At 44.8% G+C, this 70352-nt stretch overlaps 6 protein-coding genes and 1 long non-coding RNA gene across 9 annotated transcripts in view; 2 read left to right on the top strand and 5 right to left on the bottom strand.

The window, feature by feature from the left end:
• Window positions 1–3884: 3884 nt before the first annotated feature.
• LOC146760455 (olfactory receptor 14J1-like) lies at window positions 3885–4652 on the top strand. The gene has a single exon (XM_085551367.1). The coding sequence runs from the start codon at window positions 3885–3887 to the stop codon at window positions 4650–4652; it is 768 nt and encodes a 255-aa protein (XP_085407493.1).
• A 10625-nt stretch (window positions 4653–15277) lies between these two features.
• Window positions 15278–18268, bottom strand: LOC146760454 (kinesin-like protein KIF20B). The gene is made up of 3 exons (XM_085551446.1): window positions 18232–18268; window positions 17337–17603; window positions 15278–15583 (listed from the first exon to the last, which is right to left on the bottom strand). Exons 2-3 carry the CDS (start codon window positions 17367–17369, stop codon window positions 15278–15280), a joined length of 339 nt encoding a protein of 112 aa, XP_085407572.1. The 5' UTR covers window positions 17370–17603; window positions 18232–18268.
• Window positions 18269–19158: 890 nt separating this feature from the next.
• Window positions 19159–20305, bottom strand: LOC146760453 (obscurin-like protein 1). The gene is made up of 2 exons (XM_085551576.1): window positions 20043–20305; window positions 19159–19399 (listed from the first exon to the last, which is right to left on the bottom strand). Exons 1-2 carry the CDS (start codon window positions 20290–20292, stop codon window positions 19203–19205), a joined length of 447 nt encoding a protein of 148 aa, XP_085407702.1. The 5' UTR covers window positions 20293–20305; the 3' UTR covers window positions 19159–19202.
• Window positions 20306–29468: 9163 nt separating this feature from the next.
• On the bottom strand, window positions 29469–31018 carry LOC146760452 (obscurin-like protein 1). The gene is made up of 2 exons (XM_085551572.1): window positions 30636–31018; window positions 29469–30170 (listed from the first exon to the last, which is right to left on the bottom strand). The coding sequence occupies exons 1-2, from the start codon at window positions 30671–30673 to the stop codon at window positions 29825–29827; spliced, it is 384 nt and encodes a 127-aa protein (XP_085407698.1). The 5' UTR covers window positions 30674–31018; the 3' UTR covers window positions 29469–29824.
• Window positions 31019–35105: 4087 nt separating this feature from the next.
• On the bottom strand, window positions 35106–39176 carry LOC146760451 (myosin-binding protein C, slow-type-like). Of its 2 annotated transcripts, none has more exons than XM_085551574.1 (3): window positions 38959–39176; window positions 37431–37623; window positions 35106–35379 (listed from the first exon to the last, which is right to left on the bottom strand). In XM_085551574.1, exons 1-3 carry the CDS (start codon window positions 38968–38970, stop codon window positions 35243–35245), a joined length of 342 nt encoding a protein of 113 aa, XP_085407700.1. In that variant the 5' UTR covers window positions 38971–39176; the 3' UTR covers window positions 35106–35242. The 2 variants fall into 2 exon arrangements, with proteins under 2 accessions (XP_085407700.1, XP_085407701.1); XM_085551575.1 differs by lacking the exon at window positions 38959–39176 and adding an exon at window positions 38901–38954.
• Window positions 39177–54546: 15370 nt separating this feature from the next.
• On the bottom strand, window positions 54547–55628 carry LOC146760450 (immunoglobulin superfamily member 22-like). The gene is made up of 2 exons (XM_085551445.1): window positions 55364–55628; window positions 54547–54719 (listed from the first exon to the last, which is right to left on the bottom strand). Exons 1-2 carry the CDS (start codon window positions 55626–55628, stop codon window positions 54547–54549), a joined length of 438 nt encoding a protein of 145 aa, XP_085407571.1.
• An 11188-nt stretch (window positions 55629–66816) lies between these two features.
• LOC146760449 (uncharacterized) overlaps window positions 66817–70352 on the top strand; it is a 10362-nt gene continuing 6826 nt past the window's right edge. The window contains exons 1-2 of one of the 2 annotated variants that reach the window (XR_014947647.1): window positions 66817–66915; window positions 68321–68408. This is a non-coding gene — a long non-coding RNA (uncharacterized LOC146760449). The remainder of the gene's footprint in view (window positions 66916–68320; window positions 68409–70352) is intronic. The other variant, XR_014947648.1, reaches the window with a different exon arrangement.

The raw sequence follows: 70352 nt of genomic DNA, 5'->3' as shown, positions 1-70352 counted from the left end.
CTGGCATGCTCTCTTGGTTTCTGTCTAAACCACTGTACTATATCCATCAGTTCAGCTGCTGTATTATGGGCAGCAGGGTTTGGGGGGTTGGACACTGGTCAGGGCACTCCCACCAGCCTATCCTGCATTTTTTTTTAATTTTTTTTTTCATTTTTGGGTTACAATCAGTCAGATCTCAAATAGATCTAGTCCAAATGGAACCTCAAAATCTGACCTTTTAGTGCCTTCATTTACAGAGTCCATTTTATACAGATTCCCTTGTACAGGGTCCCCATGGTCCTCCAGAGAGATGTTACTGATCTTCCATAGGAGAATGATTGAATTAGGTTTTTTCCCCATCAAAACTGCCACCTGTCTTTCCAGTTTTTCAACACTGTCATTCAATAGCTGATTTGCATCAGCCTGAGCCTCTTCAGTTATGTTCAGACAGTTCAAGGCCATTAACAGTGGCCATGCCACCATGAACGCAGCTAACTGTCATTCTCAAGTTGTAAGTATGTCTTTGCTAAGACCATGGAAATACTCAGTCAGGTGGGCCAGGGACTCATGGACCCTCCCTCCGTCCCACACAGGGCCCCATTTTTCAGTGACAGAAGCAGTGCTGCATTTTTAGGATCCTAGGAATCCCAGGACATGCCCTGACAAAAGGTCATTCAAAGGGGTAGTCTTTCCCCATCCAAACCACCCCATGATATTCACAGAATCACAGAATTGTAGGGGTTGGAAGGGACCTCCAGAGACCACTGAGTCCAGTCCCCCTGCCAAAGCAGGTTCCCTACACCACGTTGCACAGCTCGGCATCCAGGCAGGTCTTGAATATCTCCAGAGAAGGAGACTCCACAACCACCCTGGGCAGCCTGTTCCAGTGCTCTGTCACTCTCACCATAAAGAAGTTATTGCACACATTAGTGCAGAACTTCCTATGGTCCAGTTTCTGTCTGTTTCCCCTTGTCCCGTCTCCACACACTGCTGAAAAGAGTCTGGCCTCACCACTTTGCCCCCCACACCTCAAATATTTATAGACCTGGATCAGGTCCCCTCTCAGCCTTCTTTTCTCAAGGCTAAACAGACCCAGTTCCCTCAGTCTCTCCTCATAGGTGAGATGCTCCAGGCCCTTCACCATCTTTGTGACCCTCCACTGGACTCTTTCCAAGAGATCCCTGTCTTTTTTGTACTGGGGAGCCCAGAACTGGACACAATATTCCAGATGAGGCCTCACCAGGGCAGAGTAGAGGGGGAGGATCACCTCCTTCGACCTGCTGGACACACTCTTTTTAATGCACCCCATAATGCCATTGGCCTTTTTGGCTACAAGGGCACACTGCTGGCTCATGGTCAATCTGTCGTCCACCAGGACGCCCAGGTCCCCCTCAGCAGAGCTCCTTACACTTGCTCTCCCTGATCAGGAAGACAGGTACAGACACTGTTGGTCTCCTCTGTTGGCCATTTCCATTAGCTCTGACCTGGCTGCTCTGCCATCCCCAGGCAGAGCTCAAGTGCACTCTCACAGAGGGCAGTCGCTCTTCCTTGTCTTCTCGCCCATCAATCCTAAAGACTCGGTATCCCCCTTGTGCTACAGTGCAGTTGTGGAAGCCATTCAACTGTGTCCCTGTGGTCCAAGCAGGAGCTCAGGCCTGCAGCTCTACCAAGATTTCTAGCTTCTTGTGCGTTGGTGTTTGCATTAGTGCAAAAATACAGGAGTAAACATCCTCACTGGAAAGCATCACTGGACTTAGACAGACTGGATAGCTCATCTATGGTATTAGTGCGCAGAAGGTGGCACACAGGCAATAGACCGATTGTGGGCCTTGGAGTTGACATAGCAGCATGGACACACCATGGGCATGGCTTTGCTGAAGGCCCTGTGCTGCACTTGCAGCTGCATGTGAATTCACCAGACAGCCGGTGCTATCCCCTCTCTGGCCCTCAGCTGATGCCCAGGAAGGAGGTGTCTATCTCAGGGATTTCCCACACGGTTTACAAGCTCTGGCACACATCAGGAGCAGCCCAGGCACCTTGGGCATCACCCAGTGTCTGTGTGTGAGCTGCTGCCTCCCTGCTGAAGGACGGAGGACTCAGAGCAGGAGCTCACATGCAGGCAACTCCTTGTGCACTTCTGAGCTGAACCAGAGGAATCCCAATGATACTGTGTGTCCATGGGGAGCTGAATCCCATTTCAGCCCCAGGGTTTCCAATTAGGGATGTGACGCCTGCACTGCCTCAACTAAATCACTGCCCTGCACAGGGGAAGTCCACCTCTCTCTGTCCTTGCCTGTATGCCCATTTTGTTTCATCACAGGATCTCAGTTATCAGGTCTGGAATCAGTCACTGACCACTGTACATTTGGTATTTAATTCATCAGATTTCAAAGTACAATCATGATGCTGTTGTTTTTCAGGATCTGTTGGCCAAGAGGACGCAGGGACATCTCAGGGGAGAAGAGTGGGAAGGATAAACATGACATCCTCTGATGCTGAGCTGGGCCGGGCTCCTGGGACACAGGGAGCTCATACAAGTGGGCAGTGCTGCAGAGAGACAGCTGTGCCCAGGAGCAGCTCTTGTGCACAGCACAGCCTGCAGCTCCCAAAAGGAGAGGAGAGAAAGGGGAAAGAGCTTCCAGGATGTGTACGGTGTGAGCAGGCTGGGAGCACACAGCAGGAGCATTACTCACAGAGCATGACATAGTAAGTCTCACTACAGACCATGCAGATGCTTTTCATAGAGGGTTAACCAAATCAGGGACATCCCGTATCAGATCTGGCTTCAGGCACTGCATGTTTCTTTACTGTGTTAAAAGCCTTCTGCCCTAGCTGAGGGCTCCCGTGCTGCAGAGTCAGGGCACAGCCCTGAGGGCTGCGTGTCCCAGCATGGCTGCAGGCTGTGCAGCCAGGGCTACAGGCGAGTGCCCAGGGCTGTCCTGCAGAGCAGGGTCCCTGCTGTGCCCCAGGGGCTGTGTGCCGGGTATGGGACTCTGCCGCCTGCCAGGCTCAGCACTCAGCCTGCCCGGGGAGCTGCCCAGGGTGCTGCGGGGAGACGGGTGGGGGGAGGAGCCCCCCGGCAGGGCTTGTGCTGCCACAGCTGCTGCCTGGGGCAGGGGGATCACAGCTCCACTGCACAACAGGGTGTTTGTGAGGTTGCTTTGCAAGAGGAGAGCCAAGGCAGGGATTTTCCATTTCCTGTTCTGAGCGAAGGCAAAAAGGACTGGGGGCAGAAATCTAAAAGTGTATGTCTAATTTAAACACAGCTCTGAAATGAGCAAATGTTTTGTCAATCCATCGGTTGTTCTCTGAACAGTCAAAGAGCAAGGTTGTGCTTTCAGCCTCTCCTTTCTAAAAGGAAACAATCAGTTTAACTTATTGAATTCTGCAGATATTAATAGTTGATTCCTCCTGCAAACAGGCAGATTTCTCTAAGAGAAATTGAAGTGCACAGATGCTGGGTCTGGGGTCTCAAAGAACAGCTGCAATAAAGTGGAAAATATCCAGGATGCTGGGATGTGACTAGGAAATGAGAAAAATGTAAGATCTCCTTTATCTTCTACTCCTTAAGGGATGGTGAAATTCATGAAAATAAATACAAGTTCTGGAGTTAAATGAACATTTTCTTAAGGGAAAGAAAAAAATTACAGTATAGCAGGAGGAGTGTCTCTGAGAATGGTCTGGAATTGTCATTATCTTCTGCACTCTGAGCAGGACTCCAAGCCCAACAACAGCAGATGCCCAACAGCAGCTCCATCAGCGAGTTCCTCCTGCTGCCGTTGGCAGACACGCGGCAGCTGCAGCTCCTGCACTTCTGGCTCTTCCTGGGCATCTACCTGGCTGCCCTCCTGGGCAACGGCCTCATCAGCACAGCCGTAGCCTGCGACCGCCGCCTGCACACCCCCATGTACTTCTTCCTCCTCAACCTGGCCCTCCTCGACCTGGGCTGCATCTCCACCACTCTCCCCAAAGCCATGGCCAACGCCCTCTGGGACACCAGGGCCATCTCCTACACAGGATGTGCTGCACAGCTCTTTTTCTTTACCTTCTTCATGTCAGCAGAGTATTCCCTTCTCACCATCATGTCCTATGACCGCTACGTTGCCATCTGCAAGCCCCTGCACTACGGGACCTTGATGGACAGCAGAGCTTGTGCCACCATGGCAGCAGCTGCCTGGGGCACTGGGGTTCTCTATTTCCTGCTGCACACTGCCAGTACGTTTTCACTGCCTCTCTGCCATGGAAATGTTGTCAACCAGTTGTTCTGTGAAGTCCCCCAGATCCTCAAGCTATCTTGCTCAGAATCAAATCTCAGGGAAATTGCATTTCTCATTTTTAGTGCCAGTTTAGGCTTTGGCTGCTTTGTTTTCATAGTTGTGTCCTATGTGCAGATCTTCAGAGCTGTGCTGAGGATGCCCTCTGAGCAGGGACGGCGCAAAGCCTTCTCCACGTGCCTCCCTCACCTGGCTGTGGTCTCCCTCTTTCTCAGCACCTCTGTTTTTGCCTACCTGAAGCCCCCCTCCATTTCCTCCCCACTCCTGGATCTGACATTGGCACTTCTGTACGCAGTGGTTCCTCCAACACTGAACCCTGTTATCTACAGCATGCGGAACAGGGAGATCAAGCATGCTCTCAGGAAGGTTTTGCAATTTGTAGTATTCCAGTTTCAATAAATCACGTCTTCCTCACATGATTTCCAGTGATGGCTCTTTATATTTTATGCATCTGTGATTGATTGATTGATTGATTGATTGTGTGTGATATAGTAACCCACAAAAAATATTACTGAACTGATAAATAAAAATTTATTTCACTTCTTTCCTACCTACTTTCCATTTTCTCCCTCCAAGAGCTCATGTAAACATGGAACCAGATTCACTGAATAGATTAATAGGTACCTAAAAATCTTTCTAAGTAGACTTTTCTTTAGGTCTTCTCTACCTTGTCTGGGTCTGGGGTGGTACAGCCACAGATAGCAGTACAACATTCTCTTTTCTTTCCTTCTCTCTTTACAATGCCTCTCTTTACAAGTCCTCTCATTTGTGCTGGCCTGAAATTCTTGTGTGTCTCATAACAGTCCTTATTTCTCTACAGCAGCACTCTGGGGATGCAGTCAGTAGCCAGCAATACGAACGGCTGTTTCAGAGCTGGTCTCCTTGCTGGCACTGCCATAACAAGAGGGCCCCTTTAGAGCAGGACCAGAGAACTGGAGGCCTCTTCCAAAGCCGGTGTAAGGAATGTACCTCAGGAGCTGCTCCCTCAGAAGACCCTGAGATCTTTTTGTGCTCTTCACTGAGTGACTGGGACAGACTCAAGACAGGACTCAAGATGGGGACAGACTCAGTGTTGTGGTTTAAATTATACGCATTGTGGTAAAAAGAGAAAGTATAACAATTATGAGAAATATATTTATACATATAAAATACATATTATATTACTACATATATACAACATATTCATTTGCAAACACATATGCATAGATAATAATTTATATGCATATCTTTTTGCAAGTCCAAGACCTTTTGCAGGGGTTTTAACAGCCACAGGGTTCACTGTAGGATCTGAAGTGACTGTTGGGCTGTTGCTGGAGTTGGAGCAACTGCAGAGCTCATTGCCAGAGCTGGAATCACCACAGGACCTGGGGCTGAAGTTGGAGCAGCCACTGGGCTCATTGGAGGGGTTGGAGAGACCACAGGGCTGTATCTCCTGGCACAGTGCACCACACCTGAGAGGCATTTGTTTCATTTTCTTATAGCAATACTTGGAACAGCTACTGGACCTGTAGCAGGAGTGAATGCAGAGCTCATTATGAGGGATGGAGTGACAGCAGGATCTTTCCCAGAGCTTGGAGCAACTGCAGGATGTGTAGCAAAACCTTGGAGCTGCTGCAGTGTCTGTGTCAGGAGTTGCAGAGGCTGCAGCACTGTCAGCATTTCCAGCTCTCTGGATCTGGTACACTGCAGTCATGTGTGTCTCTTTAGGATTACCAGTGCCACAGCAGAACTGCCCCCAATATTTTGCCAGTTTCTCAGGATCCTGCAGTTGCTCAGAGATGAAGTTCCAAAGCCCTGGGGGTGCCCACCACTCCAGGCAGCTGCCCAGACCATCCCACACTCCTGCCATGCAGAGCCTTCTCACCTTGGGGCAGATCTCTCAATGATATTCCTGAATGATATTTTAACCTCAGACATAACCTGAAACACATTAATCACACGTAGCAATGGGAGTGTGCTGGTTTGGGCATCCCACAGATAGTCAAAATCCTCAGGAGCTATTGGAACAAGCTCCACCAATAGGGAAACAATCATCATTATGGCCTGCAATTCTCCATCTCCCACAAATCCTTGTGTTATCTTGCTCTGGACAGATGTGCTGTTAACTCAACCCTTGGAGCCCCACATCGGGCACCAAAATGATGGTGGCTGTTGAACCCAACAGGTGTCTCAGCAGCACACAGTGCTTTGTGCACTGCCCCATTCCCAGTGGGATGGGGAAGAGAACTGGAGAACTGGGGGGGTGGGGGGCAAAAGTAAAACTAGTGAGTTGAAATGAAGGTATTTACTAAGAGAGATGAAAGGAGAGGCGTAATCATTACGGCTATATATTCAGATATATTGGATAGTACATTACAACTGATGCACAAGCACATGCTCAGCACCACCAGACTGATGCCCAGCTCGCCCCGAGCATCAGAGGACAGTGAAATGATCTCCCACCACTTTCACTACTCCTTCTGCTTGCTGTCAGATGGTATGGAACGTCCCTTTGGCCACTTTAAGGCATCTATCCTCACTCTGTTCCCTCTCAGTTCCTTGAGCTCTCCACTGACTATGGCACTGGCTCTGTACAACACTGCTTAACAGCAGCGATAAACATCAGAGTGTTTTTTTCTTGTAGAACCAAAACACTGCACCACAGCAGACAATCTGAAGAAAACAATTCCATACTAGCTATAACTGTCCCCCTCCTCTTGTTCTTCTGGATCAGGAAGCAAGGAACAGAATATGCCACTCTCCTCTTTGAGATCTTTCCATCAGTTCTCAGCTGGCTCCTCTGCCATTCCTAGGCAGAGCTCAGTGCACTCTCATGGATGGCAGCAGCCTTTCCTCATCTTCCTTGGCTATCTGTCATAAGGAGTCTCTATCCCATTTGCTACAGTTAAGAGTTGGGAACCATCCCACCATGTCTCTGCGAGACAAACAAGACCGTAGGCCTGCAAATGCCCAGTGATTTCGAGCTCACTGAGTGAATGCTTGTGGTCTTCTCATTAGTGTAAAGACTCTTCAGAAAGCATCTCTTTCAAGAAGCATGACTAGATTTAGCTTGGCTTGGTCTCGCATCTACAACATGGTACTGCTGTTCAGAAGGTGCCACACAGGAACGAGACCCATTGTGGGGCTCACAGTTGTCCAGCAAGCACTGACACTACCAGGACATGGATTTCCTGAAGGTTCTCAGCTGCATTTGCCAGCTGGCTTAGGGTGTGCTGGAGACCCCACAGAAATGCCATTTAAATGAGAGCCCAAAACAAAGAAAGGTGCCATAAGTGACAGAATGTGTGTTTGTCACAGCTTTGGAATGGCATAAGCTCTGGAATTTTCACTAGACGTATAGAGAAAGATCTGTCTCTTCTTTTGGTGTATTCATCCATTTGGTCAGCTGAATAACTCTGCACTCTCAGGTGCCTATTACTCACAGAATCACAGACTCACACAATCTTAGGGGTTGGAAGGGACCTCTAGAGATCATCAAGTCCAACCCCCCTGCCAAAGCAGGCTCCCTACACCATGTCACGCAGGTAGGCATCCAAGTGGGTCTTGAATATCTCCAGAGAAGGAGACTCTACCACCTCCCTGGGCAGCCTGTTCCAGTGCTCCGTCACCCTCACTGTAAAGAAGCTCTTGTACACATTTGTGTGGAACTTCCTATGCTGTACTTTCATCACATTACCCCTAGTCCTGTCCCCACGCACTACTGAAAAGAGACCAGCCTTGCCACTATGGCCCCCACACCTCAGGTATTTATAAACCTGGATCAAGTCCCCTCTCAGCCTTCTTTTCTCAAGGCTAAACAGACCCAGTTCTCTAAGTCTCTCCTCATAGGGGAGATGCTCCAGGACCTTCACCATCTTTGTGACCCTCCACTGGACTCTTTCCAAGAGATCCCTGTCTTTTTTGTACTGGGGAGCCCAGAACTGGACACAATATTCCAGATGAGGCCTCACCAGGGCAGAGTAGAGGGGGAGGATCACCTCCTTCGACCTGCTGGACACACTCTTTTTAATGCACCCCAGGATGCCATTGGCCTTTTTGGATACAAGGGCACACTGCTGGCTCATGGCCAATCTGTCGTCCACCAGGACGCCCAGGTCCCACTCAGCAGAGCTCCTCTCCAGAAGGTCTTCCGCCAGCCTGTACCGGTGCATGCAATTATTTCTACCCAGGTGCAAGACTCTACACTTGCTTTTGTTAAACCTCATCCAGTTTCTTGCTTCCCAGCTCTCCAGCTTGTCCAGGTCTCGCTGAATGGCAGCACAGTCTTCAGGCGTGTCAGCCAATCCTCCCAACTTCGTGTCATCAGCAAACTTGCTGAGGGTGGTCACAATCCCCTCATCAAGGTCGTTGATGAAGATGTTGAACAAGACCGGACCCAGCACAGACCCCTGGGGGACGCCGCTAGTTACAGCCCTGCAGCCAGACACTGCACCGCAAACGACAACCCTCTGCACTCTGCCAGTCAGCCCATTCTCGACCCACTTCACTGTCCGCTCATCTATCCCATACTTCCTCAGCTTTGTTATAAGGATGTCATGGGGGACAGTATCCAAAGCCTTACTGAAATCAAGGTAGACTACATCTACCGCCCTCCCCCTGTCCACCCAGCTAGTGACATCTTCATAAAAGGCCACCAGGTTGGTCGAGCACGACCTCCCCTTGGTGAACCCATGCTGAGTACTCCTGATAACCTCCTTATCACCCAGTTGTCTGGAGATGGCATCCAGCACAAGCTGTTCCATCACCTTCCCTGGGACAGAGGTGAGGCTGACCGGCCTATAATTACCCGGGTCTTCCTTCTTGCCCTTTTTGAAGACTGGACTGACACTGGCCATTCTCCAGTCTTCAGGCACCTCCCCAGTTCTCCAAGACCTCTGATAGATTACAGAGAGCGGCTCAGCAACGACCTCCGCCAGCTCTCTCAGCACCCGCGGATGCACCCCATCAGGTCCCATGGATTTATCGACCTTAATGTTTCCTAGGCACTCACGGACCACCTCTTCCCTGACTAAAGGGAAATCTCCCATTCCCTGGACTCTCTCATTAACCTCCAGGGTCTGGGATTGCTGAGGGAGAGTCCTTTCACTAAAGACAGAAGCAGATGATCCTGCGGGGTAAAAGCCCACAAAAGGCAAACCACAATTAGTATCGAGACCCTGTTGCTTTTGTTGTAGAAAATACCACGGTTTCAATGTGATAATGATCCAGATTAGAGAAACAATAGGGTTGTGTTACCTCCGCTTTAACATGTTAACTTTATGAAATTTGTTTTTGAACCATTGTTCCCACTCCTCATGTGTGTAGGAACATAAGGGAAAGAGATACCTAAGAAAATCTCTTAGGATGTATATTGGCATATCAGAGGGATATTGCTGGGGAACCAGGAGGGACTCTAAGCAAGAACACCCTCATCAAATAATGTAATCATTGGTGGTTAGTATATAAGTTGGAGGACGGGTTAAAATGATCCCAAAACCAGGAAAAAGGATAGGGAAAAGATGTTTAAATATTGTGTTAGATATGGCCTAGAGATCCACTACAGGGAAAATCAGTATTTGGCCAAAATACAGATCTGGTGAAGGTTGGGTTTCTCAGATCTCGAATTTATATGTAAAGAACAAAACCCCTTTTCAAAGGAGGAATCAGAATATGCTGCCTGTTGGATACAAGAAACCAGCCTGTGATTAGTAAAAAGAAAAAGGCCCGGACCAGGAAGGAGAGGAATTAGAAAAAGGAACTAATCAATGGGACCCTCCTGAGAATCTCCCCCCCATATAACCCCAATGTAGCACAAAGGGAGACAGGCGCTGCCCCAGTAAGAGGAAATGGTAAAGCACACAGGGACATTTCACAGAAAAGAGGGGCATGCTGGGCTCAGGAGAGAATTAAAACAATGTAAAAGGGACATAAAAATTTCTCCTTTCCCAGACTCTAGCTGTACCAGCACCTCAGTGTACCCCTTATGGGAGGTCCCATTGGGACAAGGACAAATATGCTATGTAAACTCCCCACTCACTAGTGGAGAAATTAGAAATTTTAAGAAGGAAATGAAATCTTTAATTGAAGATTCTATAAGAGTAGCAGAACAATTAGATCAAAGTTGACGATTATGATTTTCAGCATTATTCAGTCCCGCCTTTAGGTTTTCGTTGTCTTGAAGCAGTGCTTTGATGTGCTGACTTTTTTGTGAGGAAACATCAACAATACTTCTACATACTTCCCAAATCCTTTCAAGACTATAGTTAAAGGAGAGGTCCTGCACAAGATCTGAGATGGAAGAAGTCTGTGACTGAATGCATGCAGAACTAATTTGAGATGTCCCTGTCTCATCTTTTTCAGAGTCTGAGGAATCCTTTACACTGACAAAGTCAGTACCGATGGCGTGAAACTCTAAGTGACATTTGTATAATTCATCTAATTTGGTCTGCATTTTTTTTACTTGTGACACTTTATCAATTATATATTCTTTGGCAACTTCTATGTTGTTAGTTAGTTGGACATTTTTGCCTTCTAGTGTCATATTTATAGATTTCTGTTCATCCAGTTCAGAAGCAATTTCCCGATAGTCAGCTTGACCCTGCAGAATTTGTTCACGGAGGACATCAGCTGTTTCTTCAGAAAAAGAAAGCTCAATACGCAGGTTTGTTACCTGCTTACTGAAGTCTTCTTTTTTATTTTTTTCTCTTCTGCATTGTTCTTCAAGCACAGCTAAATGATGTTCCAAGATTTCAGTTCTTTCCCTCAGTGCTAGTACTTCATTTCGGTACGCGGAGCACTTTTGTTTCATGTGTTCAATTGTCTTTTGCTCTACAGTGTTCTTTTTCTTTCTCTCATTTACAACTACTGAAAAACAAACAAACAAACAAAAAAAAAAAAGGAAAAGGAATGTAGCTCAGATTGATTAAAATCATTATTACATAGCAGTTCACAACACCAAGTAGCAACTTCTAAATGAAAAACTGTCGTAATATGCAAGCCATACCCTCACATCACATAGTATTCGATACTAGTGAAGGAATTAAAGTTCTCTGGACACGTAATCAGGTGCCTCAGATTTCTATACAGAATTAACAGCAAAAGGTTTTCAGTCTGGAAGAACACTTTTACCATGGCACTACTCAAACCTTCCACTCCACACCAGTAGAAAATCTAATTAGATTTAAGAAACATGGGAACGAGATAGATAATTCACAGCTATATTCTTTCTATCTTCCGTGCTTCAGCAATCCCTATAAGGCAGCCAGGAATCACTCCATCTACATCTAAATGGTAGATAAACAGTTCTGTAAGAAATTTCATTCCAACTCACAGTCCTCTTACTTTCAAAAGAAAGATAAAACCCTGGACAAGTTGATCACTTAAGTGTTGATATCTGTCTCTCTTATTCAGTTGATCTCTAAACAAAATATGAGGATTCCTACTTCTGTCCACACTTACTCTTTTGCATATAAAGTTCACGCATAAAGTTGTACAAATTTGCAGATTCAAGTTTCCATAAATATTCCATTAGCTTGGGGCTGTTTTTTCTTTAACTGGTGAGCAATTAGCTAAAATCACATGCATTTTCTTTCTATCAAAAGCGACTTCTGCTGTATTTCATCATTGCTTTAGAATCCAGTTATGTCCATTCCATAATATGCATACTTTAAGTATTAGAAAAATAAATATAAGTCAAGACTTACTAGGGATTGGGTCACCACAACAATATATTCCATGGTGATTCTTGTACAGTCCTTTTATTACTACAACTACAGAAATGCAGAATTTTATAGCGCCCACGTGCAGCCTGCATTACATACAGATTCACATGTACTGCATGGAAACAGCCTCTTAACTCATCTAAGGAGTTTTATATACAGCCCTCAACTGATTTAAAAGTCATACTGAAGAAACAGCAGTGGCGTATTCCACCCCAAACCAGGTTTTGGGTTTTGACTGCTGCTCCCAGCAACACTAGTGAGGGGAATATGATTTATAAGTAATCTAAACACTTTATGCTGAAAACAACAAGCAAGCACTAAAGCAAGATAAATAAGACTAGGGAGAAGATGTGTAATGTTCAGTCTAGAAGCTCCTTACACAGGAAGTAGGGAAAAAGCATTATTACAGAGCATAGGAAACAAGACCTAAAAGCTCAGAGAATGGTGTAAATACCCTGAACTTGAAGCTGAGATAACCTAGCATCTCCTAAAACACTTTTGCTCGTGCTACTTATATAACTAATTCTACAAAAGAACCAGCACAACATACCTGTGCTCATTGTTCTACTGTGTATATTTAACATAGCTAAAGAATATATATTAAGCGGTTTTTGAAATTGGACGCTATTAATACTCACAAATAGAAGAAAATTTTAACATGATTGAATACTCAGTACTTCTTAACAGAAAACTTCACGCTGACATTGTGACTATCAGCTACCCATTTTAATTCCTATGTGGAGCATTGCTGTCATTAATTTTTAAATGAGAGCTTTGGTCATATGATTATAACAAACCCATTACTATTTGGAGTATGGAGGAGTCCACATCCCTCCCTCAGTCTCTGGTAAGATGCTTATATGTGATGCCATTCAGTGGTCACATTAGGATTCAATATTTATGCCAAATAAAGGCAGCAGGGACAAATCATCCAAGAACAGCATCTCATCCAAAGAAGGCCTTGACTTTCTCCCTTGCACATATTTTGCAAGAGGAATACAAGAAAGGAAGGGACTACAGCTAAGTTTTAGATTTTCCCTTCTACATTGTATATGCCTTCCGTAATTCTAGGAACACTGATGCTCAGCTGTGCCCAGAAGTGAAGTTAAATGCATCAGAGCTTATCCAAACCATTTTGCTCAAATATTGCCCATGAGCGAGCAATTAGCAGGTCGTCAACAATTTTGATAGTTGCTTCAGGAAAAACAAAACAAACAAACAAACAAAAAAAAAAGCACTTGAACAGCTGATGCTACTCAGAAGATCAGCAACAGCAGTTGAAACAATCCTAAAGAAACTGCTTTAAAACTATTACCAAATCTGCAAGTGCATCAACAGATGAGGAAAAAGCAGCAAAAAGGAAAAAAATAGTGCAAAAAACTTTTATTCTTAAGCATTCAAAAATGAACAGCATAGGACCTTCTGAAAAAGGGATATTTACATAACAGTTACTTCTATTTACAGTTTAACACAGTGGCTTTTCTCCTTATACCATAAGGTACGCGCTTCACAGCCTTTTGCTTCCTATCCGGAATAGGAAGCAATTTATTGTTTTGGAAGACACCCTGTTCAACGATGGAAGAAACTGTACCTTTCTTTGGAAGTGGCTCTTCCACAGTAGGCTTATCTTCATCAGTACTGCGCTTTCTTCCCACTTCCAACTCAGTTTTCTCTTGTTTCAGTGCTTTAACTGAAAGCACTGAAAATTGGCTGCTTTCAGTTCCTTTATTAGTGTTCTCTTCTGCCGGTTCTGCTTTAATGGTAGTTAAATGGTAGGTAGTCTTTTCCTGTATTGATATAAGATCAGTTACATTGAAGCTTAACAAAAGGAGCACTTAAGTCTCAGTAATCTTCTGTAGGCAAATATTTACACAAAACCATACAGCTAAAATATTTACCCAGTGACTCTATAGACATCAGTTACAAATTTCAATAGCAGACACAACAAGTACACCTTCAGATAATGACAAGTGCAATACTCGGTAGAGTATACAAGGGAAAGCAAGAGCCTAGCAGGTTACAAAGTAAAAGACTTGCACACAATCAAGAGTTTACCAGTTTATCAAAGAATTTCCTGTTTCCAAGAAGTCAACAAAATTACAAACATGGTCAAAGAGCAAATGGTCAGCTCTCATACAAGTTCATCACATCACACTTCTGCTAAGCTGCTAAAATCACTTTAATCGTGACAGATATAATCCAACCTTAAAGCTTAGTCAGCTCTGTCACGCATATTTTAGATTGTGTCCTTGACCACAAGTGAAGCTTCCTTACTTACAAGATGACGATTGTTAAGCCATGCTGGCACTGCCAAGGACTGATTATTCATCTTTAGTAACTTATGAAAAGAAAAGCTTCAGAAGTGTTCAGGCCACACAATCTCACAGATAGAGTTGGAGCCTTGTTCTTGGAAGAAGTAATAGGCGAGGACATGACTACTCATCACAGTCAGCTTTAATACCATGGAAATACAAAGTTGCAGTGATGCAGACAGTCAAAGACTAAGAAGGGTCAAGTTGCTAAGCTTACAAGGTTAGAGATCTGAGTGACAGAATTAACTATCAATGTTTTCAGAGCTACTTCAGGCTACCAAACATCAAAAAATGAACAAAAACCACCAGAAGTGGTATGCACACATACTTAATCAAGCTAGTCTTCACATATTCAGTAGCTCGCAGTACATTAGTCAGGATAAAGTTTTATGGACTGCATAGAACGTGGAGATATCCTGAGCATTCATAGCATTTTAAGCTACCACAAGTTGGTATTAAAACAATTTTACACAACATCTTCTTGATAAAGTTACCTCAGTTGCTTCTTTAAGTTGCTCAACAGACTCATCCAATTTAATCACCTGCATTTCAAAGTCTGTAACACACAGAAAAGGTTGTATTACATAAGTAGCCAATAGATAGTTTATTAAGTAATCAATTTTTCCAGATATTCTAATGTTTAGGTAGCTTTTGAACAGATTAATTAATTTGCATGTGGTCTTCACTTATTGGGAGTGATTCAAAAGTTTTCTAAATTTCTTGGAACAAAAACATTGCGTCAACAAGACATAAAGAAGAGTAGAGATTACAATATAAAAGTAAAAATCAAGATATAGACATTTAACCCCATACTTACGAAAGCGTAAAGCTGCTAGTTGCAGTTTAAAGGAGAGGGGGGAAAAAGAAAAGAAATAACCAAAACCCGTGGAATTGCTGAACCTGAATATACACAAGGAACAAACTATCACTTATCTACAGGCTATGGTTCCAAAGGTAGAACATCTCCTCTAATTCCTACTCAAACTGGTTATTTCTATTTTAGTTTAATGAACTATTTCTGTCTTCTACCTTTCACATTGCATAACTCACCTTTGTTCTTCTGCATCAGCTCTTCTTCAGTTTTAAGTAGTTTGGTGTTTTTCTCTGTTAGCTCTTCTTTGGTCTCCATCAGTTCAAAGTTAGTTTTCTCCAGCTGCTTTTCAAACCAGCCAGTATCTTCCTTCGGGTCCCCCAGGGATACAATGGAACTATGTGCTGCCTCAGCTTGTTCTTTAATATCCATGACATCATAATGCACAGAATCAAGAATGCCCTCAGGATCAACACAGGTGTCAGGCACTATGCTTTGTTCTCCACCCTGAAACGTAATTTATAATCAGTTAAAACTGGTGAATAGCTGACTACATAATAGCTGTTATTTCTACAGATAGTCTGGATAGCCACTATGAAGACAGCCATACAAGAAGTTTTTAATTTCAGCTTCAAAACCCACCTCACAAATTCACATACAACACGACAGTGATTCGTATGGGGGGAAGATAAGTGTCATTCTAGTAACAGCTAATATATTTTAAAGTATTTGATGACCACGCTCCCTTTTTTTTTTTTTTTTTTTTTTTAAATATTACCCCAGATTGATCTCCTTCAAATTTAACGTACAAGTTCGGACTCCCCTTTTCTTTGTATACAGCGTAAATTTTCATTTTGTGTTGCAGAAACAAGGAAAATGCCCAAATTCCCAAAGCTTTCTGAAACTGTTCTTAAGGCTCAGCAACTATTCCTGCTAGATGAAGAATAGATGTATCTTGCTCATCATACAGCAACACAGCATGCACTTCTTTGTAAACAGCCTTGTGTTTCTATAAGATGTGCCCATAACATTTTAATAGTAAAAAGGAAAATATTTAAGAAAAAAAAAAAATATTTAAGAAAAAAAAAAGAAAAATACCAGGGTGTCATGGTTTAATAATTTTGTAATTTTGCTATCAGTATTCCACATCATAACATCATATAAAGCATGAATAATTTTACTGCTCCCGAACACTTGCAGTATATCGATGATATTGTCGTGTGGGGCCATACAGCAGCAGAGATTTTCAAGAAAAGAAAACAGATAATCCAAATTCTTTTGCAAGCTGGTTTTGCCATTAAGCGCAGCAAGGTGAAGGGGCCTGCCCAGGAAATCCAGTTCTTAGGTGTAAAATGGCAAGATGGGCATCGACACATCCCAGCAGATGTGATTGAAAAAATCACTGCTATGTCTCCTCCCACCACCAAGACAGAGACCCAATCTTTTCTGGGAGTAGTGGGCTTTTGGAGAATGCATGTCCCAAACTACAGCCACATAGTGAGCCCCCTCTATCAGGTAACACGGAAGAAGAATTATTTCTCATGGGGTCCTGAGCAGCAGCAGGCTTTTGAGCAGAGAAAACAAGAGATAGCCCGTGCCGTGGCCTTGGGGCCAGTACGGACAGGACAGGATGTAAAGAACATCCTCTACACTGCTGCTGGAGAGAAAGGTCCCACTTGAAGTTTGTGGCAAAGAGCTTTAGGAGAAACCCAAGGCCAACCCCCGGAACTTTGGAGTCGAGCATATAAAGGGTCTGAGGAGTGCTACACTCCAACTGAGAAAATCTTAGCGATGTACGAGGGGGTTTGGGCTGCTTCTGAAGTAGTTGGGACAGAGGTTCAGCTCCTTCTAGCACCTCGCTTGCCTGTGGCCCCCCTGTCACGGACACAGGTAGATTTTTGTTTAAACCGTGACAACTACCCAGAATGCAGCATAAGGGAATTTTTGCCTAGAACTCTGGAGGACTATTTTTAACTCAGAAAGGTCAGAGATAGAAAGTTCACACTGATTTCTGTGTCACCAGCCTCACCGTACATCAGCATTTTTGGTTTTTAAATGATACATAAAGTTCTCAATGGCACTGCTCTAATCGGTAGTTCTTTCCCTTTCTGTGCAGCTTGCTCTGTGCATGGCTTGTGAACCGCTATTCAGGCCAGACAGCTGCAGCCCCAAAGACCTGCCATAAATGTACAAATTCTACCAGGATAATGTCTTGGGAGTGGAGAAACAGGATGCGCAGTCATATGGCTCTCATACATACCTTGTACAACCAGCTTGGCTCTGGACTGGGCATCACCAATGTCACAGGTGTACACGTCACTGTCACTTTTCTCCAGATTTTTTATGCACAGCTGCAGGTCTCGTCCTTTCTGTGTCCTCTTGTATTTCCTGCCAGGCCTGAGCACAGCAATGCCTTTCCTCCATATGACGAAGGATGTGGCTTTCTCGCTCTGACATGTAAAAAGTGCACTTCCACTTTCTTCAGTTTTCACATCTGAAAGTTCCTTGATAAAGTAATTAGGTTTTTCTGGAAGGAAAAAAAAAGGATGAGGGTGTAGGACAAAGGGATTTGTTACCCCAACAAGTCCCAAGCATACAGAGGTGTCCTGAATCTCCTTTGCCCTCATTTCAGAATATCACATAGAGATGCAAAGAGTCTAAGAAGACCACAGAGTCCACCCATTTACATAGGTTTGATAATTCCAGTAGATATCTGGAAAGTTCAATACCATTATACATGCGCTGGTAGGATCTCATCTGATCAACTGCATATAGTTTTGATTACACATATTCAATATAGACTAATTCAGATTGCCATCTTTTCTTGGCTCACTAACACCCAAGATCATAGAACCATAGAATGATCACAGAATCATAGAGTGGCCTGAGTAGAAAAGGACCTCAAAGAGCATCTAGTTTTAAACCCCCGGTCAAGGGGCCACCAACCACCAGACCAGGCTGCCCAGATCCACATCACACTGGAGAATCATTCGGTTTCCAGATTATTTTAAGGAAAAGATTTTAATCCATCGTATTTTCTGAAAACTAAGAATTGATCCTGCTCAAGGAAACAGAAGAGAAAAACATCACCCACAGGCTGCAGATATTTACCTCGACTTCTCTACATGCCATCCCCAGTGTGCTTTTCAACTCACCTTGCACAGTGACCCTGGCTTTTGTTTCAGAGTCCTCTGTCTCACAGGTGTACTCCCCGCTGTCCTTGGCGGTAGAGTCATGGATGATCAGAATGGCCCCAGTTCCCTCCTGCTGCAAGTCGTACTTCTGGCTTTTTCTGATTGCTTTGCCATCCTTGTACCACCTGATGTTCAAATCCGGTTTTGACAGCTCACAGCTCAGGCTGATGTCCTGCCCTGCTGCTGCTGTCTTATCCTCCAGCTGTTTTGTTACCTCAGTAGGTTTTCCTGGAAGAAAACATGCTTTTTGAGTAACATACACTTAGGGTAGGATGCCTCTCTCAAAATACACGCATCTACATGCTGGAGATAAGTTAGAGAGGCACTTGCAACAGACGCCATCCTACAGCCAGCAGTAATCTGCAAAGTACAGACAATAGAATTCCAGGCAGCATTTATTCTCTCTTAAATCTACCCAATTGAGGATGATGAACCATGTCTGAAAACTGCCTCTTTCTTCTCTCCACTCATCACACTGGGAGCCTCGGATGATGCTCTCAGATGCACATGCTCTAGATAGGAATTTGTTGTACAGCTAGATGGTGTGAAGGCCATCCCTTCAGCTTATACTTAGAGGATATTTGCTCCCACAGTTCCCTCAACAGAGCATTCCTGATTTACTGTTAATGGAACAAGCTGTAGTGAGATGCCCATTTCCAACACTACCCCAGTGCTTTGGGTAGTTCTCACATTTGTGTAAAATGTTTTGTCCTTTTACTTATTTTTAAGAGAAATTCTCAGTGCTTCGAGGTTCAAGTAGAAGGTTGCTATTCACTTTAACCATATTATGAGTTAGCTCTCACAACAATCTTATCAGAAGACAGTTGAAGGAATCAGACCCCAGAATCTCTCCCATCTCATTACCTTTCACAGACAGGCTTTGGAGGTTAGACCACGGGCAGTAAAAACGACTTCCCCAGCATCAGTAGGAGTCACACTTTTGATAATGAGAGTATATTTCCACCCACGTTAGAAGCTTTAAATCGCCCACCATTTTCCACTCTGCTTCCATTCAGTGTCCACTTGAACTCATCAATGCTTTCATGGGACAGAATGCATTCAAAAGTACAATCTTCTCCCTCCTGGATTTCAGTGGTTTTCAGCTGTTTGGTAATGCCACTATTCAGCTCTGGAAGGTAAGAGATAGGTTAGTATGAGGTTTATATGGAGAAAAGGCATTCGTGACCAATGTGAGTAGCAGTACTGGTGTTTGAACTCAGGATTTGCAGAACATGGCTGCATTCCTTACTGATGTATTCTCTAAGACATTCTCCACTCAGAATTACCAGAAAGCTATAAAAAAAAGAGACGTGAATCTCTTGTCTTTGCTCTGGAAGAACTACAATTAGAGCAGCTCAGTCCATGGAGCAGAATGAAGATTAAATGAGCTACAGAGGGAACAACCTAACAGAGAGGACAACTCTAGGATGCTGCGTGAGAAAAAGGGTTTTGCCTATGACAAGAAATTAAATGTTTCTATTAGCTAATTTGTTACCATCCTACCCCTACTGGTGTTCAAACCATTTCTCCATTTTAGGGATGTTCAGAAAGGAAATATTTCCAGGACATTCATGATGTGTTTGGTGATTTTCATGGCAAAATGAGATACATTTACATCAAAAGCAGTGGGAATTTTCCAGACATCACTGTGCTAAATTGCAGTAATACACTTCTATTGTAGAAACTATTAAGGCTCGTGGGGGAATATGTGTAAGACATAGTGACCACACTGAATGTGCTTTCAGCACTCCTTTACTTTCCACAGCACTTACCCTGAATGCCGACCTTTGATTTGGCAACATCACTGCCAATATCACAGGTATAGAAACCTGCATCTGACTTCTCGAAGTCATGGATAAGGGGATATAGGGTCTTCCCAGACTGTACCAGCTCATACTTGTTGCCAGAAGTGAGCACAACACCGTCCTTCTTCCACACTGGTTTGACCTTCTCTTTAGAGACTTCGCATTCCAATTTAATCACACCCCACTCCTCAACAAAAGCATCATTCAAACACTTCATGAAGACAGCAGGCTTCTCTGCAATTAAAAGGGCAAAACAGAACAACGTGATACAGAAGTTGAGACATTTCCAGTTGCTTTCAGATTTTTAAATAGGGATCAATAAATCTTTACCATTACTGACGACACCAGTATAGAACCTAAAGCGATTTCATGTCCGTTGACTGAATGCACTTTATGGAATTCTGAACTAATCAGGAGGAGAATACAGGGAACAGGAGGGACAGCCTGCATTGCCGGTGGGTGGGACTGATATCATATGAAGTAATTGGGATGCAGCTCTTCTAAAGCTGGAGAGCCGGCGTTGCCCTCACATACAGCAGAGCTCATACAGCAGGCCACAGGATTAAGAGGATAAGCTGCTGAACACTTTTGATTTTCCTGTTTTATTGACTCCTTTTATCTATCTTCTATTTCACACATCAGATGTTTATACTGGGGAAAAAACTTCCACCAAATGCAAAAGAAAGGAGAAAAATGAAATTCTTCAAACTCTGGAGTGCATAGAGAAAAAGAGCTTAATTGCTAGGGAGATCAGATTAGAATCACAGTATCCTTAGAATTGGAAGAGACCCTTAAAGGCCATCTAGCCCAGCTCCCCTGCAATAAAAAGGGACATTCACAGCTAGATCAGGTTACTCACAGCCTGGTCATTAGTCATTCCAGAGGCAAAACACACACTGAATGAGCTCTCCCTGCAGTCATAAATACTTGGAGACAACAGCATTGACACTGCATGTTACTGAAGCAGTAAAAGAAATTGCTCTTGTAACTCTTCTTGAGTTAAGTAAAATGATGATAAAAAGCAATGGAATGCTATGGCAGGACACCAAAACCATCCTCCTTAGTTGATATCTGCTGCAATGGAACCTTCCACTGGAAGAAAGCCCCTGATGTCTTGTCACCCCAGAGAGGTGAGCTTTAGAAGCAGGACTGCTGCGCAATAGAATGAACTGGGGCTCCTTAGCATCTCTTACATCCAGGAGGGGTGTGATCAGACCCACCTCTCACCTTCAGGCACGTGCTTTCTGACACCTTGTCTGACTTCACTGTCACTGGGCCAGCATCCTCAGGCTTAACCTGCTTCATTGTCAATGTGCAGCAATTGCCAACGTTCTTGATGTCATTGTAAGTGTTGGTGTAAAGGAGGTTGCCATTCAGGAACCATTCCACGTCCTCGTCATCATGGGACAGCTCGCAGGAGAAGACAGCAGAGCTCTCTTCTTCAATTTCCACATCCTGCAGGTGCTTCGTTACTTCTACATTGTGGGCTGTAGGGAAACAAGGTGAACTGTTACCACTGTTACTATAAATCATACTGGGATGTGGTAGAATGGTTGGACTAGACGATCTTTGGGTAGTATTCTCAGTGAAGATTATACATTTATAAAGTTAGCAGGAGAGAACAGCAGAAATCAACCTCAAGAAAAGAAATCTGAGGTGAAATAGGACATGTAAGAGACCACACCCCCTGCTCTTACCTTCAGCTGTCAGCGTGGTTTCAGTCTCTGCAATTCCTGCCTTGCACTTGTACACACCGGCATCATTGGGCTTCAGCTTCAGAATCTTGAGCTCTGCTGAATGCTTATCCCTCTTGATCTTGTACTTCTCAGAGGGCTTGATGAGTGTGTGTCCTTTGAACCATTTCACAACCTTTGGAGAAGGCCTGAAGTCACAGGACAGGATGACAGAATGATGTTCCAAAGCTGTCTTGTCCTCCAGCTTCCTGGTGATTTGTATATGGTAATCTGAAAAGCAGGGGTGGAAGAGAAGAAAGGATGAGGACAATTGGAAGAAGAGGAAAGTCTCTTGCGTGTATTCCATTCCAATTAATGTCATGTTCACAATGGTTTTTTGAACCACTCTAAAGATAAAAAAAACGATTGTCTATAGGGAATGCCATTGACTACATTTCTATAAAGTAATACTGTATATTATCTACCAAATGCAAGGTCCAGCTCTTGTTCTGTGCTTATTAAATTGCTCCCAATTGTTGAGGCTTTTATTCAAATAAGAGTGAGTTGAAAATATAACAAGTACTTTAGGGTGTGAATGGAGACTCTTACGCTGGGGACAACAGCAGATAAAAAGCCTGCAAGTTTCCTTCAGATGAAATCAATGACAAACTGCATCAAATTTAGGTGCTACCAAACTTAACCTTGTCTAGTTCAGAAATACAAGTAATTTCACCTGATTTGACTTCTTTGGTATAGCCAAGGACAAAACCTCAGCTCTCTAGATCTGAATAGTAAGCACATCACAACTATTCATACAGATCTTTTACTGAGACGCAGCTGTCTCATTTAGTGTCCAACGACTTTGAACTGGAAATGGAGCAGACCCTCCAGACACACACACAATATTTCAAAGACCCCAGTGAAGGAAGACTGTACGTTAATTAATTCTTCATCTTCATGATGTAAACCAAGCCAGGATATGTTACCTCTGACAAGCAGATTGGCTGTGGATTTGGATTTGCCAATTGAGAACTGAATGGTGCTTGTCATATCAGTGGTGGTTTTCGGTATGGTCAGCTGGTGGATGGTGCCTTCTTGCTGCATAATCAAGTTTCTGCCAGCCTGTAAGACTTCCCCACGTAGGAATACCACTTGGGAGGTTTCACAGAAGGAATGAATATCTCGCATTCAAATTTGGCTTTTTCAGGCTCAGTCACATCCTCATCACACAGCTCCTTCACTAGATTAATGGATTGCTCTTTAAGAAGGATGGAACAAGAGAAAGCAGAGATTTAGAAGGAATGTAAAAAACCCTTACATTATCACCCCACTTACTCACGTCAGCATTACTGCACATGAACACTACACCTATCAGCTCAAAATGCCTTGAAACATCATTAAAAAAGTAGTAGAAAGAAAGGAAAGTTGTTAAGAAGTCAGACAATAAGACTGACAACCTGAAGAGAACCCAGATCTTCTGATTCCCAGTCCAACATCCAAATCAAATCATGACCTTCCCATCTCGATATCAAACTCCTCGCATTACGAAATGGAATAGAGGATCAGTGAAACACAGACATTGATAATTACTTTGGTTAAATACAGCAACGTAGCTCTGAACAACAAGTTTTCTCCTAGTAAAGGTCTCTGTAGCTCAAATGTAATGACTCTACTTAGGAGAAATTCATTTTCCAGAATGTTCTTGCCCTTATAATTGTAACAGTGGCAAAGCTGGGGACTGAACTCTTGAGTACTGTGCTAACTCAAATGTCTCCCTTTTCTTTATCACACTTAACATCATATATATACCCTAACATTGTATATATTAAAAAAAAAACACAACCTGTGCTCATTTCAAACATACAGAGAAGATGAAGAAAAATTCAAGCTATGTTTTTATCCCTCAACGTTCAAACACAAATCTGAAGTCTAAAGGTAGAAAATCAACTTCCTAAGAAAATCGCCTGTTTTACTTAGCAAAGTAAATCCCAAAAGACAACCTGGATATTTTGTGGGCAGAAAGGCAGGTAGGTTGGAGCTTTTATTTCTGTGAAAGGTCATGGTGGTGTTTAACTTCCTTGACATTAAAGCAAAGGATGTTAGCTGGTTTATAACATAAGATAATTTAAGCAAAATCGTCATCAGAAGCATAATTACTTTTCACTGTAAGATGGGCACGAGATTCTGCCTTTTCTGCTACAGATTTTATTTCTGCGGCATCCTTGACTTGGACACGTGTGTAAGTCAGAGAGCAGGTCTTTCCTGAAGCAGAGAACCACAGAGTCACTAAGGCTGGAAAAGACCACTAAGCTCATCTAGTCCAACCGCCAACTCATCCCTACCAAACTGTGCTCTTGAGAGCAAACCCACAACTACACTTGGCTTCCTTGAGCAAACAGCTCTGAGGCACATGGCCAGGCTGAGCATCATCCATCTGGTTTCACAGCATCACTGCCTGTTCTCTCATGTCAATGAAACCACCCATTCCCCCACGTCCACATCCCCACCAAAGCAGAATCTAAACATGGCTTCTACAAGGACTGACCGAATGTGGCTGTCGTCACCTTCAAAGTACCTGATACAGAAGGATCACACTCACTGTCAGACAAAACCTCTTTGGAGAGGTGAACTGACTGCCCTGTTCACCCCCACTTTGGAAATAACTGCACTCATTTCCTACCTGCTCCCAGCAGTGTGGGATGGTGGGATAGCATCACACTTCCCACACTAAGCATCCCACCATGTCACTTGTTCCACCTAAACCTCAGTCCCAAAACAAAAGGGGAACTCTCTTCTGAACCCTCTTCATTTCAGATGTCTTATATGCTTGATCTCCAACCCACCCCCCACTCAGGAGAAAGATCCCTCGCTTACACCCTACCATCTTGCTGCATTCTAATGTTGTCATCAGCCTTCAGCTTGTTGTCATCTTTGTACCACTGGCTCTGAACCTCATTGTGTGAAATCTCACAGACAAAAGATGCACTCCCATATTCATTCACTTCCACATCTTCCAGTGCTTTAACAATCTTGATATCTCCAGCTGTGAAACACTAGAGATATATTTGTCAGGATATTTCCAGAACTGAGTGCAGCATCTTTTCCTTACACATATTTGCATAGAAAATAAGTAGGATTATGTTTTATTCTAAGCCATCATCCATTCCTGAGTCATTTCCCTTTTCAACACAGTCAATGCATTATTGCCCTTGAACTTAAAGATAGACTTACTAGCTACAATGGAGCTCCCTGCAAACAGTTTTCATGGAAACCAGAATCTCATTTATTCTAAAACCTTTCAAGCAAAATTAAGGGTAGAAAAACAATAGAACTGACTGAATCTTTAAGGTCATTTAGTTCCAGTCCCCCTGCTATAGGCAGGGACACCTCCCTCCACACCAACTCTTCTCCTCAGGGTCAAGGCTTCTCCCAAATCATTCTCCTCTAAGCCTGTGCCTGTGCTTGGGATTGCCCTGACCCAGGTGCAGGGCCTTGTACTTGGCCACACTCAAGTTCATGAGGCTGCCAAGGGCCCACCTCTCCAGCCTGTCCAGGTCCCTCTGGGTAGCATCCCTTCCCTCTAGCACATCAACAGCACCGCTCAGCTTGGTGTCATCTGCAAACTTGCTGAGGGTTCATTTGATTCCACTCTCCATGTTGCCTACAAAAATGTTAAATAACACTGGTCCCAACACCACCCTCCATCTGGACACTGAGCTATTGACTGCAGCTCTCTGAGTGTGACCATCCAGACAGTTCCCTATCCTGCAACTGGTCCATCCATCAAAACCATTATTCTCCAGTTTGGTGACCAGGATGTCATGCAGGACGGGATCAAATGCTCTGCACAGGTCCATGTAGATGATGTCAGTTGCTCTCCCATTATCCACTGATGCTGTTACTCCATCATGAAAGGCCACCAAGTTTGTCAGGCATGGCTTGAATTTGAGGAAGCCATATTGGTTACCACCATCACCTCATCTTCATTTTCCAAACTATGCCAAGGAGAACTAGACAGAACTCTACAATGTCGTGTCACTACAAACCTGTCTGAATCATTGGCTTCTCTGCATGCTCATCACTAGTCTCTCCTTAGCTTGTGTGCCCACAATGTATGGGGAATGTCAGCCACAAATCTTACCTAGGGGACATCTTTGCTTCAAAGTCCCTTGAACATCACACAATCCCTTTTAACTCTCTAGGTCTGCACTTATTTATGTCAGAATCAGACCATATTTCTGTGCTGCTATTTCCCTTTCCTTCTGAAGGGCCTGGATACAACTTGGATTAACCTCAGGAGAAGAGTTCCTGCATAAAACAGCCAGTACTGAAACAGCAACCCAGCCTGGTTGCAAACTGAGAGAGAAAATGAGAGTTCACCGCCTGTGAATAATGAGACTTCTCTTATTTCCCTGGGAAGTAATGCCCACTTTTTTACTTTGACAGAGCTCCTTCCCATCCTAGAAGGGAAAATATCAAGTCAAATCTACATTAGTCCTTCCATCTCTGCACTGGGCAAAGGCAGCCTTCAGATCTATGCTTAATTCACCCACTCCCCTAGAATTAATGGAACTGTGCTTACTGGAACATATGCTGAAGCTTAAGCACAGTGCAGTGTTTTCAACATGTAGGAATGGCTATAGAACATGCATAAATTCTGGCTGACCTATGACAGCTTAAAGCACTGCAGAGGACTGTTAACAAGCCCATTTGGACATCACCTTGAATAAATGACGTTATCCCCAAGTAAGGGAAGGAACAGCTGAGCACTGGGGAGGTACACAAAGTGCCAGAGCAAATTCTCACACTGTCAGGTGCAAAGAAAACTGAGATTTCACCCTAAAACCCAGTTCACAACAAGGCTACAAAATCCTGGCTGAGAATTTCTGAATGCTCACCAGTTGTTTCCAACTTGAAGGTCATCTTCTGGCCAGCAGCCTCGCAGATGTATTCTCCAGCATCTTTCTTCTCCAGCTGCTCCACAACCAGACACCGTGTTTTGCCCACAGATTCCATTCTGAACTTTCTGGAGGAGGCAAGCAGTCTTCCATCCTTGAACCATTTTACTCCAGTTGGATCCTGTGCTACTTCACAGCTGAGGGAAGCACTTGCTGCCAGGGCAGCACTCACCTCTTTCTGCACCTTCTCCTGGTTTATAAACACAGGTTTTGGCTCTGAGGGAAGAAAAAAACAGAAGGACTGAAATGAGACCATCTTGCAGGTTTGTATGTACAGGTTGGAACAGGTTTAGGTTACCACTTGTGCCCAAACTAATAGCCTTCATAGAGAATATCAGCTCTTCTGTCGAAACAAAGTGTCAAATCTAGGCAAGAAAGAACCTAGGAACTGAAGGAACCAAAAGGGTCCTTGAACACCAGTCCCATGGTTGCAAGTCACTATGCAAACATATTGAACCCAAAAGAACATCTGACCTGCAGGCAACCAAAACCTGAGTTCCTTTTGCTTAAGACCCACTGTGAAACATCAAAACACATAAATGTGTGATAGTCAAATCACTGGCTGCCTTTTCATGACCCAGAACAGTACTCCTGGCTTCCTGAACAGACTCCTCTTGGCCTCTACCATTGCCACAACTGTGACTGTCAAAGGCACAAAGGAAATATGCTCACCAACGCAGTCCTTTGTTCTTTGTGTGTGATTTGCAGATATCTATCTTACTTTGAGCTCTGGCAATAGTCAGCTCTACCAGGTCTCTTACCGTGAGTAGCAGACTCACCTATCCAGATGCAGCCTCCAACATAAAGGCATAGTAAAAAGGCAGTGTACTACTAGGAGAAGTTCCTGCTTCTCCTGCCATGAAAGGCTGCACGTACAACATGCACTCCAGCCTCACTGCACATACTTAGCTTAGTCAAATGTTTCTGTGAACAGGAATTACAGTTTGGGACCTCAGGCACTGGAGAGATTTCAATAATATCTTGAATATTGCTTCCATTGTACATATATATCAGTAATTATTATTCTACAGACAGACTGAAACAGGTCTTTGTGTCATACTGAAACCAAATACTTTCTACAAACCCAGGCAATCAAGTATAGGGGAAAAACCTCAGCACAGACTACTGCAACTGGATCACTGTATAATAGAAACTAGATTTTACTTTACTGTTCTCTGCTGTATTTCAGACAACACCTGTCTTACCTGTGACATGAATCTTGAAGGTGAGTTTCTGGCCAGCAGCCTCGCAGCTGTACTCCCCTGCATCTTTCTTCTCCACCTGGCTCACCACCAGCCGACGCTGTTTGCCCTCTGACTCCACCTTGAACTTCTTGCTCCAGGTGATCAGTTTCCCCTCCTTGTACCACTTCACCTCCGTCTTCTCCTGGGCCACCTCGCAGCTCAGCATGGCATTTTCTGTTGGTGCAGCCTTCACCTCCTTCTGCACCTTCTCCTTGTTGATAAAAGCATCTTCTGCTTCTGGAATTGAAGGCAAATGGGCACATTTAAGACATGAATCTTTTCTACACAGCCTTCCCCAAATGCCCAAATTAGTCTTTGGACTGTACCGTTGAGGACAGCTTTCCCACTCACATTTCCTGACAGTGCTATGAACTTGTATTGACAGTAACTATGCTGGTACTAACAAGGATAGCAATTACAAGCAAAATGGCAGAAATACAGAAGATATAAGGAAAAGCGAACTCACCAGAGCTGAGACAATCCTCCCTGGCAAGCGATCTCCACGAGATGCTGCCTCAGTGAGGGTCAGCCCTTAAATGAGGTCTCAGAGGAGGTGGAGTTGAACTCCACCCCTCCAGGGAGCACAGCTACATAACTTTCACCTGTGCTCCCACAGCTGACCCCACACTTGCCTCAGCTGATCAATCAGTGGTTCACATTGTGATCTCCCATACAGAACTGAATGCCAACATCTGAACTATATCAATTGCCAGTGAAGAACTTCCTCCCTGCCAGACCAAAACAGCTTAGATAGCCCTAAACTTGTTTTCATTTCCACCAGTATCATGTTCCAAAATCTTCAAAAAGAAAACAACACCCCTTTCCCCACTGTCCAGCAGCACACCAGCATACGCAGTCATTGAAAAGTCTGTTTCATACAAGGGGACAGGCATTAAATTGTCCAAACAAGCTGACAGCTGTAAGTTACATTGCCAGCAAAAGCCAGGAAAAAATTCTGTTTGTGATTAAGTCATAGTGAGGAAATGTATTTTTCTCACCTACTTATTTCTGAAAACAATTCTAATATCTCCTGAGTTTTCAGAGGCAGTAATAAAATGGTTTCCCCTATGGAATCATAGAACGGTTTGGGTATAGAAGGAAGCTTTAAAGATCATCCAGTCCAACCTCTTGCCGTGGTCAGGGACATCATTCACTAAATGAGGCTGCCCAGGGTCCCCATCCAGCCTGGCCTTGGACACTCCCAATGATGAGTCACCCACAACCTTCACTGGACAATCTGTTCCAGTGTATCACCACCCTCATCATAAAGAACTTTTCTCATGTCCAAACTGAGTCTACCCTCTTCACTTTTGAAACCATTGCCCCTTCTTATGTTGCTACAGACCCTGGTAAAAAGCCTTTTTCCACTTTCTTATCAGACTCTCTTCATAAATAGAACGCCTGTCTTCCTCCATTTTGGAATGAAAAGCACCAGCTTGAAGCCTTTCTATTTTTAAGCATTTCTTTTGTACCTGCTATAGAGAAGAAAACAAAAGAAAATACTGGAAAAACTTTTTAGTTGCAGGTTTCTTTAATTTAATAGAAACCACCAATGCCGCCGTCTAGCATTGTGACCAAATGCTGTCTCTGAGACTATTTAGGAAGAAGCATTTGCAGGGGTGTGCTTGTGCCCTAAAGATATCTTTAATATTCTTTAATTTCCCCTGAAATTATTGACTTCTCATTTTGCTATCATTGCATCTACTTGAGATCCCCAGGGAAATTCCCAAATTATTTCCAGCCTGTCTTAAGCTGAGGCTACCCAAGTCCTCTGCGTTCATAGCTTCAGAAGGCAAACAGAAAACTATATGAATTAAACAGAATTTAAGCACCGTCTACATCACTGAATGCTGGGGTTGAATGTGTCAAACCACTTAACTTTCCCCTCCTTCTTTGTTGGGGGGTTCAATACAGTCGAAACAATTTCTCTCATCTGTGACATGAATCTTGAAGGTGAGTTTCTGGCCAGCAGCCTCGCAGCTGTACTCCCCTGCATCTTTCTTCTCCACCTGGCTCACCACCAGCCGACGCTGTTTGCCCTCTGACTCCACCTTGAACTTCTTGCTCGAGGTGATCAGTTTCCCCTCCTTGTACCACTTCACCTCCGTCTTCTCCTGGGTCACCTCGTAGCTCAGCGTGGCATTTTCTGTTGGTGCAGCCTTCACCTCCTTCTGCACCTTCTGCTTGTTGATAAAGGCATCCTCTGCTTCTGGAATTGAACTGGAAAACATTGGGTAAAATATACATTAGATTTGAGCAACTTGTGACTGGAAGACATTAAAAGTTGCTTCTATGTTGTATTGGACCATTTCCTGGAGCAACTCTGCTTCACAGTGTTTATCACACATTATAATGCATCCTCAGCACAGTCCCTATGGTCATCCCATCCCTCTGGGTAGTCTTTACTATCAGCTTGGACTCCTAATTTTCAGATTTCTTCTAATGAAGACAATGACAGATCTTCATCTGTCTGTCTTTTTGATATTGCTCCACTCTGCACTGGATATCAGCCAAGTACAGCTCAATTATGAAGACCTCAAAATCAGGAACTTAGAAATTTAAGAGCAGAAAACTATCTTTTGACTCTACCCTTTGGTAATGATATAGCCCTTAATATGGTGAATATTTGGCCTACATTAGATTTTGTAGCTCAGTTTTATGCATAAATCATGGTTTTGTACTCACAGCAACCCCTGATTCTTCAGAGAACTGGCTGAGGTCATCTCCTCTTAATACCTAACACATATAGAAGAAAGTGTTTAAAGCCCACCTTACCCTTTGTGTCAACAAATGGAGTTAGCATCAGAAAGATATCAAGTGTAATTAGTTAGGCATACACACTTCAGTTAAGGTGATTCAGTTAATCACTTTGCTAAGTGGGATCGATTGATACATTGAATCTTTTATTGATTACTTTAATGACTGTTTTATCTGATTCTCCTTTTACCAACAACTGGTTGCTGAGAGCGTTCATGCTAGTTCCTATTTGAGGCGTGGGAGAACAGATAAACCCTAAATAAATGGGCTTCCATTTCTATTCCATGGTTTGCCCTACAAAAGGCTGTAGAGTGCAGAATATTTCTGAAGTACTTACATCATGGACTTCTCTAGTGCTAGCCAGCTTCTAACAGCAGAGCAATTTTGAATAAGCTTCCTATGCTTGTTTGGGTCCCAGAAAAGATCCCAGGGTCCTGATGCTGATACCAAGACAGAGGCTCCAAGCATGAATGCAGGACTAGCAGTTGTGAGGGGGATTGACATTGCCTTTTATTTGCAGTGGAGACATGGAAGACCACTCATTCAGATCATTCATGCAAGCATATTCAGGCATACCCAGCTCAGGTGACCGGGAAGGCTCCTGCTCCCCAGCAGTCATGGCAAACCCTTCCAGGACCTGTCCCCTATCTCCTTCCTCCCCGCTGTCACTCTGTGAAGCCTTCTGCTGCCATCCCTTTCCCTTCCTTCATGACTTTCTCCTCTGCATGCTGTCTGAATTCTGAGTGGCAGCAGCTGCCCAGGAGGGTAAGTTCAGCTCAAGTTCCTGTGCTGCTGACCGTTGCAGTACGTGCAATCCCAGGATTCACACCACAGCTCTACCACCAGCACTGCAGTCCACTGAAGGCGAGGGAGCAGGGCAGCAAGCCAATGCAAGAATGCAGTTGACACACTCTACATTTGATCTCCCTGCTTGTACTGACTGTAGAAGCATCATTCTCTCCGCCCATCTTCAACAGCCCCTGTTCTGACTGATGATTTTCAGGGAAGGTTCAAGTTGGATGTTAAGAAAAACTTCTTCTGAAGAGGAATGGTGATGTGGTGGCACAGCTTTGCAGGGAGGTGGTGGGGTCACCATCCCTGGAAGCGTTCAATAACCATGGAGATGTGGCACTGAGGGACGTGGGCAGTGTGCATGGTGGGATGGGGTGAGGCTGGATGTGGGGATCTTTGTGGTCTTTTCCAACCACAATGATTTGATGAAGATCAGAAGGCTTGCTTATTAGCAAGACAACAAACATGGCCTAGACCAACCAGGTGATGCAAAACTTCTCACAAATGCAATGGAGCTTTGGCCCACTTCAAATAAGGATTTCAGCATGCACCACAAATACTGAGATAATTAGATGGCAGAATCAGCCCTTTTTACTCTAGTTTTCTATAGGTTTCCAAGGTGTGCAGCACTTGTTTCTTTTAAGCAAGAAGGTCTAATCTGCATCCCATAATGCTCAACACTCAGCACCTAACATTCAACATGTCCTTAAAATGGGATTGTTCTGTGCTACCAGGGGAACCCTGGGCTAGAGGAACCCTGAAAATCTTTCTGAGTGCAGTGGTAAGAGGAGAAATTAAGACTCAGGAAGCCATTGCACTTTGGGAGAAGCTAGTAAGATGAGGATTTCTGTAGTGAAAGAGCCAACCACTCCAAGAGTACTCATAATCCCTCCTGACTTTCACACCACATCATTTTGCAGTGAGGGCTGGACTTGCACATCATGTTACAGTGGTACACATGAGAAATACAGCAACGGTAGCTAGGCAAGCACTCTCCACGTATGGCAGAGGAGGAGGTATTACATTACCCTGTGCAGCCATGAGCTCATCCGGTCTGAAAGAGAACAGAAAACCTTTGGTTTCTGAGGCAAACAGCTAATAATAGCCCTCAGCTAGCAAAATTCAAGTGTAAAAGCACTACATTTCTGTGTTTTCTCCCTACACCTCTGCAATAAGACGTGGGCTGGCTTTGGCTGCTGAGGATTAACTTGGTAGATTCCAGCTGTTGCCATAGTCTTTCTGTCATTGTTCATATTTCATTTTCTCTGACAGATACCTCCCAAATCTACCCTGTCTGTAATCCACTCTTTGCTGAAACTGCCAATTTCCTGAGCCAAAAGCATGAGCGACACAACTCACGGAACAGATCCAAAGGCCCCAGAATCACATCCACGTGGTGTGGGAATAGTAAGAGCTGATGGTTTAGAGTCTACACCACAGGCAGCAGCAAAACTGTCTACTACAGGAGCAGAGATATATTGCACACCAGGGACTGAAGGAGCAGAATGCCCCAAGATGGAGAGAGCAAAGACTGCAACCTTTACAAGGGAACAGAACGCAAGCTATGCCCTGCAAGGACACCAGGTCTGTGTGAGCAGAAAGGCAGTAGACTCCCAGTACAGTTGCTCCTCCACATAGCTGACCAAATGCCAAACCTTGACCAGGATTAAGCTCCAATGTGTTCACTGCCATAGGAAAGAAGAGGAGAAAACAGATTCCCTGTCCTGATCAGCTCAGAATACAAGACGAGAACTGTAAAGTTAACAGAGAACAAGCTGATTTATGAGCAAAAACCAGCAGAGTGCAGCTACAAATAAAACAGAAGACAAACCCTCGTCATCAGCCAGCTCACTAATGGTCACTCAGAATGCAGCTGATGTGCCCATGGCTATCTGGAGTCTAAGTTAAAATTTACCAGATCTTGTGCAAAATATACTGACACCAGAGCAATCTCTACTGCAGCTGGAGTGAGAGATCTACCTCTGTGCTAAACTCTCAGACTAATGAGAAACGTACAATTAGAAAGGTATAAATGGATTCACGACTGATCATTACATTTACAGAACATGGAACGAATGGTCGTCAACGTGGGATTCAACAAGCCAAAGGCAAGTGCAATGCCTCTGACTAAAAGTTCTTAGGACACCAACAACCAAACCTTCTCAGTGCAGCCACAGTAGAGATCTGTAACTACTACTGTTGAAATATCAACTGGCAGAGCAGTATTGCACATTGTACAAATCACAGTTGTACATCCATGGACAGCTGATGATAAAAGTAGTCCTAGGGGAAGAGCTGGATGAAACACTGTTAAAAACAAATAATCATTTTAGCTGCACGTTTGTAAGCATTTCTTTTCATCCTCCCCAAAACAGTTTCATGTCAGAATAAAGAGGACATGTTCACACAGACGTTTCCACAGCCAGACTATGGAATAATCAAAGAATATCAACCAAAATGTGTTTCCTACCATTTACATGAATCTTGAAGGTGAGTTTCTGGCCAGCAGCCTCGCAGCTGTACTCCCCTGCATCTTTCTTCTCCACCTGGCTCACCACCAGCCGACGCTGTTTGCCCTCTGACTCCACCTTGAACTTCTTGCTCGAGGTGATCAGTTTCCCCTCCTTGTACCACTTCACCTCCGTCTTCTCCTGGGCCACCTCGCAGCTCAGCGTGGTATTTTGAGTCAGTACAGCCTTCACCTCCTTTTGTACCTTGTCCTTGTTTGTAAACACGTCTTCTTTCTCTGCAGGGACATCACAACAGTCACACCATTTTGCTGTAGTCTGCTGCAGAGCTTACTCCAGTTCCCCGTTTTCACTATACTTGCCCTTCACATTGAGCATTGTGATGCCTCATTAAGACAGGAAAATACTTTCCCCTCTATTTTGCTTTGGGAAATGATAGGCATATCACTTCATATCATATCATATCACATCATATCATATCAGAAAGCTAAACATTTTGCAGTCTGATAGCAGATTTGGACATGAGATTTAGAACACCTGCATGCACTGCTGAACCTCCTCCCTTCTCTTTTTTTCTTCTCATGTCTCTCTACATTTCCAGTAAATCAGAAGGGAACGGCCCTCTAGAACAGGTTGCCCAAGGAGACTGTGGATGCTCCATCCCTGCAGGCATTCAAGGCCAGGCTGGATGTGGTTCTGGGCAGCCTGGGCTGCTGCTTGGCAACCCTGCACATAGGAAGAAGGGGGTTGGAACTGGATGAGCGCTGTGGGCCTTTGCAACCCAGGCCATTTATGAGTCTGATTAGTGGCATTTTCCACCTAATTGTGTCACTCAAATTTTGTAACCAGATCTCTTCAAACACCTCCCATTTTCTCACTCCTTGCATGCCTGGTGTGCTCTTGCACTGTAACCCTGCAGACACCAGGTGACTACAAGAGCTGCACAAGTTACCCTCCTTGCCTATGGTTTGTTGCAGTAATTCATTCCTGGATGGAAAAGCACATGTAGAAAAGTGTTGCTATGACACTAGTTGACCAAAATGTTTTGCACCAGAGGGGCGGCAAGTTGATCCTACAAATGCAAGACACACCAAATGAAGCATTCCTTTCTCTCTGGGATTCCAAGCATTTTCTCACCTCTGACTTTCACTTGGAATGTTGCTTTGTCATCTTTTGTTTCACAGCTGTAGCTCCCTCGGTCTTTCAGGGTCACATTTTTGACCATGAGCTTGCGGTGCGTCCCCTGGGAGATGATGGTTGTCCTCTGGTCCTGCTTCACCTCTGTTTGATCTTTCTCCATACGACAGCTCCGATTGCAGCTGACACCTCACACACCAGCTCCAGGTCTTCAGAAGGACTGACTGATATTTCTGGAGTCATTTTGGGCTTGTTGACAAAATTAATGGCTTCATCTGAAGAAAAAAAGAGAAAGTGGTTTACATCCTGACTCAGGCTTATTCAGCACAGCATGAAGATACAGTTAGAACTGACTGTAATGTCTCTGCTCATTACATTTGGGTGATCAAGTTTCACCTCTGGTGGTACTCACATACAAACGTCTGCTTGATTCTCCTGTGTAAGGAAAGAGTAAGTTCTATGCAGACAGTTGTTATTTCTTTTAATCAATTCTGTATTCTGCACACGTTCTTCTGAAGCTAAAATGAAGGCAGATAAGTAACGTGTTTGCAATACATGAACAAACCTATTCAACACTTTGTCTCTAAGCTAACAAGCAGCGTTTGAAGAGCACATCAGTATTTCATGCCCTTCATTTCATCCAGACACAACCGGCCTGAGGAGCAAGCTGATGGCTGTCAGCTACAGGCAGACCTAGCTTAGTATTGCATTTCTTACAGCAACAACTGTTGCTTTCAGTCACTGAATATACCAAGGCCAATTGCTATGCCAGGCACATTTATGGCATCAGTGAACAAGTAATGCATTAAAAATTGTAATAGACAGGAGCCATCTATTCTTTTAAAACTAGGTGACCAAAGAAGAACAGTCCCTCTAGAGTCAAGCTGTGAAGAACTAATAGCATCAATCAATATCACATAGATAGATTACTTCCCTGCCCTAAGACCATCTTGTGACCATTTGGTGCTCCTAATTAAGCCCTCTTAATGGCTTTTTTGTCTGAGCCATGTGACATTTTGTGATAGGAGTTACTGCTAGTGTTCCCTTCACCCTACACCAAAGTAGGAGGTATCCATTCTCAGGGAATCATGCAGGCTTCCTCTGGATTTGATGCTCAGAGACAGCCCCAGAACTTTTTAAATCTTAGCTTAGCTCTCATCCAATAATGTTCATCAAACAGTGCAACTTGTCCTTTGGGGATGCCTTTGTTCTGCATCAACCAGTTCCAACGGAGTCTTCTTGGCTTGTTTTAGATCAGTTTTTCAACAGATAAAGCCAGGGTCTTTGAATTACAAAGTGAAATTGCAGAATGCATGATTCTCAACCAAACAGAACGGGAGGTGGGATGCAGGGTGAATACCTGAGCCAACACCACCTGCAAGCAATCCTTCAATATCTTAGGAATCTCTAGCCATCCCAAATCCAGTGTTGGGCTCGATCTATCATCTCTGCTGAGTTTTTAGCTAGCTGATGGTGAGCATCATGATGGTGATGGGTGAGCAGTCGGACTAGAGGGTCTTAATCAACCTTAAGGATCCTGTGATCAGAGGAACGTGAATGTGCTGTTAAAGATCACAAGAGCTGCACTGCAGCATGAGCATACACAGCGAAAGGTTTTCAGTAGAGCTTCGGTTCATAAATGAGGACTGGGTTATGGAAAATAGGCTCAAGAAATAAACCAGAAAACAGATCTTAACGCCAGGTTCTGTGAATGCAGCCAGCTGAATTTCACAGATATTGAATTTCAATGACAATTTCTTGTGTTATTTTACCCACCAGCTCCACCCTGAACAGGAACATGTCAGTGACAAGCATTACTCCTCCAGGCTTGACCTGACAGTGCTTTACTTGCACTATGAGCTAATGGCTGTGCTTACAGCACCTCAGGGAGACACCTCAGAGATCACAATATCCTTCGGGTACAGCAGGAGACACTCAACTCTCCAAATGTGGAGTTTAATTTGTCAAAAGAGGAGACAGGATTCCCATGCTAAGAACTTAGGACCATTTCAGTCATAGGTTTAAAGATGATGTAAGTGCTGAGGCAATAGATGAACTAGAAGAATGAAGCCCAGATGTCAGGGCTCAAGTCGTGACTCCAGCCCCAGCTGCAGCTAAGGCTGTCTTGAATTCATCACAACACAGTTACATTATTTGCTCATACTGTGGATTTGCATAGGAACAACAGGAAGGTCAGAATTGCTTCAATAGAGCTATGCAATCTTTGTCCTAAATACTGGAAACCCACAGGGTTGGACAAATCAAATGAATTAAGTCTGAAGTGCTTTACATGGATTGTGATCCCATGTTTGCCTCACAAACTTACCTGAGACTTTCCAATCAAAAATCAGAGTGTCATCTCCAGTTTTGCAGATGTATGTTTCCTCATCTTCTTTCGTTACAGGTGAAGCCAGAAGATTATGCAGTTTCCCTTTATCTTCCATTGTGAACTTGTTACTAGTCATGATTTCTTTGCCATTTTTGTACCACTTCACCAGGACATTGCAAACAAATTGAGCCTAAAAGATGGAGATATCATTCAGGACCGAAAAGAAAAAAAGAATTCCTTTATGGAAATTAATTGAAGCTCAAAAGTTAGATGATGAAACTGGCCCCTATTAACACACACTGGAATAATTGACTTCAAAGATTCAAAATCTCACCACTGTCTTAGCCAAAAGTTTAAGCCTAAGGCCACGGTCCTATTTTACTGCGGGTAATGGAGTTTGTTTTCCAACTTCTTGTTAACATATCATTTCAAAACAGTGCACACAGCTGAGTTGGGTCTGTTGAGACAGCGCAGTCAGAGCTGCTAAAATCAAGTCCGGATTTTGCATGCATTTGTTCTGCAGTTCCAAGAACACAGATGGATAATACAAATTCAACAACATTCTACAGAACGCCTGTCTTTTAGGAGCTCGAGAGCCAGCTGATGGACACTGGGATCACTGAGATCCTGTCAATACATTTAACTCCATCCTATCATACAGTCAAATTTCATTCATTTTTTCAGGAACTGTCTCTTATCATTGTAGTCCCCTCACCACTGCTGGATGTGAGCCCAGCCACACAAAAGCAGGTGCTGGTTTTCACTGCAGATACTGCAGGAAGGAGGAACAGCCTCCAGACTGGACCAGCTGAGCGTGGCCCTACCAGGATTTGCTCCAAAGGTCTTATTACCAGTAGTGCTTCCTGATGAAATACATGGGGGTCCTCCTTTGATTCCAACCCCAACCCACCTCACCATGCCCCCTGATAACATCCATCAGGGCCACATCTCCACAGTTCCTGAACACCTCCAGGGATCCCACCACCTCCCTGAGCAGCCTGTGCCGGTTAATTCTGGGGGCAGACCTGCCAGTATGAAATATTATGCTAACATGACAAAGAGAGAGAAGAAAAGCAAAATTAAGACTAGCTGACAAGCCTTGGCAGGAAGTTCTGCTCTCCATCAATTTAGTCCCTGTGACTCTTCACAGGTCTCTTCTACATTTTGGATCACTGCAACAAAAAGAGCTGTTGACATCATCTCTCATGGCCACCCTGAGAGAAGAGCAGGAAGGCTGGGATGCTCTTTTTCCTATCTTTCCCTTGACTTCCTCTATATCTTAGGGACGAATCACAGGACAGAACACAGAAATCAAATGGCTCTACAAAGCAGATTGGCCAGTTCAAGTCAAAACAGCCACTGAAAACACCCCAGATGCTGTCTGACAACAGCTGGACTGTCGGGGAGTCAGGAGAATGCAGTCTGCTGGCCCTGGGCAGGAAGAGGACAACCCAGACTGTCACATACCTTTCACTGAAAGCTGATAGAGCATTTTATCCCCCTCACAGATGCACTGACAACTTACAGCATCATCCATTGAGACGCTGTGAATTTTCAGGGTGTGTTTCTTCCCCACAATGTGCAGTTCCTATTTTTCACTGGCCTTGAACTCCTTCCCATCCTTCATCCACTCCACAGTAGCGCCTGTGTCTGAAAGCTCAGCCTGCAGTTTGGCTTCCTCACGCAGCCGAGCGGAGATCTTTTCTACATCTTTGCTCTTATTGGTAAATCTCACTGCAGCACCTGTCAGGAGCAAAGGCCTCGTTATTTCAATTTAGATCAGGCTAACGTGGTCAATGTTTGCTGCAAGATCCCTAAAAAAGTATCACCTTCTGTTCCTGCACTCATCATTGTGTCAGTGCTGAGCAATTCAAGATATTTCATTTGGTCTTCTTGCCGGATTTACTAAGTAAAAATCAACCAAACATCTCCTTCTACTGATTAAGAATGCTCTAAACATGCTTCTGCAGAGGTTTCCACCCAATGACAAACAGGTCCTCCCATCATGAATCTTTGTTCTATTTTGTCATGCAAAGCTGATTGATAGAGATATTATTGGAATGATTGCTCCCCTACTTCTAAACTATTCCAGTGCAATCAGAAAGGCTGTCTGAACCTGGAGCTGAAAGTACTGCTCTATGGTGATGCAGTGGTAAACCTGCTGACTGAATGCACTGGCCAGTAGCTGTGAACTGCAGACATTCATCAGCTGGCATGAAGCAATCTGGTTCAGATACCAAGCAGCTGGGTAGACTGGCTTACCCTACACTCAGTGCTATCATGTTTAGGTCATTACCAGGACTCACATCAGTCCATGGGATGCAATTTCAGGTATTTGGTACAGGCAGTGAATGCCTGCAGCCCCAGTTCTAATCATCAGATCACAGCAACTATGCCTTGACTGTAAGAGGAAAGGAGAAGGATCAAAGCAAATACCTCTCACTCTCATCTTGCTGCTGACATCAACATTTTCGGCAACAAATTTCACTTCTGCTCCACCATCATTCTTGGTGATGTTCTTTATGATTAGGCTGTGAGTAGTTTGGGTTCTCTTGATGATGCAGGTCTCGCTTTCCTGTAAGACTTTACCACTGAGGTACCAAGTGCTGCAACACATTGTTGTAAGATCAGTAGTAAACATGGCATCCCCTCCAGGTACAGCTTCACCAGTTGTTAGGGGGGATTTCACAACCAGGACTGGTCCTGAGGAAGAACATGGAATGCTCTTTAGATGCAAGTCTGGTATCTCATCTAAAGATGGAAGATTAAATCATGGATACATTTCTACTTCTCCCTTTCCATGAGTGCTAGAAGAAGCACTTCTGTGCTTAAGATCTGTTACAGAAAGTTCTGCCTCTTGCACATGTGAGATATCAAAAGATAAGGATATTCACGTCTCTGTCACAGAAACAGAACTTGTATCACTTTAGTGGTAGCTGGAGGTTGATAGGAGATAGGAGAACTAGGAATAAAGGAAAGCCTTTGGTGTGTTAATGCACTGCTATCCTTAAAGTCAAATGAAACATCTTTAGGGAACCAACACAGCTGCTCAGCACACACTGACCCATTTCCATTGGGGTTTTTGTGCTTACCAAGGTGCACTCTTCCTGGGAATTCCAGATACAGGCTCTATCCATGTGCATTGACTGCAGACACTCGGAACTGAGCATCAGCCTCTTCAGACAGATTGCTCACCGTGAACTCTGGGACGGGGACATGAGACTCGTGGCACCTCACCCACGTGAAGCCAGTTAGTTTATTGCCTTCCACAATGTAGCCATCGATTGGAATGGGGCGTTGCATCTTTGGAGGGGACCATGCCAGCGTCACTGAGGTTTCTGTTTTATTTTTCACCACGGGGTCAGCTGGGGGCTGGGTGGGAGGTTTTCTGGGAGCTGAACAGAAATAAATACAGAAATATTAGCATAAGGTCATGTAGGCTGGAAAAGACCTTCAAGATCAGCAGACTCAACTTTCAGCATGACCTACTGAGTCCCACCATTAACTACTGTGGTACCTGAGGACATACATGACAAGCTTATTCCTGCAGGTATTTGCATAGTGAATATATTCACCCTCTGGTTGCTTTGGAACATTTTAGAGGTTAAAATCCCATCAGACTTTTTCACTGTGTGCAGCCACTGATACAGGCAGGAGGCTGGGAGTTACCTGATGGGCTCTAGTTACAGACTACTGACACAGTAAAGGATTGATTTCATTTCATTTTGGCCATCAAAAAATTTGGAGTCTGGTTTAAGTCATCCATCTAGACTCCAATTATAATCATATGGAGAACAGCGCATTTAGGAGAACTCATCTCATCTTAATAAACCTGAATGAAATCACAGAATCATAGGATCACGGGAGGGCTTGGGTTGGAAGAAACCTTCAAGATCATCCAGTTCTAAACACCCTGCCATGGGCTGGCTGCCCACTAACCAGCTCAGGCTGCCCATCACCCATCCAACCTTGCCTTCAACACCAAGGACAGGCATCCACAGCTTCTCTGGGCAGCCTGAAATGGAAGCAATGAGCCACATGTTGAAGATACTCAAACATTCATGACTGTAGAGAGAGCCAAATACTCCATACATATTGCCTGCCTGGTCAATGGAATTAAAATGCCAACAACAGACTCATCCAGCTCATTGAAAATGGTGTGAACATGGCGTACAGGATTCTTCCAGCATCGAGTTAGATCTGCAAAGTGTAAAAATAGGAAATCTCAATGCGATACAATTTTCCCTCATAACATAAATAGAAACGTAACTGTTTTGGGGTGCACTGTTACCAGCCTGTCAGTTGCTGTTGGTCAGTGCTAGATGCCAAAGGTCCCACTAACACAGCATGAAGCTGAAAGCTAGACGCTGGAATCAGATCTCCTGACCTTACCATCAGAAACGGAGATGTCATATTTTGCTCAGAGGTGCCTGCTTTTACGAGGGACAGCTTCCGAGCTTTTTCTGCTCCAGGAACCAGCTCCAGCTTCAGGATTTAAACAGCAGTCAGAAATTAAACTGAGCTTTGTCACCTCCATCAAATAGAAGGAGTGGTTGGGTGGTACAGCTTTCCAAATAACTTAGAAACTGTCACAACAATCAGATGCCTACCTTTTCTTTTTGAACTTGTTAATACATAGAGCTTAATAGCATCAGAATGCCCCAAGCACTTCAGATAACACGACAGCTGTAAACCCTTCTTTAAGGATTCCTTTGTTTAACCACTGAGTAACTGTAATTCAGTGGTGCTGGTGGGAGAAGGGAAGTCCTAATCTTCCCAGATGGTGAATAGAGCTGATGTTCACATGCAGACTGGTGCTGCAGCACAGCCAGAAACCACTCATTTGGGAAACACAGCACCAAGAAAATAATGGGAATAGCTTCATAAAATCAGGAGCTTCACCCAAATTTCATGTCAGGTCCATTATTCTTCCTATTTTCAGGAAGAAAGGTTTTCCCTTTTTCTTGTAGTTTTATTTTCTTTTCCTTTCATGCAAGCAGCTTTGTAGCTTAAAAAATTGTTTTCTAATCACCTCCTGGTGTGGACAAATCACACAGGTTTGTCTCCATGTTTTACATAGTTAGCATTTTATCTTTGCTCCAGTATGGAACTGTACAGCCATAGAATGGCCTGGGTTGAAAAGGATCTCAAAGATCATCCAGTTCCAACCCCCTGCTATGTGCAGGGTCGCCAACCACCAGACCAGGCTGCCCAGAGCCACAATCCAGCCTTTCCTCATAGGAGAGCTGCTCCAACCCTCTGATCATCACAGTGGCCCCTCCTCTGGACCCACCCCAACAGCACCACAACCTTATTGTCCACAGAAAGCATATAACCCTCATTCAATTGCCCTTCCACTCAGCTTAGAGCACTACTAAAACCAGCATCTTCACCTTAGCTCATCACACTGCTGCAGTTCCTTTTACAAGGATTTCACTGGCAAAAATTAAATCAAAGCCATCACAAGGGATTTAGCACAGTTACGTGTTACTGGCTACGAGAGCTGTCAGCACAGTCACCTGTCAGGCTTTGCTGCTGTTCTCTTTATGTAGAGGCACAACAAGGTTCAGACACCTCACAGTGCAGTTCTCACTTGGACTGTAAAGAAAAAGGAGGCTTGAAAAGCAGCGTGTGGAAAACAAAGAAACAAGAATTAGAACAACAGTGGGGCCATGGCACTTGTAGGAATTGTTCTGCCTTTAACAGCAGAGCTTTTCAAGAAGTACGAGGGCATTGCAAACCAGACCAGTTTGGACAGATTAACAACTGCAAGTAGTGGGTTCCAAAATTCCAGACATGAAATCAAAGATAGAAAAACTCTTCACATTTTCATCTCTCAATTTTTCGTACATTGTGCATTACAGTGCAAACAAGTCTTCACATACAACTTGGAAGCTAAAGACAAGTCTGACAAAACAGACTGCACAAAAATGATGGATAATTAACAGAGCAAATTGCTCTTTCAAAAACAGAGTTTATGTCTTCTGGTCATAACACTTCAGAAGCCTCAGAGGCTTCTTCTCCTTTGTATATTTTCATTAATCTTAGATTTTGTTTTCATTCAATGTGACCTCACTAAGCAAATATTGTCTAAGACCATGAGTATCACATAAATGTGCAGATCTCAAGCTGCTCACTTATCTAGTACCCTTGGCATGATGCTTTATTTTCCTCAGCTGATCATCTAGATTGTGCCTGTTGATTGTGCAACAACAGCCTGTTGGTTTCGATTACCTGTGAGAGGCTCTAACTTTGGCCAGGAAAAATCATTTGAGGACAAGTAATTCTCTTGGAATCAGTAAGGCAGTCTTCCCATTCTTTCTTACCAGCACCCATCTTACATGTTAATAAAGGATTCTGGAAATCAGTTTGAAGATCAAGAAACAATTCAGTTCAAGCATATGCAATCACAGGATTTGTACGTCACCTGCAAAAGTCATTTTATTCTATCCACAATCTCATCCTACATGCAGTTCCTTAGAGGGTTCCTTAGGCACACCAACCCCATGCTCCTATTACAGACCCTTGCATAAGACAGGTGATATACCTACAAGATTATCTACAGCTTAGACTATGAAAACAGGGAGTCTAGCTAGAGAAAATTATCTACCTGTGCTTCTGAGCAATCTGTTAACCACTCTCATACAGTTCAGGCCAATCCAAACAAGATGCAATGACATGTCAGCCACAGAAACAGCTTGATTTTAAGGAGTTTGTTTGGACAAGCCCCTGTTGCATACGGTGGTCAAACATGCATTACTTGGGGGCACATTGTATTTGATTTAACAGATACTCTTACCTCTGGCTTTGCACAGAGTCCAAAGTCTATCAGCTTCAAATTGTCAATCAGCAGATTTTCCCGGTGGATGAGAAAGCAGTCAGGAATGATTTCCACCCAAATGCCCAAGGAAACATCTTTTCTCTTCTCTTATTTCCTGCTGTGGACAGTGGTTCCCAGTCTACTCAAAGCTCGCTCGCTCTCGCTGTCTCAGAGATCTTCACTGACTGCTGGCAAGTTCCCATCTTCCAATATCCCAGGTGGGAAATACTAGCTTGTATCTGTTGGAAAGGACCTGGGGACTAGGAGGACAAGTGGTGAGAGACCACAGGCTGAATGCAAGCCAGCAGTGTGCTCTGACAGAAAAGAAGTACAACAAGATCATCAGCTGCATTAAAAAGCAGCACAACCAGACCAGGACAAGTCATTCCTGCTTCAACACTCACTGGACCACATCTACAATACTGTATCTGGTTTTTGGCCAGGAAGGATAACAACCTGAAACAAACTCTGTGGATGACATCCAGCCTGTGCAGGGGGCTGAAGCTCCCACTCAGAGAAGAGAAGCTGGGGAGAATGATCTTTGTGACAGAAAATCCATTGGATGGGGCCAGAGGAATGCATCTCACCCCATACCCTCTGTACAGCCACCATTTGTTTAAAGGATCACTCTTCCTTGAGGCACAAAACTAGAGCAGGTTACACAACAGACTGACACCACAAGGGCTTCTCTCGAGATACAAACTGCAGCAAAGAGCATCACAAAAATGGGAAACCAACACTCAGATCAGATCTGTGTCTCTGCTCCGCTCATTAGGAGCATCATGTTTTACTCCCCTTTCAGAGGAAGATACTTCTTCAAGGATAACAAAATCCAGCTCAGCTACAGAACACAGTACCACATAGCAATAAATACCTAACATTTCCTGTAGGGAAAGAATCCTAAGCACAAGTTATTGTCTGAGTTTCAGCTGGGACTGAATTATCTTCTTCAGTGTCTGATATAATACTACGTTTTCATTCTAGAGAAACAATGGAGATAGCGCAGTGATGCTTACAGTTGCTGCCAGGCAGCGTTGTACAGAGCCACAGTCAATCTCAGCTGAGAGCCCAAGGAAGTGAGAAGAAACAGAACTAGGACAGCTGACTTAAACTGGCCAAAGGATATTCCATACTATATGACATATTGTGGAAGGAGTTTTGAAGGGGGTATAACTTCATGTAAATCTCTTCCACTACTAGGAGGCTAACTGGACACTGATTGGTAGGTGGTGAGCAATTGCTTTTGCATTCATCATAACTATTATCCTTTTCTCTATCTCAGTACATAATTCTATCTCAACCCATGAGTTCTACTTTGTGTTACTTCTCCCCCCTTCAGTTCTCTCCTGCAATCCACTGGAATGGAGTGGAGTACTGTAACTCTCTCTGCCAACAGAAAAATAAAAACACATTCATTATTATTTATGGAAGACTGACTGCAGTTCAGGCTCACTGGTTTGAGGTCTCTGGGCATAACCCTGACTGTGAACAGAAGCAATTGCTGAAACAGTCTGTCAAAAAAAGACTGGAGCTTCCTCTTCCAAAAGGCGGTCCTTAGAAACAATGCAATCAAACAGCTTCCCTGTAAGATAAGGTTATCTGAAAATGCATTTAGAGAGTATCAGAGAAAGATAAGTAAGAAAGACAGCACAGAAAGCAGAAACTATTTCTTACCTCTATGACTATAAATATTTCTTTGATGTCTCTCTTACGTGATCCAATGGGCAAACATGTTGATGACTTCAGTTCTTCATGGCATCAATTTCTGTTTTAGCATGAGGCAAGTCATCCTTAAGAGACCATAAAAGCAAGCGATGAAATCGCTAACTACTGTGACATACCAGGTACCACATCTGACTGCTGTGGAACAGAACAAGCACATATGGGACAGTACACAATTCAACATCAACTCAGCAATGACTGACATCACTCCCATAGAAATTCTGAAACAGAGCTGTGAAAAATGAAAAGTAAAACATTCAGCATTTTCATTGGCATTTTGGTAAAGTTGCTGTAATAATGTAACAATAATGTAATGTAATGTAATGATGTAATAACTTCCTCCATTTTAAAGCCAGAGAATACTGCCCTCTGAACAACCAGCAACAAGATTTGTGGTGCTCTGTTAAACTTTTTCCAGCTCTACAGCATCTTTCAAAAGGCAATGGGACCAGTAGGCTGCATTCGTATGTACCATCCCACCTGCCCCCGTGTTCTTGAGAACTCCACAACTCCAACAGAAGATATTATCATATTTAAATGCCTTTTGGCTTACCCCTACAGTAACTTTCTCCATGATTTTTAGTGCAACTTTTTCACCAGTAAGAAGATGCCGCCCGAGTTTTACCTTGGCAAAACCACCTACAAATCAAAACACAGATGCTTGAAGTTGAGTGTGAATTCTTCTCTAATATAATATTACAATTTCCAACTGGTTTAAAAAACGAATTTCAAATTTATACAAATGAAACCTGACTTAGAGAACTGACAAGAGCTGTTAATCTATTCTCAGATTAATTCTAGAGTGGTGAGACAGACTGTTAGGCGTGCTGTTTCTGTACAAAGATGACACTTACCCGTTCCAACTGTTTCATGGAATTCCTAGTACTTGAGAATTTCCTCGTAGTCACTGACAGACATCCTGAATGTGCAAGAACTGAAGATCCTCCAAGCACGTGCAATGAGGAAGTGCCAGCAGTGTTCACATCCTACTTAGGACATATTCTTAGAGGCAGAAGGGACACTCGTGGCAGATCCAGCAATGCTCATCTTCTCACCAACGTGCATCCCCCTCTCACCCAGCAACAACAAAACACAGTGCATGAAGCTGGCTTCACTTAGGTTAACAATATGGAACATCCCTCAGGGCTTTGTGCCACAGAGCAGTAGCAGGGCTGGACTACAGCTTGAGGAAGCAGTGGAAGCCTTTCCCTGTATGGTTACAGTGTCCCTGCACGCACCCCACAGCCAGAGCGTTGCAAGCTGAGCTGTCTTGCTGTTTCTTGTACTCATCCCAATCTCTGCGAATGAAAACTCAGAATTCAGTCAAGGCGTTGATTGAGCACGAGCGTGCCTTTATTCAATAGGAAAAAGGAGGGGGTGTGAGGTCTGGAGGAAAGATGGGACTCATTCTCTGTTGTCTGACGAGAGTGTCTCAGAAGTCGTGCTGTTGCCCGGAGCCTGGGACTCTTGGCCTGATTCTACCTCCCCCTCCAAGATGTTTGGCTTCTCCTCTGTAATGCTGACCTGAGCCTGCATGGTTGTGCTGCTGTCGGGGCACTCGTGCTGTGCTTGGGCTGGGCTGTCCTCGAAAGGCACTCGGTTCAGGCTGGTGCCTGAGGAGTCTGGCAGGCTCAGGTCAGCAGCTTCAACAGGTATGGGATGAACGAGAGCTTCAACGATGATGGCATTCTTCTCTTTATAACTGATGTTATACGGAAGGCTTTCATCTGAACTGCAGCATCCTGTGCTTAGTAACAGTTCTTCATTGATGGAATCACAGGATGCTGCATCGTAACATGCCTGGCGTCTTGGAGATATACAAGGGCTCGGGTCACCTAGGAAGGAGTAGACGCACAGCAGTTAGTGTCAAAGTTTCACAAGATGAATCATGAAACAGGTTCTTGACATTTGGCTATGCAGTGATGGTGAGCAGAAGCAAATAGGCTTCTAGCAACAGTGTCACTGTCTTGAAAGTGATCCTCGTGCAGGTCCAGCTCTTGTGTTGACAAGAGACTCATTTGGGAAAGACAGGGGTCAACTGAAGATGTCAGGCACAGGCTTGAATGCCAGAAGGATGTACAAGCCCACTGAAAGCATGAATTCTACCTGTGTTGCTGACAAGCAGTGTTTTGAAAGCTGGATTTGCATGCTTACCTGCCAGGACCAAGACTTCAGCTTCAGAGGGCTCCCTGGCACTGCTCTGCAGTTGGCGTTTGGCCACAGGGGATGGTTTGCCCAGGCAGAAGCAGGAATGCCAACTGCAAGCTGCTGACTCTGCCCTCTTACTGGGAGAACTCATTCTGCAGAGAAAAAAGAGCATGCTGTCAGTCATGGTGCAGGGTGAGGGAAGAGCTGCACCGAACCCTTGCCAATAGTTGCCTGTTCCTGGCAATGCCTGGTTTCTGCTGAAACACAGCTTAGAAAAGCGCTCTGTTTCAAACAGCAGAGGATGCTTCCATTCCTACAGCTCAGCCCTCAAGTCCTTTTGGCTAAATACCTCTCAACGATGTCAAGCAGGGACATGGATCCCGAGAATGTTGGAGGCTCAGGCTGCTTCGCTCTCCTGGGGCAGGCCTTCAACAGGGAACGAAGGCAGGAGATGAACTTGCCCCGTTTCTTTGGCTCTGCGCAACAAAACAAAAAAACAAGTTCATTTCAGCCCTGGCTCGGTTGGACGAGGCCGAGTGCAACACATTCAACAGAACACGTAACAACAGAAAGCATGTTCCCAACAAAGACACGCAAGAACGGATTTTCCCCATCCCTGGAGGTGCCCAAGGAGCTTAATGCAGTTCTCTTTCTAAGCTTGCTCAACTCGGGCATTAATGAACCCCCTGAAAGCCACGTTCAGACCCCATTTTACTAACCCGCATTGTCAAATGTAAAATACGCACCTGGCTTTGGCAACGAATGTAGGATGGACTCGGGCAGTTTTCCCCTGATGAGTTCCACGCACTCACCAGGGAAAAAACCAACCTGTAATAAGAACAAAAAGACAGGTGGGCATTAGCCCAAGCCCAGAGCCAAAGGGAAGGTCCTCTGACACCGACACAGGGCAACTGTTTACATCCAGAAGCCATCCTGTGCAGGCAGAGCAGCTCCAACCGGAGATTCCCGACTCTACTGAAGCTGTGCTCTCTAGTCAAAAATGTGTGCCTACCTCAAAGCCACGCTTGCCTCTCCAAAAGGGGCTCATCTCCTTTGGTGGCATATCAACAATGCACACGATGTCTCCAACCTGCAAAAGATTGAAACATCAATCCCAGCTTCAGCACAGCTAAAACAAAAGCCTTCTTCTACGACACAAAATATGAGAGTATTCCCGAGGCGTTCACACTCTATACTAATTCTGTGCACAACAACAAGGAACGCCTGGAACTGCTTACCTCCAGAGAGAGCTCATCCGGCCCCTGGGCGACGTGGCTCCTAATAACATGGGCTGCCGCAATCGCTGGTACGTTTAAAGATGACATAGCACGCACCAGCTGCGGCTCCTGCATGTTATCAGCCTGCAAAACAGAGCACAGGCCGTGGTCAGGAGATGAGGACAAACCAGGAGGATTTCAAGGTGAGGAGCACATCTGCAAAGAAAGCTGCAGCAAATGCGCTCCGTCCTTATCAGGAGCACTTCAGAAGGAGCTGCACGTCTCATCACAGTTATTTCCCTTTCTGGCGTGCATTGCCAGGCCATGCAAAGATGCATCTCTCTCTACCCAGACTAATCAGCAATGGCACTGGCACAGACGGGTAGCCAGGCCCTTTTTGGCCCATTCTTTCCTGCAGGAGAGTACACCTGCAGCTCCTTCTAATGGCTCAACACAGGGAAAAAAGACCGGCCAGAGCTTCATACTGTACCTCCGTCGCCGCCAACTCAGGCTCACGGCTGATCCCACTGCACGCAGCACCCATCACAGCAAGTGTGAACAGCTGGAACAGAGCAGAAACACACTTCTGTTTTCTCTATTCACACAGCACAGTATGGACAGACTTCTTCAGAACCACATTCACATACCCTGCGGCAAAACCATGCGGGGGGACAAAACATGGCACGTACCTGGCAGTGAGATCACCTCAAGCTATCTGCAGCAGTTCCTTGTCGCTTTGCTCGGATGAAATGAGAGCAAAAGCTGCACCGAGGCAGTGGGCGGAGGGTGAGGAGAGGAGAGAGAAAGAGCAGGTCAGTGATCAGGGCTAAGACAGTCATGGAATAACACACACAGCACAACTGTCCCACCCACTTGCTGCAAGACATGCTGAGTCTCAGGCTACGTGATGCCTGTCCGCCCAGCAACTTTACAATGCTTCCACTACTGAGCAAAGACAATGGAAGAAGCACGGGACAGGTGCCAACTTTACTGATACCCCCTTTGGAACGTGTGTACCGGGGAAAATTACGTCTGATGGTCAAGAGTAAGCAATACGGTGCAGTGAGCTCAAACAGCCAGCAGTTCTCAACACCTCACTGCCCACCCATCCATCCCACGTCAGCTCAGCTTACCTACAAGCTGCTGCACACGACGGTGAGAAGAAAAAGCACTAAAGATACTAACTAAAGCCACTAACTAAAGGCACTAACTAACTAACGGCACTAACTAACTAAAGGCACTAACTAACTAACGGAACTAACTAACTAACGGCACTAACTAACAACAGTAACTAACTAACAACGCTAACTAACAACACTAACTAACTAACAAAACTAACTAACTAACAAAACTAACTAACTAACGGCACAAAAGGCACAAGAACAACAAGACAACCAACCACTCCGACCACTAGCTCACCCACAAAGGAACACAGAACGCACCGCTCCTCCCCTCATTCCAGCCGCTTATGACATCACCAACGGCCAACAGCCTGGTCCACCATGACCCCCCACAAGGCGGGGAGCCAAGACCACGTGGTCACGTCTGATTCCAACACGGCACCACAACATTCCAGGACTCAGTGTGGGCTTGGAATTCTATCCTGGTGTGGCAGCGCAATGGGAGGTGTTAGGGCACAGCTGAAGAGCTGACAGACAACGGACGTTTCCAAAGGAGGGTGCCAGATTAACTCTCAGCATTCTCTTGCGGGGCTCTTAGGAATGCTTCAAACCCATTTTCACTGCCTAGCTCATTTCTAGAAAGTCCAGTTGAGAAATGCTCACTTTGTCTGGGGAACGCCTCTATGCATCATGAATGAAAAATAAAATAAAATGGGCACGCGACCCTATGAAACTTACCTCTCTGCTCTTGCTGTCAGCCAGACACCTCAGATGAGCATGACGTGTCCCTGCTCCTGAATGAAGATTCACCCAAGTCTGTGTTCCTCTCTGCTCCATCTCTGGCTCTAAAAGAAACACAGACAGAGATGATTACAAGATCCTTTGTGCAGACGAAAGACAAGGGTGCACACGAATTCTGTTTAGCAAGAAATACTACATTCCCAATGGTAGTACTTGAATCCTCCTTTGGGGCTGGAGCTCAACAGGTCAACACATCAGAAATAACACAAAGTGCATCTGGAAGACGTGTCTCAAAGCCCAGAAAATCCAACACGGGAGGGGGCTGGACAGTGGACCACAAGTGTCCATTTCCATTGCAGCTCCCTGTAGAGAACAACACCAATCAGCAGGCGTGAATCAGTTCATTCACAAGCTGCACAATGACTCTGTTCTTTACATGATAAAGAAACACACAGAGATTCCTGACCAAAAAGTTGGGAGTTAATAACGACCAAAGAGGTTCCTGTTTCTACGCCTCATCCTCTCACCCCAACTCCTGGGTGATGCCCACAGGCTTCAAGTCAGCTCTCAAATCCATTGAACTCCAGTCACAGAACTCCATCAAAAAGGATGTCACACATGTGACACTTACATACATTTTGCATCAGAAACAGTGACGCCAGCAGGAGCAGAGAGGTGACTGTCCCCCTGTACTCAGCACTGGTGAGGCCACAACTCGAATTCTGTGTCCAGTTTGTGGCCCCTCACTGAGAAAAAGACACTGAGGCATTGGAACGTGTTCAAAGAAGGGCAACAAAGCTGGTGAGGGGTCTGGAGCACAATGGGGCCATATGAGGAGAGGCTGCAGGAGATGGGAATGTCCAGCCTGGAGAAGAGGTGGCTCAGGGGAAACCTCATTGCTCTCTATAACTTCCTGAAGGGAGGTTGCAGTGAGCTGGGGGTCGGCCTCTTCTCTCGTGTCATTACTGATAGAACTAGAGGGAATGTTTTCAAGCTGCGGCAGGAGAGGTTCAGGCTGAACATTAGGAAATATTACTTCTCAGAAAGAGTGGCCAGGCACTGGAATGGACTGCCCAGGGAGGTGGTGGAGTCACCCACCCTGGGGGTGTTCAAGGAACGTCTGCAGAAATCCCTGCTGAAATCCTGACCTCTGCCACAGGTGGCTGAGTGACACAAAAGCTGTGTCCTTGGTTCCCGGCCTTACCTTCACATGCTGTTCATCTTGCTCTGCAGCTCCTGTTCTGAATAGTCTTCTTATATTCCCATGTGATGTACCCTGAAATACATCATTTAGTGAGTCTGAACAAAACATAAGACATTAATTGGAACTGTGAAGAAATGTTTTTTGCACTTTACTTGGAGGATGTTACATGCTATACCTTCTTTTCTCAATTGTAACACATGATTTTTTATAAAAAGAAACATAGCAAGTCAGCTCTTCAGTGTGCATATTGATGAAACTTAGTGAAATACAACTTTAGAAAAAGGTAATTTGAAAATTTAAATATTCTTTTCAGAATCTCTGCTATTAGTTACCGTTCCAATGTTCTGATTTGATGATGATTCTCTCAGAGCTGTTTTGTCACTCGCCACCTCAAATGCACTTCAAGTGCTTTAGGAGCATCACTGGAATTTTGAATAAACTCGATATATTTTAGGAAAGCTGCTACAGATGCACGACTGCAGTACTTTGGAAAAATATAATCTTGATTGAACGCTGAACAGTGTTATTTAATTATAATCCAGGTAATTAAATTAATTAAACCAAGGGAATCACCTCCCAGTCAGTCAGCTCCCACCAGGGAACTCGCTTCCCTGCCAAGCAAATGCAACCAACACAAGCTGCTACATCACTCTAGGGCCCCACTGAGTCTTCCCAAGGGGTCTCCAAAGGCTTCCCTGTTGACTTCTGGGAACCTGGAAACACTCACATGGAAACCAGTGCCCCCTAATGTGCCCCAGAGGTTTCTCAGGGCCCTGCAATTAGCTCTACAGACATCCAGACATGCCCCAGAGCAAGTATGTGTGCTGTAGGGAGCCCAAGAGACATTCCAGAGTATGCTAGTACTCCTCAGTGCGCTCAAGGGTTCTTCCCCTGTCTCTAAATATGCCATACTTGACTTTGTTTTCTCTTCTGGAGCTTAGTTCTCAGCTTTGCTTTCTCATGCCATTTATCATTCAGTTTAGAGATTATTTTAACTAAAATATTTTAATCCACCATATTTTCTGAAAACTAAGAATTGATCCCGCTCAAGGAAACAGAAGAGAAAAACATCACCCACAGGCTGCAGATATTTACCTCGACTTCTCTACATGCCTTCCCCAGTGTGCTTTTCAACTCACCTTGCACAGTGACCCTGGCTTTTGTTTCAGAGTCCTCTGTCTCACAGGTGTACTCCCCGCTGTCCTTGGCGGTAGAGTCATGGATGATCAGAATGGCCCCAGTTCCCTCCTGCTGCAAGTTGTACTTCTGGCTTTTTCTGATTGCTTTGCCATCCTTGTACCACCTGATGTTCACATCTCGTTTCGACAGCTCACGGCTCAGGCTGATGTCCTGCCCTGCTGCTGCTGTCTTATCCTCCAGCTGTTTTGTTACCTCAGTAGGTTTTTCTGAAAGAAAACATTGCTTTTTGAGTAACATACACTTAGGGTAGGATGCCTCTCTCAAAATACACGCATCTACATGCTGGAGATAAGTTAGAGAGGCACTTGCAACAGAGGCCATCCTACAGCCAGCAGTAATCTGTAAAATACAGACAATAGAATTCCAGGCACCATTAATTCTCTCTTAAATCTACCCCATTGAGGATGATGAACCATGTCTGAAAACTGCCTCTTCCTTCTCTCCACTCATCACACTGGGAGCCTCAGATGATGCTCTCCGATGCACATGTTCTAGATAGGAATTTGTTGTACAGCTAGATGATGTGAAGGCCATCCCTTCAGCTTATACTTAGAGGATATTTGCTCCCACAGTTCCCTCAACAGATCATTCCTGATTTACTGTTAATGGAACAAGCTGTAGTGAGATGCCCATTTCCAACACTACCCCAGTGCTTTGGGTAGTTCTCACATTTGTGTAAAATGGTTCCTCCTTTTACTTATTTTTAAGAGAAATTCTCAGTGCTTCAAGGTTCAAGTAGAAGGTTGCTATTCACTTTAACCATATTATGAGTTAGCTCTCATGACAATCTTATCAGAAGACAGTTGAAGGAATCAGACCCCAGAATCTCTCCCATCTCATTACCTTTCACAGACAGAGAGGCTTTGGAGGTTAGACCACGGGCAATAAAAACGACTTCCCCAGAGTCAGTAGGAGTCACACTTTTGATAAGGAGAGTCTCTTACCAACCCACGTTAGAAGCTTTAAATCGCCCACCACTTTCCACTCTGCTTCCATTCAGTGTCCACTTGAACTCATCAATGCTTTCATGGGACAGAATGCATTCAAAAGTGCAATCTTCTACCTCCTGGATTTCAGTGTTTTTCAGCCGTTTGCTAATGCCAATATTCAGCTCTGGAAGATAAGAGATAGGTTAGTATGAGGTTTAGATGGAGAAAAGGCATTCGTGACCAATGTGAGTAGCAGTACTGGTGTTTGAACTCAGGATTTGCAGATCATGGCTGCGTTCCTCACTGATGTATTCTCTAAGACATTCTCCTCTCAGAATTACCAGAAAGCTATAAAAAAAAAGAGACGTGAATCTCTTGTCTTTGCTCTGGAAGAACTACAAGGAGAGCAGCTCAGTCCATGGAGCACAATGAAGATTCAATGAGCTACAGAGGGAAAAACCTAACAGAGAGGACAACTCTAGGATGCTGCGTGAGAAAAAGGGTTTTGCCTACGACAAGACATTAAATGTTTCTATTAGCTAATTTGTTACCATCCTACCCCTACTGGTGTTCAAACCATTTCTCCATTTTAGGGATGTTTAGAAAGGAAACATTTCCAGGACATTCTTGACGTGTTTTGTGATTTTCATGGCAAAAGGAGATACATTTACTTCAAAAGCAATGGGAATTTTCCAGACATCACTGCGCTAAATTGCAGAAATACAGTTCTATTGTAGAAACTATTAAGGCTCGTGGGGGAATAGGTGTAAGACATAGTGACCACACTGAATGTGCTTTTAGCACTCCTTCACTTTCCACAGTACTTACCCTGAACGCCGACATTTGACTTGGCAACATCAGTGCCAATATCACAGGTATATAAACCGGCATCTGACTTCTCGAGGTCATGGAGAAGGAGACATAGGGTCTTCCCAGACTGTAGCAGCTCAAACTTGTTGCCAGAAGTGAGCACAACACCGTCCTTTTTCCACACTGGTTTGACCTTCTCTTTAGAGACTTCGCATTCCAATTTAATCACACCCCACTCCTCAACAAAAGCATCATTCAAACACTTCATGAAGACAGCAGGCATCTCTGCAATTAAACAGGCAAAACAGAACAACGTGATACAGAAGTTGAGACATTTCCAGTTGTGTTCAGATTTTTAAAGAGGTATCAATAAATCTTTACCATTACTGACGACACCAATATAGAACCTAAAGTGGTTTCATGCCTGTTGACTGAATACGCTTTATGGAATTCTCAAGTATTCAGTAGGAGAATACAGGGAACAGGAGGGACAGCCTGCATTGCCGTGGGTGGGACTGATATATGAAAAAATTGGGATGTAGCTCTTCTAAAGCTGGAGAGCTGGCATTGCCCTCACGTGGAGCAGAGCTCATACAGCAGGCCACAGTATTAAGAGGATAAGCTGCTGAACACTTTTGATTTTCCTCTTTATTGACTCCTTTTATCTATCTTCTATTTCACACATCAGAGGTTTACACTGGGGAAAAAAGATCCACCAAATGCAAAAGAAAGGAGAAAGAGGAAATCCTTCAAACTCTGAGCGCGTAGAGTAAAAGAGCTTAATTACTGGGGAGAGCAGATTAGAATCACAGTATCCTTAGAATTGGAAGAGACCCTTAAAGGCCATCTAGCCCAGCTCCCCTGCAATAAACAGGGACATTCACAGCTAGATCGGGTTGCTCACAGCCTGGTCATTAGTCATTCCAGAGGCAAAACACACACTGAATGATCTCTCCCTGCAGTCATAAATCCTTGGAGACAACAGCATTGACACTGCATGGCACTGAAGCAGTAAAAAAATTTGCTCCTGTAACTCTCCTTGTGTTAAGTAAAATGATGATAAAAAGCAATTGAATGCTTTGGCAGGACACCAAAACCATCCTCCTTCGTTGATATCTGCTGCAATGGAACCTTCCACTGGAAGAAAGCCCCTGATGACTTGTCACCCCAGAGAGGTGAGCTTTAGAAGCAGGATTGCTGCACAATGGAATGAACTGTCGCTCCTTAGCATCTCTTACATCCAGGAGGGCTGTGATCAGACCCACCTCTCACCTTCATGGCTGGACTAGATAATCCTTGTGTAATCTTCTCAGTGAAGTTTATACATTTGCAAAGTTAGCAGGAGAGAACGGCAGAAATCAACCTCAAGAAGAGAAATCTGAGGTGAAATAGGACATGGAAGAGGCCACCCTCCCTGCTCATACCTTCAGCTGTCAGCGTGGCCTCAGTCTCTGCAATTCCCGCCTTGCACTTGTACACACCTGCATCATTGGGCTTCAGCTTCAGAATCTGGAGCTCTGCTGAATGCTTATCCCTCTTGATCTTGTAATTCTCAGAGGGCTCGATGGGTGTGTGGCCCTTGAACCATTTCACAACCTTTGGAGAAGGCCTGAAGTCACAGGACAGGATGACAGAATGACATTCCAAAGCTGTCTTGTCCTCCAGCTTCCTGGTGATTTGTATATGGTAATCTGCAAAGCAGGGGTGGAAGAGAAGAAAGGATGAGGACAATTGGAAGAAGAGGAAAGTCTCTTGCATCTATTCCATTCCAATTAATTTCATGTTCACAATGGTTCTTTGAACAACTCTAAAGATAAAACAAATGATTGTCTATAGGGAAGGCCATTGATTACATTTCTATAAAGTAATACTGTATAGTATCTACCAAATGCAAGCTCCAGCTCTTGCTCTGTGCTTATTAAATTGCTCCCAGTTGAGGCTTTTATTCAAATAAGAGTGACTTGAAAATATAATAAGTACTTTAGGATGTGAATGGAGACTCTTACACTGGGGACAACAGGAGATAAAAAGCCTGCAAATTTCTTTCAGATAAAATCAATGACAAACTGCATCAAATTTAGGTGCTACCAAACTTAAACTTGTCTACTTCAGAAATACAATTAATTTCACCTGATTTGACTTCTTTGGTATAGCCAAGGACAAAACCTCAGCTCTGTAGGCACATCACAACTATTCATACAGATCTTTTACTGAGACGCAGCTGTCTCATTTAGTGTCCAATGACTTTGAACTGGAAATGGAGCAGACCCTCCAGACACACACACAATATTTCAAAGACCCCAGTGAAGGAAGACTGTACGTTAATTAATTCTTCATCTTCATGATGTAAACCAAGCCAGGATATGTTACCTCTAACAAGCAGATTGGCTGTGGATTTGGATCTGCCAATTGAGAACTGAATGGTGCCTGTCATATCAGTGGTGGTTTTCGGTATGGTCAGCCGGCGGATGGTGCCTTCTTGCTGCATAATCAAGTTTCCGCCAGCCTGTAAGACTTCCCACGTAGATACCACCTGCGAGGTTTCACAGAAGGAATGGATACCTCGCATTCAAATTTGGCTTCTTCAGGCTCAGTCACATCCTCATCACACAGCTCCTTTACTAGATTAATGGATTGCTCTTTAAGAAGGATGGAAGGAGAGAAAGCAGAGATTTAGAAGGAATGTAAAAAACCCTTACATTATCACCCTACTTACTCACGTCAGCATTACTGCACATGAACACTACACCTATCACCTCAAAATGCCTTAAAACATCATTAAAAAATACTAGAAAGAAAGGAATGTTGTTAAGAAGTCAGACAATATGACTGACAACCTGAAGAGAGCCCAGATCTTCTGATTCCCAGTCCAACATCCAAATCAAAACATGACCTTCCCACCCCGATATCAAACTCCTCGCATTACGAAGCTGGGGACTGAACTCTTGAGTAGTGTGCAAACTCAAATGTCTCCCTTTTCTTTATCACACTTAACATCATATATATACCCTAACATTGTATATAGTAAAAAAAACAAATAAACTCTGTGCTCTTTTCAAACAGCATGAGAAAGTGAAGAAAAAGACAAGCTATGTTTTTTATCCCTCAACGTTCAAACATAAATCTGAATTCTAGCGGTAGAAAATCAACCTCCTAAGAAAATAATCTGCTTTACTTAGCAAAAGTAAATCCCAAAAGACAAGGTGGATACTTTGTGGGCAGAAAGGTAGGTAGGTAGGAGTATTTATTTCTGTGAAAGGTCCTGGTGGTGTTTAACTTCCTTGACATTCAAGCAAAGGATGTTAGCTGGTTTATAACATAAGATAATTTAAGCAAAATGATCATCAGAAGCATAATTACCTTTAACTTTAAGATGGGCACGAGATTCTGCCTTTTCTGCTATAGATTTTATTTCTGCTGCATCCTTGACTTGGACGCGTGTGTAAGTCAGCGAGTAGGTCTTTCCTGAAGCAGAGAACCACAGAGTCACTAAGGCTGGAAAAGACCACTAAGCTCATCTAGTCCAACCGCCAACTCATCCCTACCAAACTGTGCTCTTGAGAGCAAACCCACAACTACACTTGGCTTCCTTGAGCAAAGAGCTCTGAGGCACATGGCCAGGCTGAGCATCATCCAACTGGTTTCACAGCATCACTGCCTGTTCTCTCATGTCAATGAAACCACCCATTCCACCCCAACCACATCCCACCAAAGCTGCTTAGTGCTCCCAAAGCGAATGCTCACCAGTTGTTTCCAACTTGAAGGTCATCTTCTGGCCAGCAGCCTCGCAGATGTATTCTCCAGCATCTTTCTTCTCCAGCTGCTCCACAACCAGATGCCGTGTTTTGCCCACAGATTCCATTCTGAATTTCTGGAGGAGGCAAGCAGTCTTCCATCCTTGTACCATTTTACTTCGGTTGGATCCTGTGCTACTTCACAGCTCAGGGAGGCACTTGCTGCCAGGGCAGCACTCACCTCTTTCTGCACCTGCTCCTGGTTTATAAACACAGGTTTTGGCTCTGAGGGAAGAAAAGAAAAAGTATTGACTGAGGGACTGAAATGAGACCATCTTGCAGGTTTGTATGTACAGGTTGGAACAGGTTTAGGTTACCACTTGTGCCCAAACTAATAGCCTTCACTAGAGAATATCAGCTCTTCTGTTAAAACTAAGTGTCAAATCTAGGCAAGAAAGAACCGAGGAACTGAAGGAACCAAGAGGGTCCTTGAACACCAGTCCCATGGTTGCAAGTCACTATGCAAACATATTGAACCCAAAAGAACATCTGTCCTGCAGGCAACCAAAACCTGAGTTCCTTTTACTTAAGACCCACTGTGAAACATCAAAACACATAAACGTGTGATAGTCAAATCACTGGCTGCCTTTTCATGACCCAGAACAGTACTCCTGGCTTCCTGAACTGACTCCTCATGGCCTCTACCATTGCCACAACTGTGACTGTCAAAGGCACAAAGGAAATATGCTCACCAACGCAGTCCTTTCTTCTTTGTGTGTGATTTGCAGCTATCTATTTTGCTTTGAGCTCTGGGAATAGTCAGCTCTACCAGGTCTCTTACTGTGAGTAGCAGACTCACCTATCCAGATGCAGCCTCCAACATAAAGGCATAGTAAAAAGTCAGTGTACTACTAGGAGAAGTTCCTGCTTCTCCTGCCATGAAAGGCTGCACGTACAACATGCACTCCAGCCTCACTGCACATACTTAGCTTAGTCAAATGTTTCGGTGAACAGGAATTACAGTTTGGGATCTCAGGCACAGGAGAGATTTGAATAATATCTTGAATATTGCTTCCATTGTACATATATCAGTAATTATTATTCTACAGACAGACTGAAACAGGTCTTTGTGCCATACTATAACCAAATACTTTCTACAAACCCAGGCAATCAAGTCTAGGGAAAAAACCTCAGCACAGACTACTGCAACTGGATCACTGTATAATAGAAACTAGATTTTACTTTACTGTTCTCTGCTGTATTTCAGACAACACCTGTCTTACCTGTGACATGAATCTTGAAGGTGAGTTTCTGGCCAGCAGCCTCGCAGCTGTACTCCCCTGCATCTTTCTTCTCCACCTGGCTCACCACCAGCCGACGCTGTTTGCCCTCTGACTCCACCCTGAACTTCTTGCACCAGGTGATCAGTTTCCCCTCCTTGTACCACTTCACCTCCGTCTTCTCCTGGGTCACCTCGCAGCTCAGCGTGGCATTTTCTGTTGGTGCAGCCTTCACCTCCTTCTGCACCTTCTGCTTGTTGATAAAGGCATCCTCTGCTTCTGGAACTGGAAAACATTGGGTAAAATAGACATTAGATAGGAACAGCTTGTGACTGGAAGATATTTAAAGTTGCTTCTGTGTCGTATTGGGCCATTTCCTGGAGCAACACTGCTTCACAGTGTTTATCACACATTATAAAGCATCCTCAGCACAGTCCATATGGTCATCCCATCCCTCTGGGTAGTCTTTACTATCAGCTGGGACTCTTTATTTTCAGATTTCTTCGAATGAAGACAATGACAGAACTATATATATAGATATATATATACCACACCTACACCCCCACAATCTGTTACAACTCCATATTCCTCCCCATATTTGCCCCCGACAGCCCCCAGTAGCCCCATATCACCCTAAGGCCCCCACAACCCTCTATCTCTCCATACACCACCCCTTAAAGCCCCATACCTGCCCATATCCTCCAATAGCTCCCCACAACCCCTACACACCCTCAGAGCCCCCTAGAGCCCCTAGTCCTCCTATGGCCCACCACAGCCCCATATCCCCCCTACAGTCCCCCTCAACTCCCTTTACAGCCCCTGCACAGCTCTATAGAACAGTCTTACAGAACTACCTCTAGTAGAAGCAATCTCCACACAGAGATCCTTTCCCAGTGGCACTCAGCCCTTCAGTGGGATCTAAGAGAGCTGCAGCCAGACTCAAACACAACTGCTCACACCGCTCAGCTGCCTTCACCTGTGCTCCAGACACTGACACATTGCAGCCCCACATCCCCCTCTGCCCCCCCACAGCCCCACACCCCCCTGTCCTCCCCGCACTCCCCATCAGCCCATCCCACCTCAGTGCTGCCTCTGTCTCTTCTCTCCTCTCCCCGTCCCAGCGCCGGCCTCCCCCGGCCTCCCATTGGGCAGCGGCAGCTCCGCCGGCTCCGATTGGCTGAGCTGCAATGCGCGGGAGTGGCCATTGTGGGGGGAGGGCAGAGGGGGATGTGGGGACTGCTTCCCAGTTGAGACTACCTCAGCTTTCTGGTCAAGGCATCGACATTGGTGAGTTTTCCTTTGCTAATAACTTTTGACTAAAAAATAACAAAAAAAATAAATAAATAAATGCCACAACACAAAGCAGAACACACACACAAAAACCCACAAAAACAAGGAACTTGGATTTAATGGATGCTGAAGATTCAACACCTGTGCATTTGTCATGTGAGTTACTTATTTCTTTTGCCCTTAGTTTGTACACAAATGGCATTATTTTCTTCACAGTAACAGAAATGGGAAAAGGAACTGAACTTCTGAAGTTCAAACTTCTGGGTTGTTTTTTTTCTTTTTTTTTTTTTGCCTCTTGGAGACACCTGTATTTGGTGGTGGAATGGAATTCCCCCATCCCATTTTAGTGCAGATTTTGTTGTGCTCGATGTGGAATAAACCCTACCCAGCCTGTTCCGCACCGTTCCCTCTGTTTGCAGTACGTAGCCTTTCAGGAGTGTTTATTTGTCATTTCTTGTTCTATGTGACCCTCTGTTTGGCTGACTTTCTTTTTAATTCCGTGCTTTAATCAAGCATGTTGTGAGCTTGTTAGTGCACCAATTATTCTGGAGGGCCAGACTCAATAAAATGTCAGGCTGAGAAGTTGTTTGGCTGTGTTATGTGGGACAAGACCAAATTCATATAGAATCCAGCCCCAGAGAAAAGCAAATGTAGCCAGCAGGACTTGAGGGCTGAGCTGTAGGAATGGAAGCGTCCTCTGCTGTTTGAAACAGAGGGCTTTTCTAAGCTGTGTTTCAGCAGAAACCAGGTAGTGCTGGGAACAGGCAACTATTGGCAAGGGCTCGGTGCAGCTCTTCCCTCACCCTGCACCACGACTGACAGCATGCTCTGTTTTCTCTCTCCAGACCAAGTTCTCCCAGTAAGAGGGCAGAGTCAGCAGCTGGCAGTTGGCGTTCCTGCTTCTGCCTGGGCAAACCATCCCCTGTGGCCGAGAACCAACTGCAGAGCAGTGCCAGGGAGCCCTCTGAAGCTGAAGTCTTGGTCCTGGCAGGTAAGGGTGCAAATCCAGCTTTCAAAACACTGCTTGTCAGCAACACAGGTAGAATTCATGCTTTCAGTGGGCTTGTACCTCTTTCTGTATTCCTGCGTTCGAGCTGTGCCTGACATCTTTGATTGACACTTGTCTTTCCCAAATGAGTCTCGCAAGCTGCTTGAAACCTGCTTGACAGGCAGCACCAAGCCTTTGCCTCCTTGGATAGTGAAAGTTTACACTGACTGCTGTGTATCTACTCTTTCCAGGTGAATCCATCCCTTGCCAGTGCAGGAACACCCCGGCAAGTAGCGATGATGCACGGTGTGCTTCCATCAATGGAGTGCAGTTAGGATGCATGAGTCACTGCAGTTCCAAGGACAGCCTTTCACGTGACAGCAATGATGGAGAGGAGGAGGTCTGACCTATTCAGTTTTGAGCCTCTCCATGCAGGAAAACCTTGCGGTTCTGGAATGTCTTCACCTACGAAGGTAGTGAGGGATTTGGAGCACAAACCTTACAAGGAGCTGCTGAGGGAACTAGGATTGTTCAGCTTGGAAAAGAGCAGGCTCAGGGGAGACCTTATAACTCTCTATAACGTCCTGAAGGGAGGTTGTAGTGAGCTGGGGGTTGGCCTCTTCTCTCGAGTAATCAGTGATAGAACTAGAGGGAATGGTTTTAAGCTGCGCCAGGGAAGATTCAGGCTGGACATTAGGAAATATTACTTCTCAGAAAGGGTAGTCAGGCACTGGAATGAACTGCCCAGAGAGGTGGTGGAGTCACCGACCATGGGAGTGTTCAAGAAACGTTTGGATGTGATGTATGGAATATGATTTATCCGGGAAGTATTGGCAATGGTTGGACCAGATGATCTTCTAGGTCTTTTCCAACCTTGATAATTCTGTGATTCTGAGCTGAGAAGCTTTTCTTGCTCAAGTCCTGCTTCCAAGTTTAACCACCTATGGGGAAGTAGATGTCACTTTTCTAGTGTCCTTCAATTCCGTGTCCGCATTTTCCTAAAAGTAAAAGAATTTGGAGGTAACCAGCTGCAGTGAAGTGAGCGATTTCAGTGCCTGTTTCTGATGGTGGCAATGAGTTCAGAGGTCATACTTAATTGACGATTCCTGTTTCCATTCTGACAAAGGCTGTAGTTGCAGCTGACTTCCTGAGGCTGCCATACGTGGTGGTGACGCAGCCTTGGGCTTCTTGGGGATTTGCATGACTCCCACCTTTCCTTTCTGTGTCTTGCAGGTCAGCTGGTGCTGGAAGCGGCCGGTATCTGAGTAGGAATGAAGGTGAGTGCAGGAGCAGCTGCTGAGGGGAGGAAGGAAGTCCATGCTAATGAATTCTGAAGCATCTGCAGGTATGGTACCAAAGGAGGCTGCAGTGATGCAGGGGGCTCCCCAGCAGGAAGCTGGCTGATCCAAATGCTTGCTGAGAGTTTGGAAGCCCAAACCCTAATGGTCTCTGTAAGGGTGGCTAATAAAAAGATGTTAACCAAGATGGTGGTAAATAGTCAAAGGTTGTTAGCAAAGGAAAACTCACCAATGTCAATGTTTTGACCAGAAAGCTGAGGCAGTCTCAACTGGGGAGCAATCTCCAAGAGATGCTGCCTCAGTGGTGGTCAGCCTTTAAATGAGGTCTCAGAGGAGGTGGAGTCGAGGTCCACCCCTTCTGTGAGCACAGCTCCATTACTCTCACCTGTGCTCCCGCAGCTGACCCAACACTTGCCTCAGCTGATTAATCAGAGGTTCAAGGTGTGATTTCTCATACAATCTCTAAGCTGAAGGCAGCATCTCCTTGATCTGATGGTGGTGTGCCTGAGTGAGGGAGTGATGCAAGCTGGATGCAGAAGAGTCATCTTGATTTCTCTCCTATTTTACTTCAGATGACACCTATTGGGTGTTGGTTTCTTAAAATTTGGATCTAGGAGGTGGCCTCTCCCTTTGCTTCTGGTGAAAGCTGCAGCAGGAGTAGAAGACAAAGAGGTTTTCTTGGTGGCAGCAACACCAATTATTTGATTCAAATGTAGAACTGTGATGAAAATGCTGAAGAACAGATCTGCCTCAAAGACATGCTTGATCATATAAGGAATGAGCATGTGATCCAAGACAGCCAGCGTGGCTTTAGCAGGGGAGGGCCATGCCTAACCAATCTGGTGCTCTTCTATGATGGAGTGACGGCATTTGTGGACAAAAGGAAGGTAATAGATTTCATTGACCTGGACTTGAGCGAGATCTTTGACATGGCCCTCCACCACATCCTTATCTCTAAACTGGAGGGATGTGGATTTGACAGGTGGACCACCTGGTGGATAAGGGATTGGTTGAAAGGCCACAGACAGAGGGTGGTGATTCATGGTTCGATGTCCAGGTGAAGGCCGATAACAAGTGGTGTCATCCAGGAGTCTGTCTTGGGACCAGTGCTTTTTAACATGGTTATCAGTGACACCAATGATGCAATGGAGTGCACCCTCTGCTGTTTGCTGAGTGGTGCGGCTGATGCAGTGGAAGGAAGGGATGCCATTCAGAGGGAGCTCAACCAAGAGGTTGGCCTAGGTGAATCTAATGAGGTTGAACACAGCAAAGTGCAAGGTTTTGCACTTGGGCTGGAGGAATCCCAGGCATCTGTACAGCCTGGGAGGAGCAGTCCTTAAGAGAAGCCCCGCAGAGAAGGACCTGGGGGTCCTGGTGGATGAAAAACAGAACGTGAGCCATCAGCGTGCTCTTGCAGCTCAGAGAGCAAATGGTCCCCTGGGCTCCATCAGAAGAGGGGATGGCCAGCAGGGACAGGGAGGCGATTGATCTTCATGATCCTTGAGGTCCCTTCCAACCCGGGCCATTCTATGATTCTGTGATTACACTCACTGACAGAAATAACGGCAGCTGTACAGAAGCTGGATATATTTTGGGACAGTTCTTGTAACCAGCTGATTTTAAGACCTTGCCCAAGTCGTGAGTCTTAATTGCATGTCAGAAGAAAGCTGGGAAAGTGGTTATTGCTCATTCTTTCTCATTTGCTGATTCTTTCTTTAGTGTTCCTTTTCCAAAGGAGATTCTGGTGATGGAAGCAGTTGAAGAAAGAACCAAAGCAGCTCTTGCCAAGAGTGCTTGAAGTCCCTGTGGAGAGAAGCAAAGAACTTGGGCTTCCTCTGGGATGCTCCCCACCATGTCTCAGGAAGGAGACCAACTGCTGTTCCACTTTCTGCTCTGTGTGTGGAAAGGTACGTCTGGGTTTCTTCTGCTTGTTTTTTCTTTCTTTTTCTGGCTTTGAAGGAGAAGGGGTGGAGCAAAGGGAGACCCACTGGTCATTTGTTACCTCAAGAACAGGATGGATTTTACATTCATTGTGAAAAACCTGGGCTAGTAGCATGGGCATGTTTCAGGCTGGACTCTTCTTTTGCTGCTTGGTTTCCTTTTGGCTACAGGGAGACAGCTGTCTAAAGGTGTGTTTTCAAACCCACTCTCCAAAACCATGTTTCATTGTTGCAGGTGGTTCAGTGTGCTCTTGCAGTGCAGATGCTGTAGTTTGCTGTAGAATCTGAATGGTTTCTGTTCCTAGGGAAGGACTGGGAGGAGGTAGTGAGAAGAGAATTCAATGCCTGAGGTGTATCTTAGTGAGAAATGTTGGCATGAGGTGCTGAAAGTCTTGAGCTGTCAAAGGCCAGTGAGGCTCAGACTCCTTAACCTGCTGGAGCAGGGTGGAAGCAAGGAGTGGGCACTGCCGTCCCACAAGCTGCACTTGGTTCTGGTCTTCCAGGTCTGTGCTGGCCTGGATTTCTTCTGAGAAGTTTGTTGGAGCTGCTTGGAGTAGTGAAGGGTGGGGAAGAAGTGCTGCTCAAGAGCTAAGGCTCGGCTTGATCATTTTGGATGGATTTAACCATGGTATCTGAAGACATAGTTTCCATCAGAATGATCCCAGCATTGTGCAAGTGTCTCAGCTGAAGCCCCTGAGCAGATGTGTGAGACCACCCGCCTCCTCCAGATGAGCCATAGGAAAGCTGACTGTGCCCAGTAATTACAGCTTCTGCAGATTGAATGTGCTTCCAAGTGTTTTCCTTAGTGATCAATCATGTCCCAGCACTCTGATATTCCATCTCTGTCACAATCTGGAGCATCTCTGCAAACCTTGGGTGCTCATTCCCACCAGAGTTTCTTCCTTTCCCTCTTTAGAATCAGTGTGGTGCAGTTCCCTGTGTTTGTGAGCAGCAGCCAGCAGGCTGCAAGAGATCCAATGGCAGCTTTCAGCACACAGAGGGATGTGATGGGGACAGACTGTCCTTACCGCCATGCATAAGTGAGTTTTTACCGTCCTCTCTCAAGAAGTATGAAAGAATAGAGTTTGAATGATACTTGTGAGCAGGTGCTGTGCTGTAGGGGATGTCAGGTAACCATTCCTATGGGGGTGCGGGAAGGAGCAGTGAAAGTGATGTATTAGTTTGTGTTTTGGCTGTTAAAGAGGAGTTCCATTTCTGGAAGCAAAACTATGGGCTAAGATGGAAAACAGAAGGGAGAAGGCTGATACCTGGATAGTGGGCTGAGCTTTGGTGACTGCAGCCATTTGCAGTAGAAGTTTTGCTGTTTTGCACAGTGGGGTTCAGAATGGGAGCTGATGATGAATGGGAGCTGCTCGAGGGACAGACTTCCATGTACAAGTTCCAGTGCCTCAATGACTTTCTTGTAGCGAGGAACCCCAAACTGAACATAAGACTTGAGGCGCAGCCTCACCAGTGTTGAGTCCAAGGGGATGATTACCTCTCTGCTCCTGCTGGCCACACTATTTCTTAGACAGGCCAGGATGCTGTGGGCCTTCTTGGCCACCTGGGCACACTGTTGGCTCATGTTCAGCTGAGCATCGACCAACAGCCCCAGGTCCATTTCCTCTGCACAGTCCTGCAGCCACTCAGCCCCAGGCCTATAGCGCTGCATGGGGTTATTGTGGCCAAAGTGCAGGACCTGGCACTTGGCCTGGGTGTACCACATCCCATTCACCTCAGCCCAGTGAGGTTGATCCAGCTTATCTAGATCCCTCTGAAGGGGCCTCCCTTCCCTCAGGCAGATCAACACCACCTCCCAGTCAAAAGACAAAAAGAGAAGAAAGCAGAAATGAAGAAGGCTTCTCTGAGAGCTGCCCCTGCACCTGCAGAGGTGAGTCCTTGTTATGGACAGACACAGCTCTTGTTGTCAGGGCCTCCATCTGTCAGACATGAATGAGACTGTAAAATCCTGAGGGAAGTGGTGTCCTGGTTCTGTACTTGCTTTTTTCCTTTGCAGTTTTTGAAGTGTTGCACAAAATGAAGGAGAAATCTCTAAAGCAGGTGGTCGGGATGCTGGCATGGTGATGTTACTTAGTAATTAGTGCTATTATTTTGTAGTATATTAATAGTTTGCTAATAAACAAAAAACAAGGGGGGGAGGAAGGCGTTCTGATAACAGAGGATGCTGAGAAGGCAGAAACACTGAATGCCTTCTTTGCTTCTGTCTTTAGTGAAAAGGCTCTCCCTCAGAAATCCCAGACCCTGGAGGTTAATGAGAGAGTCTGGACAATAGGAGATTTCTCTTTAGTCAGGGAAGAGGTGGTCTGTGATTGCCTAGGAAACATTAATGTCCATAAATACATGGGATGGGTGCATGGGGTGCATCCACGGGTGCTGAGAGAACTGGTGGAGGTCATTGCTGAGCTGCTCTCTGTAATCTTTCAGAGGTCTTGGAGAACTGGGGAGGTGCCTGAAGACTGGAGGATGACCAATGTCACTGCAGTCTTCAAAAAGGGCAAGAAGGAAGAGCCAGGTAATTATAGGCCAGTCAGCCTCACCTCTGTCCCAGGGAAGGTGATGGAACAGCTTGTGCTGGATGCCATCTCCAGAGAACTGGGTGATAAGGAGGTTATCAGGAGTACTCAGCATGGGTTCACCAAGGGGAGGTCGTGCTTGACCAACCTGGTGGCCTTTTATGAAGATGTCACTAGCTGGGTGGACGGGGCTAGAGTGGTAGATGTAGTCTACCTTGATTTCAGAAAGGTTTTTGATACTGTCCCCCACGACATCCTTATAACAAAGCTGAGGAAGTATGGGATAGATGAGTGGACAGTGAAGTGGGTCGTGAACTGTCTGACTGGCAGAGTGCAGAGGGTTGTCGTTGGCGGTGCTGAGAGGGGATTTGATCCAGGTTTATAAATACCTGAGGTGTGGGGGCCATAGTGGCACGGCTGGTCTCTTTTCAGTAGTGCGTGGGGACAGGACTAGGGGTAATGGGCTGAAACTTCTGCATAGGAAGTTCCGCACAAATGTGTGCAAGAACCTCTTTACGGTGAGGCTGACGGAGCACTGGAACAGGCTGCCCAGGGAGGTGGTGGAGTCTCCTTCTCTGGAGATATTCAAGACCCGCCTGAACACCTACCTGTGCGACGTGGTGTAGGGAACCTGCCATGGCAGGGGGGTTGGACTCAATGATCACTAGAGGTCCCTTCCAACCCCTACAATTCTGTGATTCTGTTGGAAGGTGGGAATGCAAGAGAGAATATTGCGAGCAAAAGCTGTGGAGCGAGATAAATGGCATGAGAAAGCAGAGCTGAGAACTAAGGAAAGCTCCAGAAGAGAAAACAAAGTCCAGTAGGGCATATTTAGAGACAGGTGAAGCATCCATGAGTGCACTGAGGAGTACTAGGGTGCTCTGGAATGTCTCTTGGGCTCCCTACAGCACACATACTTGCTCTGGGGCATGTCTGGATGTCTGTAGAGCTAATTGTGGGGCCCTGAGAAACGTCTGGGGCACATTAGGGGGCACTGGCTTCCATGTGAGTGCTCCCAGGTTCCCAGAAGTCAACAGGGAAGCCTTTGGAGACCCCTTGGGAAGACTCAGTGGGGCCCTAGAGTGATGTAGCAGCTTGTGTTGGTTGCATCTGCTTGGCAGGGAAGCGATTTCCCTGGTGAGAGCTGAGGGACTGGAAGGTGATTTCCTTGGTTTAATTAATTTAATTACCTGGATTATAATTAAATAACACTGTTCAGCGTTCATTAAAGATTTCTTTTTTTTCCAAAGTACTTCAGTTGTGCAGCTGTAGCAGCTTTGCTAAGATATATCGAGTTTATTCAAAATTCCAGTGATGCTCCTAAAGCACTTGAAGTGCATTTGTCACGGGTTACTTAGATTTACCTATGCCCGTGACAGGGGAAGCCACCCCACGCCCCCCCCCGGGGCCTGGAAAGGAGGGGGAAAAGGGGAGTGGGATAAAACAGCGACAATCTAAGGAGGAAAAACTTATTTTACTAAATATGATATCGAAATACAAGATAACACAATATAATATAATTAAGGCTAACAAAATCGAACGAAACAGAGAGAGAGAGTCTCCGAAAACCGAGAGGCCTACTGTGAACTCTAGGCGACACGGCTGGAACGCTTCCCACTCTCCGAGAAGTTCGAGAGAAGAAGGAGGGCACTCCAGCCTGGGAACGAGATTATATAGAGTCCTGGTCCCGTGACTTATTGTCACTCCTGTTGTTCTCTGGGATATGTAGTCTTCTTCTGTGGACTGCACATTCAACAGAAGTATCCATACTTGACATGATGTTATGATGTGGAATACTGATAGCAAAATTACAAAATTACAAAACCATGACATTCCACCCCTTATTCTACATTATTACATCATGGTTAATATATACATATATATACATATATATACACATATGTAAAATTGTGATAGCTAAATAGTAGAATTGCATGTAACAT

This window comes from Coturnix japonica, chromosome 6 (genome assembly GCF_054131305.1).
Source record: "Coturnix japonica strain WE chromosome 6, WE-NBRP24, whole genome shotgun sequence".
Classification (NCBI taxonomy): Eukaryota; Metazoa; Chordata; class Aves; order Galliformes; family Phasianidae; genus Coturnix; species Coturnix japonica.
The sequence above is the reverse complement of the archived record's forward strand: the minus strand, read 5'-3'. Positions and strand labels throughout refer to the sequence as shown.

Bases quoted from the DNA above. Each gene is read 5' to 3' on its own strand.
- LOC146760455 (XM_085551367.1), top strand. From the start codon at position 3,885: ATGTACTTCTTCCTCCTCAACCTGGCCCTCCTCGACCTGGGCTGCATC.
- LOC146760454 (XM_085551446.1), bottom strand. From the start codon at position 17,369: ATGCCCAGTCCAGAGCCAAGCTGGTTGTACAAG. The intron at 15,584-17,336 runs GTATGTATGAGA...ATTACGTTTCAG, and splicing joins AGCCAAGCTGGTTGTACAAG to GGTGGAGAACAAAGCATAGT.
- LOC146760453 (XM_085551576.1), bottom strand. From the start codon at position 20,292: ATGAAGTGTTTGAATGATGCTTTTGTTGAGGAGTGGGGTGTGATTAAA. The intron at 19,400-20,042 runs GTAAGTGCTGTG...CTTACCTTCCAG, and splicing joins ATCAAAGGTCGGCATTCAGG to AGCTGAATAGTGGCATTACC.
- LOC146760452 (XM_085551572.1), bottom strand. From the start codon at position 30,673: ATGACCTCAGCCAGTTCTCTGAAGAATCAGGGGTTGCT. The intron at 30,171-30,635 runs GTGAGTACAAAA...AATGTTTTCCAG, and splicing joins CTGAAGAATCAGGGGTTGCT to TTCAATTCCAGAAGCAGAGG.
- LOC146760451 (XM_085551574.1), bottom strand. The intron at 35,380-37,430 runs GTAAGTTTGTGA...TTTTTTCTTCAG, and splicing joins TTTTGATTGGAAAGTCTCAG to ATGAAGCCATTAATTTTGTC.
- LOC146760450 (XM_085551445.1), bottom strand. From the start codon at position 55,628: ATGCCTGCTGTCTTCATGAAGTGTTTGAATGATGCTTTTGTTGAGGAG. The intron at 54,720-55,363 runs GTAAGTACTGTG...CTTATCTTCCAG, and splicing joins GTCAAATGTCGGCGTTCAGG to AGCTGAATATTGGCATTAGC.